General features: G+C 40.4%; 4 protein-coding genes across 4 annotated transcripts; all 4 read left to right on the top strand.

Annotated features, from left to right (window-relative positions):
• Positions 1-9,323: 9,323 nt before the first annotated feature.
• On the top strand, positions 9,324-10,320 carry LOC134203356 (general odorant-binding protein 99a-like). The gene is made up of 2 exons (XM_062678227.1): positions 9,324-9,383; positions 9,448-10,320. Exons 1-2 carry the CDS (start codon positions 9,339-9,341, stop codon positions 9,841-9,843), a joined length of 441 nt encoding a protein of 146 aa, XP_062534211.1. The 5' UTR covers positions 9,324-9,338; the 3' UTR covers positions 9,844-10,320.
• Positions 10,321-42,351: 32,031 nt separating this feature from the next.
• On the top strand, positions 42,352-43,079 carry LOC134203359 (general odorant-binding protein 99a-like). The gene is made up of 2 exons (XM_062678231.1): positions 42,352-42,508; positions 42,569-43,079. Exons 1-2 carry the CDS (start codon positions 42,470-42,472, stop codon positions 42,944-42,946), a joined length of 417 nt encoding a protein of 138 aa, XP_062534215.1. The 5' UTR covers positions 42,352-42,469; the 3' UTR covers positions 42,947-43,079.
• A 17,794-nt stretch (positions 43,080-60,873) lies between these two features.
• LOC134203357 (uncharacterized) lies at positions 60,874-61,464 on the top strand. The gene has a single exon (XM_062678229.1). It carries the CDS (start codon positions 60,874-60,876, stop codon positions 61,462-61,464), a length of 591 nt encoding a protein of 196 aa, XP_062534213.1.
• A 1,469-nt stretch (positions 61,465-62,933) lies between these two features.
• LOC134203358 (uncharacterized) lies at positions 62,934-63,500 on the top strand. Its single transcript, XM_062678230.1, has one exon. It carries the CDS (start codon positions 62,934-62,936, stop codon positions 63,498-63,500), a length of 567 nt encoding a protein of 188 aa, XP_062534214.1.
• Positions 63,501-72,089: the final 8,589 nt, after the last annotated feature.

The following is a 72,089-nucleotide window of genomic DNA, read 5'->3' as shown; positions in this document are numbered from 1 at the left end:
GATCAAAGGTTTGGTGGACAAGACTGGACTCTATGGTGGAAAATTTCCTACAATCCAGTACAGGATGTGCACTTGTATCAATACCTGACACACATCCGATAACAAGGACTGACATGCCTGACAAACCGTGGGAAAAGATAGCAGCAGATTTCATGGAAATTCCAGGCGGTTATTATTTGCTCGTTATCACATATTACTGTTCACGTTATGTCGAAGTCACTATTCGAACATGTATGACAGCAAAAGTATAGCAATTACCAAGATGAGAGAAATTTTCGCAAAATTTGGATATCCAACTGAAATTGTTTGGGGCAATGGTCAACCGTTTTCATCAGCTGAATTTTCTCATTTTTGTACAACAAACGCAATCAATATTAAACACACTGTACCATATGCCGCTTTTCAAAATGGATTAGTCGAAAGACAAAATCGAACGCTATTGAAAACTCTCAAGAAAAGTTTTACCATGGGACGAAACTGGCGTAACGATTTACAAGATTTCCTCCACTCTTATCGAGCAACTCCTCATAGTATCACAAGACATTCGCCGTCGAAATTGCTTTTTGGATGGAATAAACGAGACAAATTACCAGGAAACTCTGAACCATTTGACATCTCTGAAGCAAGGCATAATGATGAGATATCAAAAGAAAAGGGTAGAGTGTATGCAAACTTGAAACGTAATGCGAAACCGAATAATATCGATGTTGGAGATTATGTGATTGTGAAAATTTTTATAAAAAAGAATAAATTAACAACAACGTTCAATCCAGATCAATACCTCGTGATACAACGTGAAGGTACACGTCTTCAACCAGGGATTGAATCCTAAAGAGAATGAACAAGTCTCTCACTTATCATCTCTGTATACATATACGATATGTAGCATACCGCGAGAGTCTTTTTTCGCAAGCTGTCATATGATAAATTTCTTATAGAAAGCTCCAAATGCGGGAAGCACTAGCTCTGATGATGCATTTCAACTTGTTCTACACAGCTGTGCAGTAACCAACACGAAATGAGCAAAAACAAAGCGAGAATCATCATTTTTTTTGGGGGCTTCCTATCCTATTCTGTTTTTTCGCCCTTGTATACAAGTTTGATAAATTTGTTATCATGGCTTGTTATGATTCGGAACAGTTTTTGCCTCTCTTTATCGTTGTTCATTATCTATTGAGAGCGATTTCTGCAACCCTGTCTTCAACTAAGAAATATGAAAAGCGGAGTAATTTGTAATCGTCATGTCAATCATACCAAGCGGATTCTAAATGCAAACCCTATGTTAGCTATTGGAAATGATTCGGGTAATAAATAAATTTATTCTATAAAGATAAGTTTCGTTTCAGGATTATTTTCAGAAAAGTATTCTACGATCCCCGGAGGTACGAAAGAAATCTGACTTATGTAACTAATTAAGAGTAGGCCAATAAATGATTTATTAAATGCTTTACCTCAGACCCGAGTAGAAATCTCTACAGTTATATGCCCCATCTACAAGAAAGGCAACAAGCTAGAGTGTGAGAACTTTCGAGCGATCACAATCCTTAATACAGCTTACAAAATGATAACCCAGATCATCTTCCGACGTCTGTCACCATTGAGTTGAGTTGAGTTCGTAGGAAGTTATGAAGCCGGCTTCGTTGACGGCTTACACGAAGCTTACCAGACTGATCAAAGCAACGATGGATGGTGTGCGAAACTGTGTGACGATTTCGGGCGAACTCTCCAGTTCGTTCGAATCGCGCCGGGGACTAAGACAAGGTGATGAACTTTCGTGCCTGTTGTTCAACATTGCGCTAGAAGGTGTCATGCGGAGAGCCGGGTGTAAGAGTCGTGAAATACAAAGGCGCATCATCTGTGGAAGTCGGGCCTACTACGGGCTCCAGAAGAAACTGTGGTCAAAAAACATTCAACACCGCATCAAATGTGTCATGTACCGACCGGTAGTCCTGTACAAGATTTTTTTATGTACAGGTTATCCGACTTGTCAATATCCCCAACTCAGCCATCTTGGATTTTTGTATGGAATTTATGCTCGTTTGCTTACGTTTTGCACTGAAAATGTATGTTTCCCTCCCGTGCTGGTTATTCCCATCTACTGACGAAGTCGGATAACCTGTACATAAAAAAAATCTTGGTCCTGTACGGACATGAAACATGGACAATACTCGAGGAGGACTTGCAAACACTTGGAGTATTCGAGAGATGGGTGCTTAGGACGATCTTGAGGTTCGGACGTTCTTTAGGACGATCTTGACGATCTTGAGTTGATGTCTGTGTGTATGAGTGTGTGAGCACAATTAATGTCACTCATTTTCAGGAACTTATTCGTAACCGATTTGCATTCGACGTAGAATCCTGCCTCATTGTTTCCTATTGAAAATTAGCCAGGTCGGACTATGGGCACAAAAGTTATGGCCAAAATCCGATTGTTTTTATTGTACCAGAAAGGCACGATTGTACGACAATTCCCCGAAAACCAATTCCCCGAATGCAATTTCCCCGAATGAAATTTCCCCGAATAACAATTCCCCGAACGTAACAATTCCCCGAATGCAACATTTTCCCCGAATGTAACATTTCCCCGAATTGTTTCCACAGTGCAGATAAAACTAAAACTGAAAAAGGAATCTGCGTCGTTTAACATAAAGTCGCCTAATTAGCTTTTGACATAATTTTGAGTTGCAACAAGACAATTATGCCGAACTGTCATTAGGCCGAGTGAGAATTAATAAGTGAGAATTGAGTAGTGAGTAGTGAAAAGTGAGACGTGAGAAGTGAGAAGAGCGTAATGAGAAATGAGAAATGAGAAGTGAGTAATGAGAAGTAAGAAATGTAAAGTAAGAAGTGAAAATTGAGATATGAGAAGTGAGAAGCGAGGAGTGAGAAGTGATTAGTGAGCAGTGAATAGTGAGTCACTAGTGGGAAGTGAGAAGTGAAACATGAGAAGTGAGAAGTGAAAAGTAAGAAATGAGAAGGAAGGATTGTACGACAATTCCCCGAAAACCAATTCCCCGGATGCAATTTTCCCGAATGCAATTTCCCCGAATGTAACAATTCCCCGAATGCAATTTCCCCGAATGTAACAATTCCCCGAATGTAACATTTCCCCGAATCGAACAAACCCCCGAAAATAAAGTATTTTTTTGCAAACACATAATTGTCATCGACTATTGGCGCCCGAAGCGTTCAAAGATTTGTTCCAGAGCGTCTCTTTGGAGATGCCGAACATGATCAAATCTTTGATAGTATTGTATGCCCTTGATCTTCCTTACTGTTAAATTATATATCTTATTGTTAAATTATAAAGATATTATAATAAAGTGTCTTCCTATTCATTTTTTTTTAAATAGTCGAACAAAGGCTGAATTTATTTGGTGGATCAGAATCGCGAACAGAAACTCCGTTTGAAAGCATCATGGTAAAAATTTGTGAAATCAAACTCCTGTCCTATGAAAGGTCTATCCCTTCTTAAGAAGTTACTGTAATCGTGAATATGAATCCTTAAAAAAATAATGCGTATGCCCGGAATAAGGCAATGGTGAATGTGATCCCTTCTTTAAAAATAGTGCATCTACTCGGAATAACGCAATGGATTAATTTGATCTCTACTTTGAAAGTAGGTGTTTTCCCAGACTAATGAAGAATTGAATGTTATTTCTTCTTTAAAAATCTGTATCTACCTGGTATATGGAAACGGTAGATATGATCAATTCATTAAAGTTAGGCATTAGCTCGAAATAAGCCAAAGTAGAATGAATTTACCTTTTCAGAAGTAGGAGTTTGCCTGCAATAAGGTTATGAAAAATGTAGTCTCTTCCTTTGATGTAGACGAGTTTGGCTGGAATAGATATAATATATGAGATCCCATCTAGCAATAAATATCAATTATATAAACCGAAAAAAATTGACGTGTTCATTCAAAGAAGGCAATATCTCCTCCATTGTCCTTATACTGAGTAGACGCGATCATTTAAGGAAGGCATTATCTCCTTCCTTCGTTTTACTCTAGGCAAACGTGTACAATTGAAGAAGGGTCCATCTATCCTCTTTGTCTTAGATCGGGCAAACGTGTTCATTTTAAGAAGGCATTATAACTCGTCTAATACCGGGCGAAGCGATTATAAAAAAGCATTATCTCTTTCCTTCGCCTTATACCGGAAGACGCATTAATTCTTCCTTTATCTCTATCCTTCTTCCTTATTGTTGCATTCTCTCTTCCTACATCTCACTTCGTATTTCGCCCTTTCTCGCTCCTCACATAACACTTCTTGCATCATATTTTTACTTCTCACTTCTTACTCCATACTTTTCACCTCTTACCAGGGTTCGTAATGCTCACTCAATCTCAGGAGCACATGATTTTCCCTCACGAAAGTTTTCGGGGAGAAATCGCTTTTCGGGAAAGAAAAACAGCCTGGTGAGTGAAAACAATGTTTCGCTCACTTCGATTGCCACCAAACGTTGGTTTGCTCTTTTTCTTTCATATTCGAGTCTTTTCGTGGCATCATCAATGCAAATGGTAGTAGCTTATGTGGAACAAATAACTTAACGCTTTCATACAGATAGCGTGGTGGTGTGGCTAAAGTAAGCGCATCCCCACAGCTATTGTTGTTACTATTCTGGGTTCGAATCCCGGCGCGGCCATACAATTTTGTAATTGTTCTGCGATAATTCTCGCGAAAAGTGAGTGAGAGGTAAAAGTCATGAAACGAAAAAGGATTTTCATATAACAGGCAAGATTTTCGTTTATCTTCCAATGCCAATTCTAGAGAAAAGATTGATGGGTGAAAGATGATCCTCAACATAAACAACGAAACAAGATTTTCCCTTGGCCCGAAAAACGCTTGCTTTGGTCTCATTGAAATGAAAAGTCGAAACCCTGCCTCTTACTATGTACTTCCTTCTAATTTCCTACTTTTCAATTCTCACTTCTCACTTCCCACTACTCACTACTCACTATTCACTGCTCACTACTCACTTCTCACTTCTCACTCCTCGCTTCTCACTTCTCACATCTCACTTATCAATTCTCACTTCTCATTTCTCACTTCTCATTACTAACTTCTCATTTCTCACTTCTCATTACGCCCTTCTCACTTCTCACGTCTCACTTTTCACTACTCACTACTCATTTCTCACTTCTTACTTCTTACTCGGCCCAATGACGGTTCGGCATAATGGTCTTTGGCCCAATGACCCAGCATCTTATTTTTTACAATTTTTAAGCGAGTTGTCCCGCGACCCTCACTTTTGTTGCAACTCGAAATTAGGGGGAATGACGGCTTTGGCAGGTTTTGTTCTATTATTGGCAGGGGCTTTTTTTATGACTGACTAGGCTCAAATTTGGCCTAAACATTCTTTGCATATCAAAGAATATTGTGGCCAAATTTCATAAAATTTGGTCGACAAAAACCCCCCTGCCAATAATAGAACAAAACCTGCCAAAGCCGTCTTTCCCCCTATGTCAAAAGCCAATTATGCGACTATATGTTAAACGACGCAGATTCCTTTTTCAGTTTTAGTTTTATCTGCACTGTGGAAATAATTCGGGGAAATGTTACATTCGGGGAAAAGTTGCATTCGGGGAATTGTTTCATTCGGGGAAATGTTACGTTCGGGGAATTGTTATTCGGGGAAATTTCATTCGGGGAAATTGCATTCGGGGAATTGGTTTTCGGGGAATTGTCGTACAATCGAAGGAAGTACATATTAAGAAGTGAAAAGTATGGAATAAGAAGGGAGAAGTGAACAATATGATGCAAGAAGTGTTATGTGTGGAGCGAAAAAGGGCGAAATACGAAGTGAGATGTAGGAAGAGAGAATGGAAAAATAAGGAAGAAGGATAGAGATAAAGGGGAAGAAAATTATTGCGTCTTCCGGTATAAGGTATTGGGGAAAGACGAGTTATAATGCCTTTTTAAAATGAACACGTTTGCCCGATATAAGACAAAGAGGGTAGATGGACCCTTCTTGAATTGTACACGTTTGCCTGGAGTAAAGCGAAGGAAGGAGATAATGCCTTCCTTAAATGATAGCGTTTACGCAGTATAAGGACAATGAAGGAGATATTGCCTTTTTTGAATGAACACGTCAATTTTTTTCTTTTTATATAATTGATATTTATTGCTAGATGTGATATCATATATTATATCTATTCCAGTCAAACTCGTCTACATCAAAGGAAGAGACCACATTTATCATAACCTTATTGCAGACAAACTCCTACTTCTGAAAAGGTAATTTAATTTACTTTGGCTTATTTCGAGCTAACGCCTAACTTTAATGGATTGATCACATCTACCGTTTCCATATTCCAGGTGGATACACATTTTTAAAGAAAAAATAACATTCACTTCTTCATTATTCTGGAAAAACACCTACTTTCAAAGTAGAGATCAAATTAATCCATTGCGTTATTCCGAGTAGATGTACTATTTTTAAAGAAGGGATCACATTCACCATTGCCTTATTCCGGGCATACGCATTATTTTTTTAAGGATTCATATCCATGATTACAGTAACTTCTTAAGAAGAGTTAGATCTTACATAGGACAAGAGTTTGATTTCACAAATTTTTACCATGATGCTTTCAAAGAGAATTTCTGTTCGCGATTCTGCTCCACCAAATAAATTCAGCCTTTGTTCGACTATTTTAGAAAAAAAAATGAATAGGAAAACGCTTTATTATAATATCTTTATAATTTAATAATAAGATATATAATTTAACAGTAATTTATTTGATCATGTTCGGCATCTCCAAAGAGACACTCTGCACTTTGGAACAAATCTTTGAACGCTGCTCTGTTCGGGCGCCAATAGTCGATGACAATTATGTGTTTGCAAAAAAATACTTTATTTTCGGGGATTTGTTACATTCGGGGAAATGTTACATTCGGGGAAATTGCATTCGGGAAAATTTCATTCGGGGAATTGGTTTTCGGGGAATTGTCGTACAATCGAAAGGCACCATTTACGCTAAGTGGATTGTACGACAATTCCCCGAATAACAATTCCCCGAATGTAACAAATCCCCGAATGTAACAATTCCCCGAATGTAACATTTCCCCGAATGCATCACCCTTCTTTTTGAGTGCGACACAAGGTGATAATCCATGCGAGCAAAGGCGTATGATTGCCGATAAGGAGGTTGCGAGTTCGAATCTATGGTCGGCCTAAGATCCATTAGGGTGGGAGGCATTTTCGGCTCCTTGTGCACATTGTATGCCTTGTCCTTGCTACACAAGACAATCATGCAACTGGCAGGTACGGGGAAGCTTTCAATAACTGTGTAAATAATAATAGAACACTAAGTTGGAAAACAGCCCAAGTTTCAGATAGAATGTAGAACAATTGAAGATGAAGACAATGTGCTGAAAGAAGGCAATGCTTTCTTTGAATGAACGCATTTGGTCTGTATAAGACGAAGTGAGGAGATAATTCTTTCTTTAAATAAATAAGTTTGCTCGGTATGATGAACGCATCTGCCCGGTTTAAAGCCAAGGGAATGTCTTCTTAAAATGAACCCGTCTGTCCAATATAAGACGACGGTAGGAGATAATGCTTTCTTTAAATGATAGCATCGCCCGGTATTTGGGGAAAGGAAGTGATAATGTCTTCCTCAAATAAACACATTTGCCCGGTATAAGGCAAAGAGGAGCCCCTTCTTTAAATGAACTCGTTTGTCTGGAATCTTTAAATCACCGGACAGACGCGGTGTAATGAGAATGCAGCAGATAATGCCTTCTTTTTTTCAAGAATGGACCGCATCCCCCATTACCATATTCAGGGCATATACATTTTATAAATGAACAAATAATAACATTAGTTATTTGGTGAAACACCCACTGAAGAAGGACACATTTACCATTGCATTATTCCGAGCAGATGCATTCTTTTTAAAGAAGGATTCACATTCACCATTGGGCAAACGCATTATTTTCGTTTACAATATTATTATTATTAAAATCTTTATTAAAGAGGTTTTTAGCCCAAGGCTAGTTCACCTCCGAAACATCGTTTTATTGTAAACATCTACTATTGCCTTATATCTGTGAAGAAGGTATGTACAGGACAGAAGTTTGATTCCGAAGATAGGAAAAATATTTACCAAAAGGCTTTCAATCGGACTTGCAGTTTGATTCTATTTTAGAAAAAAAAAACTACCTTAGAAAACACTGTATTCTGATATCTTTATAGTTCAACAACACATCTTGGAAGATCAACTACATCAAATACTATCAAAGGCTATTCATCTGATAATCTCCAGACACTCTTGAACGTATATTTGAACGCTGCTTTTATTTTCGATTGCGAAGATGTGTTTGCAAGAGGTATTTTATTTTCGGGGAATTGTTCCATTCGGAGAAATGTTACATTCGGGGAATTGTTACATTCGGGGAAATTGAATTCGGGGAATTGTTACATTCGGGGAAATTACATTCGGTGAAATTGCATTCGGGGAATTGGTTTTCGGGGAATTGTCGTACAATCCGCTAAGTGAACTAATCAGGGTTATAATGAAAGCTATAAATGGTAGTTAAAAAAAAAATAATGTGCATTCTAGGTAATAAATCTTCACTTTTTCCAAGTTTTTCAAAAGCCTTGAGATTTGTTTTCAGATCACCTTAAACGCCTTCCTGGTATACCTGATAAGCACTACGGTGAGCGTATTTGAAAGATCGTAATAATTGCTTGTACTCATTCATATTTTTGGACACTCGGAATCGGATATCATACATAACAATTTTTATTCAGATTTGAGCAATCGTAAAGGTGGCTAAATAGCCAGCGCTAAGGATTTCATTGTTTGAAAGCACACTAAGGTGATCTCCATCAATCATCAATAAATTTCTACGATCCCCCGGCTTCAATGACCTCCCAACACATTTGATAACGTGCCGCTTCTCATGTTTACATAAAAGAGCATAATGGATCGATTTGTTAGTGCTTGCAGCTTCCTCCGACGTGCCACATTTATCAGTTTCAATTGCACTAACACTAAACAAAGAGATAAGCATGTGGCCAGCTGGTTCTACGGTAGAGGTTGGAAAACTATGTTCAGAGGATCACTTCATTCTCTACCAAAATTAACGGTCGACTCAAAAAACAACTCAAGTTAGGCAAGAAGATGATTGACCATTATATTTTTTTTGTAGATTATTTTCAACACTCGATTTGAATTTGTAACTGGAAACCACTGCTCTACAACGGGCGTCACCATGAGTATGAGAAGTTCCATTGCAATGAATGGCAATCTCGCTGGTTAGTCCCAGCGGTCCCCTCAAAAAGATTCGCATCTTGTAAGCGAGCAGACGTGCAAAACAAACAGTCAAATTATGCAGATTGTGTTTATTATCGTGTTAACGAGCTTAATAGCGGCGGTAAGTAGGATTGGCTTTGGCCTGTTATCCACAGACAAATGGATCTTAAACGAAAGTTTTGCAGGCATCAGCCGGATGGAGGATACAGACGATTGATGACCTCATGCGGAATCGAAACAAGTGCGTCAAAATTTTGGACATGCAGGTCGATCTTCAGGAAGACTACGGTTTGTTTGACTTCCCCGATCGGGACTCGGCTAAATGTGTCATCAAATGTATTATGAACAGAATGGGGCTGTTTAACGACAAACGTGGCCCCCACGTAGGACGGCTTGTGAGGCAAATGAAGTACGCTTCGGTGTCTACGACCAAGGAAATTCGGGGTGAAATTCTCAACTGTGCTTATCAAGACATGGAAATGGATCCGGAGGATGTTTGCGAACGAGCCTACTCGCTGTATCAGTGCATTCAAAATAGTAACCTCCTGCTAATGAAGTCACCCGAATCAACGAAGACTTAATTGCCCTCGGCGACCCCTGTGACTTGGAACGATTTCACACCGAAAAACTGTGTCATTAGTGGTGAAAGCAATCATTTCCTTTAGTTTGATAAGAACGGAACGATCATCGCATGTTATTTTATTACTCCCTATTGTGATGGGAGTCATAAGTAGTCGATCACGCCACATTCATCTCCATGGTCAGTATTGAACGTAGCAGCAGCAGAAGTCAGCGCTCTCGAAGCAGGATCCAGCAATCAAGCGATTGGTACGATCACAGAAGATTTGTTTTTCGAATTCCGAAGAGCCTATCTGGTGATAATAAATTCACTCTGTGGAAGCAGAATAGTTTCAGCGCGAATACTCATGAATCTTGCAATAGTCACTATTAACCATTTTGCTATATTCTAATGTACCTTTTACTTTACTATTTTTATTCAGAACTAATTTAGATAATAAACCAAATGATTGATTTGAGAAATTATGGGTTAAATTATACAACAAGTAACATGACAATTCAATTTTCGTCCTCATCATATTCTGTTTTTTTTTACAATATACCTTATAAGTTTGATTTTTCTTATAGGATAAGGGAGGTATTTTGGACCACCAGTTCGACGGCTCATATTTTGGACCACTGAGTGCAAATTCCTCTTGGTGGTCTAAAATAAAAGCCCGCGTAAGGGTGGTATAAAATACATCCTTTACCCTATTATTGATAAGTTCATGACTGTTTTTGTTTCATTGGTTGCTATGGGTACCGCAAAGATATTTTACCGAGATATACAAAGTACAGACAACAAGCCTAAATCATCCGTAAATAACACCTAACTGTTCCATAAAACCGCTACCATAAGACCATAAAATAGTCTAGGAACATCCATGAAAAATAATTTTTACATTCAGAGTTCGTACTTTTCGTTTCGATGAGACGAAATCAAGCGATTTTCTGGTCGGAGGAGAATCTTTTTTCGGAGTTTGTAGTGAAAAACATCTTTCTCCAACCCCTCTTTCCTCTTTCCAGACAAACAAAAATCGTATCTGCTTGATGAATTTCTTTTGTCGTTTCATCACTTTTACTAAGCTTATGCGGTATTTCGAAAAAAAAATTCGTTCTAGGTGATTCAAAACAAAATTCCGCGGAATTTGAGCATGGCGAAATCTGATTTCTTGATTACAAAAATTTTGCTTAAAAAACTAGCTTTTAACGTAATTTTACGAAATTTTGCGAAATTTCGAAATAAATTTAGACTTGAACCAGGTAGCCATACTGTCTCGTACGGTCGTTTATTATCGAAAATTTTGGCAGCGCCGCTGAACAAAATCATAAAGCTGTTTTCAAAACCTAATGTTTCATTCTGAGTCGACAAATACGTGTTTAGTTTTCTTCTACAAAACGTCTTCAATGTTTTGTTAGAAATGTCAGCAGAAAACAGAATATTTATAATTCCATCATATTTTTTTTTTCAAAAGTAATCCGACTCAATATCTAAGACGTCAGGCTAAGAGTGTAAATGTAATCAGATATGAATCACCTAACCAAGAAACGGAAAACCAAATCGACCACGTTATAATCGGCGGTAAATTCTTCTCCGACATCACGAACGTCCGCACTTACCGCAGTGCAAATATTGAATCCGACCACTACCTCGTTGCAGTATGCCTGTGCTCAAAACTCTCGACGGTGTACAACACGCGTCGAAGTCGGCTCATTGGGCGGCTACAAGACGGTAGACTAGCCCAAGAATACGCGCAGCAGCTGGAAGTGGCACTCCCAACTGAAGAGCAGCTAGGCGCAGCGTCTCTTGAAGATGCCTGGAGAGATATTCGATCCGCCATTGGTAGCACCGCAACCGCTGCACTAGGCACGGTTCTTACAAACAAACGTGAAGTGATCCAGAGGTGGCGGCAGCACTACGAAGAACACCTGAATGGCGATGTGGCAGACGAAGATGGCGGTTTGGTGATGGACCTGAGAGAACGCGCGCAGGACATAATTTTACCGTCTCCGGATCTCCAGGAAATCCAGGAGGAGATTGGCCCCTGGGGTTGACCAACTACCAGGAGAGCTATTTAAACACGGTGGTGAGGCACTGGCTAGAGCGCTGCACTGGTCATTACCAAGATTTGGGAGGAGGAAGTTTTGCCGCAGGAGTGGATGGAAAGTGTTGAGTGTCCCATCTACAAAAAGGCGATAAACTGGATTGTAGCAACTACCGCGCAATCACATTGCCGAACGCCGCCTACAAGGAACTCCCCTAAATTTTATGCCGTCGACTAGCACCAAGTACCAGACGGGTTTTATGGGCGAACGCTCCACCACGGACCAGGTGTTCGCCATTCGCCAAGTACTGCAGAAGTGCTGCGAATACAACGTGCACACACATCATCTATTCATCAACTTCAAAGCCGCATATGATACAATCGATCGGGACCATCTATAGCATCCATCTGCATGAACACGGATTTCCGGATAAACTGACATGGTTGATCAAAGCGACGATGGATCGGGTGATGTGCGTAATTCGAGTTTCAGGGGCATTCTCGAGTCCATTCGGAACCCGTAGAGGGTTACGGCAAGGTGATGGTCTTTCGTGTCGCCTATTCAACATCGCTTTGGAAGGGGTAATACGAATCGCAGGGATTAATACGAGTGGTACAATTTTCAATAAGTCCGTCCAGCTGTTTGGCATCGCCGACGACATAGATATTATGGCACGTAACTTTGAGAAGATGAAGAAAGCCTACATCAGACTGAAGAGGGAAGCTAAGCGGATTGGACTAGTCATCAACACGTCGAAGACGAAGTACATGATAGGAAGAGGTTCAAGAGAAGACAATGTGAGCCACCCACCGCGAGTTTGCATCGGTGGTGACGAAAACGAGGTGGTAGAAGAATTTGTGTACTTAGGCTCACTGGTGACTGCTGGAAATGATATCAGCAGAGAAATTTGGAGACGCATAGTGGCTGGAAATCGTACGTACTTTGGCCTACGCAAGACGCTCTGATCGAATAGAGTTCGCCGCCGTACCAAACTGACAATCTACAAAACGCTCATTAGACCGGTAGTCCTCTACGGACACGAGACCTAGACGATGCTCATGGAGGACCAACGCGCACTTGGATTTTTCGAAAGGAAAATGCTGCGTATCATCTATGGTGGGGTGCAGCTGGCGGACGGTACGTGGAGGAGGGGAATGAACCACGAGTTGCATGAGCTGCTGGGAGAACAATCCATCGTTCACGCCGGGAAAATCGGACGACAGCGGTGGGCCAGGCCCAGTAGCCAGAATTTTGGACAATAACCCGGTGAAAATAATTCTCGACAACGATCCGACGGGTACAAGAAGGCGAGGTGCGCAGCGGGCAAGGTGGATCGATCAGGTGGAAGATGACTTGCGGACCCTCCGTAGACTGCGTGGTTGGCGACGTGTAGCCATGGACCGAGCCGAATGGAGAAGACTCTTATATACCGCATAGGCCACTTCGGCCTTAGTCTGAATAAATAATAATAATACATGACACATTTGGTGCGGTGGCGAATCTTTTTTGACCGCAGTTTCTTCTGGAGCCCGTAGTAGGCCCGACTTCCACAGATGATGCGGCTTCGTATTTCACGACGAACATTGTTATCAGCCGTTAGCAAGGATTCAAGGTATACAAATTCCTCGACCACCTCGAAGTTATCCCCGTCTATCGTAACACTACTTCCCATTCGGGCCCTGTCGCGCTCCGTTCCGCCCACAAGGATGTACTTGGTCTCTGACACATTCACCACCAGTCCAACTTTTGTTGCTTCACGTTTCAGGCGGGTGTATAGTTCTGCCACCTTTGCAAATGTTCGGCCGACAATGTTCATGTCATCCGCGAAACAAATCAATTGACTGGATCTGTTGAAAATCGTATGTTACACCCGGCTCTCCGCATGACACATTCTAGCAATGTTGAACAATAGGCAAGAAAGTCCATCACTTTGTCTTAGTCCCCGGTGCGATTCGAACGAACTGGAGTGTTCGCCCGAAACTTTCACACAGTTTTGCACACCATCCACCGTTGCTTTGATCAATCTGGTAAACTTTCCAGGGAAGCTGTTCTCGTCCATAATTTTCTATAGCCCTATGTGGTCTATACTGTGGTATGCCGTCTTGAAATCAACGAAGAGATGGTGCGTTGGGACCTGGTATTCACGGCATTTTTTAAGGATTTGCCGTACAGTAAAGATCTGGTCCGTTGTCGAGCGGCCGTCAACGAAGCCGGCTTGATAACTTCCCACGAACTCATTCACTAATGGTGACAGACGACGGAAGATGATATGGGATATCACTTTATAGGCGGCATTAAGGATGGTGATTGCTCGAAAGTTCTCACACTCCAGCTTGTCGCCTTTTTTGTGGATGTAGATTTAACCCCTTCCTTTCATTCCTCCGGTAGCTGTTCCCAGATTCTGACTATCAGTTTGTGCAGGCAAGTGGTAAGCTTTTCCGGGCCCACCTTGATGAGCACATCTTCGTTTCCAACTTTACCAGCTGCTTTATTGGCCTTTATCTGTTGGATGGCATCCCTAACTTCTCTCAAGTTGGGGGGCATCGTCTGCTGAACTGACGTAGTCTTCTCCTCCGCTGCCATGATTTTCAGTGCTTGTACTCTTAGCGCCATTTAAGTGATTAAGTGGGTCTTGCCTAGGATGTGGTGGTGTTTGACAGTGGGCCCTATTAAACTTCTATAAAAAGCTGCATGTATCCGCAAGAAGGCCCTACCAAAGCGACCGTGTGCCGCTCAAAGCGAACAAGCCCAAGTCCTGGTGTCAATAAGAAGTTTAGCGGTCCGATAACGGCAAAACTGTTGCAACTATTGAATTGCAGTTAAAAAGTTAAAAAGCGAGCGTAGTAACCTCGTCTTGGTCACGACATACGACTCGATAAAATCATGATTTGAGAGAAGAAAGTTTTGCCGCATGAGTGGATGGAAGGTGTCCCATCTACAAAAAGGGCGATAAGCTGGATTGTAGCAACTACCGCACAATCACATTACTGAACGCCGCCTACAAGGTACTCTCCCAAATATTATTCCGTCGACTAGCACAAATTGCAAGAGAGTTCGTGAGGCCGTACCAGGTGCGTTTTATGGGCGAACGCTCCACCATGGACCAGGTGTTCGCCATTCGCCAAGTACTGCATAAATGCCGCGAACACAACGTGCCCACACATCATCTATTCATCGACTTCAAAGCCGCATATGATACAATCGATCGGGTGACGAAATCGAGGTGGTAGAAAAATTCGTGTACTTGGGCTCACTGGTGACTGCCAAAAATGATACCAGCAGAGAAATTCGGAGACGCATAGTGGCTGGAAATCGTACGTACTTTGGACTCCACAAGACGCTCCGATCGAATAGAGTTCACCGCCGTACCAAACTGACAATCTACAAAACGCTCATTAGACCGGTAGTCCTCTACGGACACGAGTCCTGGACGATGCTCGTGGAGGACCAACGCGCACTTGTAGTTTTCGAAAGGGAAGTACTGCGTACCATCTAAGGTGGGTTGCAAATGGTGAGCGGTACATGGAGAAGGCGAATAAATCACGAGTTTTATCAGCTGCTGGGAGAACCATCCATCGTTCACACCGGGAAATCGGACGACTGCGGTGGGCCAGGCACGTTATCAGAATGTCGAACAGTAACCCGGTGAAAATGGTTCTCAACAACGATCCGACGGGCACAAGAAGGCGAGGAGCGCAGCGGGCAAGGTGGATCGATCAGGTGGAAGATGACTTGCAGACCCTCTGTAGACTGCGTGGTTGGCGACGTGTAGCCATGGACCGAGCCGAATGGAGAAGACTCTTATATACCGCACAGGCCACTTTAGCCTTAGTCTGAATAAATAAATAAATAATCATATCCATAAGGGACACTGGTAGAATCAAAGTTTTGTATAGAGCAAATTTCGTTTCTGTCTGCATGTTGCGGCTGCGGGACCTAAGCTGGTTACGTAATCCATAAAAGGCCCTATTCGCAGCAGCAATACGTCTTTCAACTTCACGGGTAACGCCATTGTCACATGTCACAAGCGTTCCTAGTTAAACAAATTCTTCAACAACTTCAAACACATCCCCATCAAGCACTGTTTCTGCACCAACACCACTAGGTCTTCCCCTATCTCTACCTGCCACCATATACTTTGTCTTAATGGTTAAGCATTTCCGTATCCCTCTTCAGTGGGACAAAAGCCTCTACTACTGCTTTGCGATCGATTTCAATGAAGCCGATGCCGTTCGCAAAGACTAGGAGCAACCGTGTGATGATAGTGCCGTTCTTCTTCACGCCAGATCTCCTAATAGCGCATTCGAGTGCAATGTTGAACAAAAAATTCGAAAATGCACCACCCTGCTTCAATCCGTCTAAGGTCACAAACGTGGTTGACACTTCGTCTGCAATCAGAATACTTGATTTCGAGTCATCTAGCGTTGGACGTATCAGTCTAATCAGTTTCGCCGGGAAACCATGTTCGATTATTATCTGCCACAACTCAATTCTCTTTACTGAATCGTACGCTTCTTTGATCAATGTACGAATCAATGAACAGATGGTGAGTCTGCAAGTTGTACTCCCGGAATTTATCAAGCATTTGTCTCGGCCCTCAGGAAAACCTGCCTGGTGTTCGCCGACGAAGGACTCCTCAAGCGGTTTCAGTCTGTTAAACAGGATACGCGACAGGATTTTGTACGCCGAGTTCAGAAGGGTGATCCCTCTGTAATTGGCACACTCTAGTCTGTGCCCTTTCTTATAGATTGAGCGTTGCTGGTTCCACACCTTGACCGTCGCCGACTATGTCCACCCTGCTCCTTAATACACCTTCATTTTCAACGTTCAACAAATCTTCGAGGTTCTCCTTCCACCTGGCTGCTACCATAGTCTTGTCTGTTAGCAAATTCCCCTCTCGGTCATTGCACATGGCGGGCACTGGGGCAGCCTTATGCCGCGCGCCATTGACAGTTGCGTATAACCTCCGCATATCGTTTCTATCCATGTTCTCCTGCGCTTCAGCTATCACACTCTCTTCGTGTTGCCTTTTTTTCTGTGGTGGATTCGCTTCTCTTCTGCCCTTGCTACACTGTACCGCTCTCTGTTGGAACGGGTATGAGCCACAAGCATTCGACTCCTAGTAACATTTTGACGTAGGACTTACGTCTTTCTTTACTATACTGGGTGTCATTTAGATTTTTGGAAATCAAGAGCGTTACGCTGGAAGGGAAGATTTTGAACGCTACTAGCGCCTTTATCTTTCGATGGATTTTTAAGATTTATATATCAATCGACTCGGACACTATCCAGCATTTTTCCTATTTCATCGAAACGTAAGATTATTAACGATAAGCTATTGAAAATTTCAATTCTTGTCAAAGCCAGTAAAAATTCCATATGTAACCAATCCCGTGCATTCCTAACACGGACATCAGAATGCGGTATGTCACGGGCCTTCGGGTCTACCGGGAGATTTTCTTTGTGTATAAAAGAAGCAGTGCCTACCGTGTGCGAGTCATAACAATTTGTGACAGCAACGCGTACTGACCTGCTTTTTGCTCGCGCATTTTTTGTTTCGTTCGTTCGTTCGCTGTTACCCTACACAGCGCCAGCATGCAGTCACCAGCGGTAGAACTGCCGGTGGGTCTGCGAATATGCATGAAAGAAGTGGGCGCATTTTTTTTGTCATTCTGTGCTTGATGATGGTCGGATGCAGTGGTGTCGGTTGCTATGGATGCAATCGCCCATCGCATCGCTCGGAGTTTGTTAGTTGTCGTGAGAAACTTGGCACAGACAAACTTGAGGCAGACAAAAATAAACCCTTTTTTGTTAACATCCGATCGTGGTGGGAGGAGAAATTTTTTTCACTTAGTTTTATTTTTATTGAATCGACGCTGAATAAGCGCTGAATGATTCGATAATTTACCAACATGTAGATTGAGATTTAAACTTAGTTCTGATACTTTTTCTAGTGAAAGGATAATCAGGTGTAACGGAAATAAGCTGCTTAGTGCTAATCGGAGTGAGGAGGTGGGTAATTGTAAGATTGTGTTGGTGAGCCGCAAGGTAGCCATTCTGAATGACACCGTAAGAGGCCTTAAGTTGTGTTTGGTACTAAATGACAACTACATTAAAACATGGTTGAAAAAAATCAACTACACTGATGAAAATAAAAATTTGATTAAAATAATTACTTTCATTTATTTGCAGAAGGCATTAGCAATTAAAGATGCACAATCAGCAATAGTGTTAATATCGCTTTCGTTAATTTCGCTGTATTATAGCAAATCTTTAAAAAAAATTCTGCAAAAAATATTTTTTTAGAAGAATATTTAAATAAAGTTTATATTATTCTTTATTCTTCATGTTCTGAGAAATTTTATTATTAAATTTGCCGTAGACTCGGAGTTTGGAACCAAAACATTAAATAATTTTTCGTTGATGTATTAGCAGTACCTCCTCTATTTTAGTAGGGTTACTGCTCGTTGACTTGTTTCTTATTATTGTGATTTTTTCAGCAGTAAGCACGCATGTTAGAAAAGAGAAGCAACGAAATTGGTGCTGTATTTCTTTGTTTGGAGAACGGGATAGTTCCCCCAAAATAGCACATTTTGCCCAAGTTTGAAAATTTTATAAATAGAATATTTAAATTTCAAATACTATCATCAATAAGAAATCTATAAGTGTCGCTTGAGTAAATAAGGGCTTAAAAGTTAGAAACAAAGCAATTCTAATTATGTATTTAATTAGGGGGAATGACGGCTTTGGCAGGTTTTGTTCTATTATTGTCAGGGGTTTTTTATGACTGATTATGCTCAAATTTGGCCTAAACATTCTTTGCATATCAAAGAATATTGAGGCCCAATTTCATAAAATTTGGTCGACAAAAACCCCCCTGACAATAATAGAACAAAACCTACCAAAGCCGTCTTTCCCCCTATTAGTTTTATTTCCAGAAGATTTGAATAAATAAATTGCTAATATTTCTACACAGCATGGAAGTTGTCGTTTCCAATATCAATACTATAATTAAACTCCATAGATCCAAAAATTAGAAGTTAAATGTAAATACGCTACGTTTATACAAGTCCTACGTCTACTCGCGGTTATGTTGAAAACATTACCCATTGCTCGTTTTGTTCGTCCGTCACTCGCTAGCACTCCTCATCAAACCAACCATTTCGTTGGCGTCGCTGTGCAGTGCCTAGAACTTCCTGCGCTGTTGTAGTCACAGCTTCGTGGATATTTGCCCACAATCTGTTGACGTCGCCAGATCCGGTGGCATCTCCTATCCGCTAGTACAGCTCCTGGTAATACTGCTCAGCAACTCCTTCAACTGACAAGCGTTGGATAATGAAACGCATCTGTTGTTTCGTGAATTCGTGACGCAGGAAGTCGCGCCCGAATTTTTGCAACTACAAGATAGTGATCCAAGTCGATGTTCGGACCTCTGAAGGACCTTACATCTAAAACATCCGAGAAATTTCGTCCGTCGGCCAGCACGAGGTCTATCTATAAGCAAGTGTCTCCACTTGGATGTTACCAGGTGTGTTTGCGGCGATTCTTACGTGCGAAGTAGGTACTGCTTATTGCCATCCCTCTAGCTGGAGCAAAGGTTACAAGTCGCAGACCATTATCGTTGGTAGCGGAGAGCAACTTTCTCTTCCGATCTGCGCATTTGCATCCCCGATGACAATCTTTACATCATGTGTTGGGCACTCTCCGTAGGCCTTATCAAGGCTCTCATAGAACTCATCCTTCACGTCATCAGGCTTATCGTTCGTTGGGGCATAGATGCTGATCAGGCTATAGTTGAAGAATTTGCCCTTTATTCTCAACACTCACGGAATTCACGTTCTCCAGTTCTGGGCCACCGTATTTATTGGATTGCTGCCACACTCACGCCGACCTTCTGCAGCCAGCAGCCCAACACGTGCGGGTTCATTCAAAGTTCTCACGTTCCAAGATCCGACTTCCCAATCGTTGCCGGGTCTGTTGCCGTTGAATCAATCCGTTTGCTCTACTTTTGGCTGTCTTGGTAACTGTAGAACCTTACCAGGGTTGCGCTATACCTACATCGCGTTGAAGGGACTGCCTTCTCGATGCTGACACGATGCAACATGGTGTGCACAGTTTAGTTTAGAGTCCCTTGCTGGCACTCCGACGATTATCAGCCGCCCCTAACATGGGTAATAGACGCTATTGTGGGCCGCTCCCCTAGCAGCACACATGTTTCACATAAGCTACTGCAACTCATATGTGACCGGGTTCATTTACAATCAAGTCGCTGTAACCAGTTACATCCGATTTGTGCTGCTCGGGTCCTAACTTAGAGGACAAACGCTCGATCAGATTTGCACCTCCGGAGAGGAGAAAATCCCCCCTCCCTGTCAGCATACTGTGCAATTCAACATCGCACATACGAATCACCCATCATGTTTACATTGCTTGCACTCGCGACTGACCTCGTGATGAAGGAAGAATTGACTGACCGCGAATGTGTCTCTTGCATGCGATGGCTGCTACGATCTGTCATGTGACTGAAGAACAGTATATTAGACTTGTTCATGTTTATAGGCCTGTCCAACGCCACACACATACGACCATAGTTCCCACCGGGGTTGGCTACCCGCCACGAGGAGGTAGGGATAGGAGTTGCTGGGTAAGAGGCTAAGAACCGCAAATGGGGTCTATTTTGGGGTGTTTACAGCATACGTTCTTGGTTTTCTAATAAATTCCCGGAGAAAGGCCTTGTGATCTACATATGTGACAGCATAAGTTCTTAGTCGTCCGAGACATACCTGATGCTAGGCTTATCGATCCAATCAAACAATTTGGTCGATTGAAGTATTATGTATACTCCCTGTGGTACAAAGGATAGTTAACCTCTTACAAAGCTTTTTGGCAATTCATATCATACCAGCCTTTTCGCTGGTTTCCTTGTATGGTATCAAAAATAAAACAATAACTGTGGTAATTCTAAATTCTAAATTCAAACATTCAACGTTTGCATCAATTCTAACGGTTTAAATTTATATAGAGCTAGCTGACGGGTCTCCAATAGCCTTGCGAGCAAAGGCGTAGGATTGCCAATCCGGAGATGGCGAGTGTGATTCTCGGTCCAGTCTACGATGTTTTCGGGTTGGAAACATTTTTTTTTTTTTTAACTGATTTTATTTGCTAATTATCTAATACATGCATTCATCTCTTAGACTAGGTGTTCCGTGTTTTCTTAACACTATCATCCTTATTTGCTATGTTATATTTTTAGTTATTATTAATACATTTCAATTGCCTCTGGCAGTTAGAATTTTTCCTCTGGTTGAATTGAACCATGTAGGAATTACAATGTTTTCAACTTAAACTAATCTTAACCTATTTAATCTAAGGGTACAAGGAGTTAATCGTTGCAATAGAAGATTGCAACGATTTTTGTCTAAAATTGGAAATTATTTTGTTGGACATTTGTTGCAATGTCTCAATATTAGAAATTCTATGAAGTTCATTGGTACTATACCACGGAGGCAACTTCAGAATCATTTTCAGAATTTTGTTTTGAATCCTCTGAAGTGCTTTCTTTCTGGTATTGCAGCAACTAGCCCATATTGGCACAGCATACAACATGGCAGGTCTAAAAATTTGTTTGTAAATCAAAAGTTTGTTCTTAAGACAAAGTTTTGATTTTCTGTTTATAAGTGGATATAGACACTTAATATATTTGTTACATTTGGCTTGAAGGCCTTCAAAGTGATTTTTAAAAGTTAATTTTTGATCTAGCAGAAGTCCTAAATATTAAGCTTCGCCAGACCAATTAATTGGAACACCATTCATAGTGACAATATGTCTGCTAGAAGGTTTCAAATAAAGAAACTCTCTCGGCTTATGTGGGAAAATTATAAGCTGAGTTTTGGAAGCATTCGGGAAATTTTCCATTTTTGCAAGTAAGTGGAGAAAATATCCAAACTTTTTGCAATCTACTACAAATCACACGAAGGCTACGCCCTTTGGCTGAGAGACCCGTGTCATCTGCAAACAAAGATTTTTGACACCCTGGTGGTAAATCAGGTAAGTCAGAAGTAAAAATGTTATACAAAATGGGCCCCAGTATGCTGCCTTGGGGAACATCAGCTTTTACAGGTAATCTATCAGATTTAGAATTCTGATAGTTTACCTGCAGTGAGCGATCTGATAAATAATTTTGGATCAGTTTAATAATGTACAGAGGAAAATTAAAATTCATCAATTTTACAATCAAACCTTCATGCCAAACACTGTCAAATGCTTTCTCTATATCAAGAAGAGCAACCCCAGTCGAATATCCTTCAGATTTGTTGAGCCGAATTAAGTTCGTTACTCTTAATAACTGATGAGTGGTTGAATGCCCATGGCGAAAACCAAATTGCTCATCAGCAAAAATAGAATTGTCATTAATGAGCGATTCCAAGCAACAGCATCAAAAATTAAGAAAATTTTTAATTCATGATTTTCTATTGAGTTGAAACTTTGCACAGTTTTTCAATTTCATCTAAATCGTCATTTTTCGATATCAAATCTTCATATTGAGTCACGACTAACTTTGCAAAAGGGTGTATGTGAAAATGGTTCAAAAATATTTAAAAAGCTGCACAGCAAAAACGGAATGTTCGATTGTTATGATTTTTTCAGCAAAGTTAGACAACTAAATGGTGATTCTTAAAAAAATGTGCACAGTAAAAAAAAATTTTTTTGCTCTTAAAAATATCATTTTTGTCACAAAACTCAAATATCTCAAAACCCTATCTTTTTCGAACGTAATTTTTTTAGGGAAAACGGTCCATTATATTAGCTATCTACCATAAAAATTTGGTGATGGTAAACTAATAAACGAAAAAGTTATGACATTTCAAACATTTCACAATTTTCACATATAGTAAACAAAAAAATTTTCGTGTATTTTTTTTTTTTTCAAAAATCGCAGTTTGATGCTGATTTTATTGTTAAGGGCCTTGCGTGAGTTAAACAAGTTGTTTGTATGATATTCCATATTTATGTATTCATCGATATTATGTATATTATATGTATAAATATTATATGTATAAATAAATAAAAATGAATTAATATTATCCTAAGTATTAAATTAAATGTGGCAGTTACACAATGTTGTTATAGAAACTCTAAGAGTTTTGGGTTTGAATTTTGGTATGGGTTATGATATCATGAAAACAGTTTATTAATACTTATTTTTTATTTATTTTTATTCAATTTTTTTAAAATATCGAACACTTTTGAATTATTATTATCAGCACAGTTTGAGTATAGTTTTGCTTTAATTTTATTTTCCGACAATGGAATTTTTGGGTTCCTTGGATCGTTTTCGCGTTATTAAATTGCTCGCTGAGCTCTGAAGCCTTTATTTCGTACTCTTCAGTAGTAGTAAAACAAAATGATAATTTGGTTAAATCTTTTTCTTTTCTACGATTTGCCCAATCAAAAAGTTCTTTCGCAGTTTTAATTGGATGCTCACGTTCTTTGGCTAAACTTGCTCTTGTGGCCATGCGCTTTATTGTTCCTCCAATAGCATCACAAGGACCTTTGCCATGTGATGTAGCAAAAAATGCCATTCTGCATCAATTCCGTACATTGATTTAAATTGACATAGGCTCGAAAAATTCTTACGATTTTTGTACTGCGACGCTGCTCCATCAGACATGAAATATATCTTTTTGACTTCTTTATGCTTATCAACGCGTAAAAAGTTAATCATGTTTTCAATGAACAAGTTTACGGATACTGAATCGTGTCTTAAATCTTCGGAAATTATAATAAAACTTAAGTGTTCAATTTGCGTACTTCCATTAAAATAAATAACGAATGGATGAATTGTAGCTTGTTGTACGTTCCAGTGATGGGACTGCACTTCATCTTGCAATACAAAGCTGTAATTTTCAGAAAAATCACAAATGACTAAAAATTCACCATTTTGTAATGTATTTTTCGTATTTTTTAAAAAGCTGGATTGTTCTGTTTTAATGAAATCGTGAGGGATTAAACTTTCTAATTTCAAGCAAAAATATGACACAAACTCATCTACAGGTTTTACAATAGTTTCTATGTCACACCTATCCGTGGTCACCCATTGCTCAAATGATAACTGATCAATATATTTTTCTTCAAACTCAGCGAATAAACCCAAGCAGCACAAATTGTTTCACTACTGAACATTTCACTGTGTTGCAACTATTCGGAAAGAAACAATCTTTGCGTATGTGCCATCAAATATAACTCTCTTGCAATCTAAAAAGCACAAGAGGTGGAGCCTACGGAAACATCCTTCGATTGCAGTAAAATTGCAATAATGTTGCAAAATACTACATCGGAAAAAATAAAATAAGAATATAAAAACTGGATTCGATTTATGGATCTTGTGATTGATAGTCCTTCACTCTACCACAGCACCATTCAACACTTCGAAGGGACTGCATGTTGACTCACCATAAAAACCATACGGTTATGAAGTTTTGTACTCGGGTTTTCTGTTACTTGATTGCACCATCACAGGAAAAAATTGTAAGTTGTCAAAACGTTGAACGATGCTAAATTAAACATGAAGACACATTCAACTTATCTGCAACTTAATTTAAACAAACAATTAAATTTTGAAAGCCGCATTGAAGTTACATGGTAAAAAATATGCAACTTGATGATTTTGTTTCGTGTTTGCAACATGAAGTGCAGTATTCTTTGTTTGTTTGTTTCCAAATGTCAAACACGTACTGCAATGCAATTTTAATGAAACATTGATCACAATTCGAACGTTTTTGACATCTTGATGCAACTTTTTCGTGCTTTGATGTTTTTCCAATGCTTTTAATGAAATTGAATAGAATCAAGGTGCTTTTAGAAGGATGTTGCGTGTGCTACTTGGGAAGTATTTTCCAATGATGAAGAATCTGGACAATCCGAACAAGATCGTAGATAGCAATTTGATGTTGTATTTTCACACAAAAGACTACCAGTTAACATTTTAATATCCTTTGTTAAATTGATTCTTTTCAAACTATGTAAAATAAGATTAATATTCTCATGGGTTGTGCACACACACACATTATGTGTTCCTGAATTGGAAAGAAGCTTACATTGCCTTGGCCGAAGGCTTGCAAATGAGGAAAAACCTATTTTAATATTATCGTGAATTTCCTTGAAGCGTGTGTACGCTTCTTTCAAAGTCGTCATCATTAATCGTTTTTGGATTGCTTGACGCTTTCCATCTTTTTTTACTGATACGTAATCTTTTTGACCAGGCATAGCTCGACTTACTTCGTCATCTTCAAAATATTGAACTACTATTTCTTTTGTCTCATCTGTTAATGCAGTACTAGACTAGTATTTTTGGTTGAAAGACAGTTATTCTTCAATTGTTTTGCCTCTTTTACTGTATTTCTATTGGTTTTGAACTCATCAATGGCATCCTGAATAGACCACGAACTTGGCAGCATCGACAAAATCAATAATTTTTCTTTCCTTGTCGTGGCTGCATTCGAGAACCTTTCCTTCATATTTATAATTACCTCATCGTAGTCTGTATTTTCCACATCATCAGGTCCTAATTTGAAGAGGTTTCTTCGTACAGCTTCGTTTATTTCACGGTATTTTTTCTCCGGGTAATAAACGTAGTCCATCTTACTCCATTTAATCGGAGTCACTTTTATCCCAGCTATGCCCTCGTTAAAGCGTTCGATGTTGACCTTTTGGATACACTCATCTTCCGATTGATTTGTTGAAACAGATTTCGCTGATGATAAGGTGGCAAGGCTCTCAGCACTTAATACTTCTGGTAATTCCTCAGTTGTTGTCGATACATCTGGCAATTCCTCAGTTGCTGTCGTTTTCGAACTTCCTGCGCTCTGCTCAACCGATGATATACAGATTGCTCTTTTGTCAACGTTTAGACGGCAGGACGTGCAAATGCGTAAAAAAAAACGGCCTACAACAGTTGAGAAAGCGGCTACTCATGTTGTTCGTAATATTTCAATAAACAAAATCACTTTTAAGTTTTTACTGACTAGTTTGGTGTCATTTGCTTGACTGAAGAAAAAATTACTATAAGATCTTTAACAACCTTAGTAGTAGTAATTTTTTTGCTTTTTCGTGAGCATTGTCATGGTACATATGTACCTATCATGCATTTGTTGTTGTTGAAGATACCCGTTTCCTCCCGATCATAAAGTCTATTCTCTAAGAAGTATATTTTTGCAGGTAAACTATAGACGTACACGTGTATATAAATCTTTGATTTTGCAGCTTTTGTCTTAAAATAACATTTCTGATATGTTTCTATCAACGTTATTATCAACAGGTTTCAACACTATTAAAAGAATTTTTCGCCAGTCACGTGCAATGAAAATTATGACACTATCAATACTTTTGATCACAACACTGGATCGTGTCTAAGTTTCTTATAGATGCTATGAATAATTAAATCAAAATATCATGAAAACAACTTGTTTAAATCACGTCCCTTAACAATAAAATCTGCATCAAACTGCAATTCTCGAAATAACTTACACAGAAAAAAAATTATTTTAATAAATGTGAAAATTGTGAAATGTTTGAAATGTCATAACTTTTTGTTTATTAGTTTACCATCACCAAATTTTTATGGTAGATAGCTAATATAATGGACCGTTTTCCCTAAAAAATTACGTTCGAAAAAGATAGGGTTTTGAGATATTTGAGTTTTTGTGACAAAATGATATTTTTAAAGGCAAAAAAAATTTTTTTACTGTGCACATTTTCTTAAGAATCACCATTTAGTTGTCTAACTTTGCTGAAAAAATCATAACAATCGAACATTCCGTTTTTGCTGTGCAGCTTTTTAAATATTTTTGAACCATTTTCACATACACCCTTTTGAAAAGTTAGTCGTGACTCAATATGAAGATTTGATATCGAAAAATGACGATTTAGATGAAATTGAAAAACTGTGCAGAGTTTCAAATATTTTCGAAATGGTCGCTCAGGATCGACTGACATGCCCCCGTGGAATGCCTCTAATATGAACCATCATTCTATTTAAAATAATCTTTTCAAACAGTTTGCTTATTGAAGAAAGTAAACTGATTGGGCGATAACTAGAAGCCTCAGCTGGATTTTTGGCCGGCTTCAAAATTGGAACAACTTTGGCGTTTTTCCATTTATCTGGGAAGTATGCCAATTGAAAACATTTGTTAAATAAATTAACCAAAAAGGATAAAGAGCTCTCAGGAAGTTTTTTGATAAGTATGTAGAAAATACCATCATCATCCGGAGCTTTCATATTTTTAAATTTTCTAGTAATAGATCTCACTTCATCCAAATTAGTTCCCAACGAAGGGTCAAAAACATTATCTTGGTTGAGAATGTCTTCGAAGCCTCGTGTAACCTGATCCTCAATTGGACTAGTGAGACCTAGACTAAAATTATGGGCACTCTCGAACTGCTGAGCAAGTTTTTGAGCCTTTTCGCCATTTGTTAATAAAATTTTATTTCCCTCTTTAAGCGCTGGAATTGGCTTTTGAGGTTTTTTAAAGAATTTTCGTTAATTTCCAAAAGGGTTTCGAACTGGGATCCAACTTCGAGACATTATTCTCAAAGTTGGTATTTCTCAGAATAGCGAAACGTTTTTTAATTTCATTTTGCAAATCTCGCCAAAAACTTTCAACGCGGGATCGCGAGTTCTTTGGTATTGCCTTCGCCTCACATTTTTAAGACGGATCAGTAGCTGAAGATCGTCGTCAATAATAATGGAGTTGAATTTTACTTCACATTTCGGAATTGCAATGCCTCTGGCTTCGACAATTAAATTTGTCAAAGATACGAGCGCATTGTCAATATCAATTTTGGTATCCAAAGGAATATTAACATCAAAATTCCTATATAAATCCTAATATAAATCCCAATCAGCTCTATGATAATTAAAAGTAGAGCTGATCGGATTATAAATGGCTTCTTGTGAGATTTCAAATGTCACAGGAAGGTGATCAGAGTCAAAGTCAGCATGAGTTACCAATTGGCCACACAGCTGACTTGAATCCGTTAAAACCAAATCAATTGTCGAAGGATTTCGAGTGGATGAAAAACAAGTTGGGCCATTGGGATATTGAATAGTATAATATCCCGCAGAACAGTCTTCAAATAAAATGTTACCATTGGAATTGCTTTGAGCATTATTCCATGAACGGTGTTTGGCATTGAAGTCACCAATTACGAAGAATTTTGATTTGTTGCGAGTCAGAATTTGAAGATCAGCTTTCAACAAATTCTTTTGCTGCCCATTGCATTGAAAAGGCAAATAGGCTGCAATGAAGGAAAATTGACCAAAATTTGTTTCAACAGAAACTCCCAAGGTTTCAAAAACTTTGGTTTCAAACAAAGAAAATAATTTATGTTTGATACGTCTGATATTAATGACAATGGCGACCCCACCACAGGCGCTGTCAAGACGATCATTTCTGTAGATAAAATAATTTGGATCTCGTTTAATGGAGAGTCCTGGTTTTAAATAGGTTTCAGTTATAATGGCAATATGCACATTATGAACTGTTAGGAAGTTGAATAATTCATCTTCCTTACCCTTTAGAGAGCGGGCATTCCAATTTAGAACTTTTACACAATTATTTAGATCCATTAAAACGGAGTCCGATAACAATTTTTTGTGTGTACTTTATACCAACCTGAACAGTTTCTGGTATGGTATTTGCTTTGAACATTGCATCAATCATGTGATGCAATTGTTCAGTTAAAAATCAAAATCGGAAGCAGTCATGCTATCTGAATCGGCAACATGACCATTATTTTCCGTTGGGACATGGGTATAAACCTCATTTTGAGAAGAGAAATTTTGTCTACCAGCAGCGATGTTTGCATACGTAGGTACATTCGAAAAATTGAAATTTACTGAAGTGCTTGCTAACCGTTGACGAGCGGCAAAATTTGTTTGTGAATTGTGGTGGGTATGAATTGCTCGACCGGTAACTGGTTTCGAAATTTGAGCGTTTGAAAATTTCTACCCGTCGAATCTGGGATCCGATTGGAATTTCCTGTTATCAATTTTGCACGGGAATTCAAAACTTTTTGCGTGAAGGGCATTCCCAGAAATTGGATTTATGATTGCCCCACAATTTGCACATTTGAATTTATTGGAATCTTCTCTCACAGGACATGCGTCCTTGGCGTGAGAGGTTCCACCACAAATCATGCATTTATCATCCATGTGACAATGTTTGGTTCCATGACTCCACTTTTGGCACTTACGGCACTGGGTGGGGTTTTGGAAATTTCCCCAGGCTTGTGGAAATGTTCCCATGTAACACTAACATGGGACATAATGCGGGCCTTTTCCAAACTTTTCATATTATTTAGTTCACTTTTGTTAAAATGAACTAAATAAAATTCTTGAGAAATGCCCCTCTGGGAAGTACCAGAGTGGGATTTCTTTTTCATCTTAATTACTTGGACTGGTGAAAATCCAAGTAATTGAGAAATTTCAATTTTAATCTCATCCAGTGATTTATCATCACTGGGAGACCTTTCAAGACGACTTTGAACAATCGCTCAGTTTTGTCGTCGTATGTGAAGAATTTATGGCGCTTCTCAGTTAAATACTGAAGAAGACGTTTGCGATCGTCAAAGGATCCCGGCAAAACGCGACAGTCACCCTTCCTAGCAATCTGAAATGAAACCTTGACCCCCTGAAGGTTACTCAAAATCTCATTCCGGAAGCCAGAAAACTTGGCAACAGATACCACAATTGGCGGAATCCTTTGCTTTTTCGCATGAATCGAATCACCTGGGCTAGAGGTATATTCGATTTGCTCAATTTCATCATTAATCAAATCGAACTGATTGCTCAGTTCGATTGGAGAAGAATTATTTCCGATATTAGAGTTAGAAGGAATATCTGAATTCTCCAGCTTCCTTCTATTTTTCCGCGCTTTGGCAGGACGGTCTTGAAACCTTGTTTCTTTGAAGGAAGTGGAGAATTCAGAGACTCCCCTTCCTCTTGTTTTTATTAATGCTCATTGCTGAGCGTGGAGACGTGACCTTCTAAGAGGTTTTTTCCCAGAACGGTGTCCCTGCAGGATTACCACCGCTTGTCGGAATTTTACTTCCGCAAACGGGTCCAACGTAAAACTAAGGCACGGGTCCTTGCAAAGATCGTAACGGGATCAGTGGGTAGAAATAGCGCTAAGAAGCACCGTTGAAATTAAAATAGCTTCGGGTAGTATTAAAAACTTCCTTCCGCAAAGAGAGAAAGAACCGCACAGCACGAAAGCACGATGCGGTCTGGGTGGGAAACATTCTCGACTCCCTGGCCATAGTATATCCATTGTACTTGCCACACAAGATACATCCTCATGCAATGGCAGGCATAGAAAAGCTTCCAATTAATAACTGAGGAAATGCTAATTGAATACAAAGATCAATTTTCTGATACAATTTTTTGCGTCGTTATCTGGAAAACAAATCGGTTCTTCAGAATGATCTCTCCAATGATGCAACAGTTGCAGTTTATCCCATTTCACTAACGAAGCTGGAATGTTTTCCACCATTATTGCAATGAAAAGAACACAATTTCACCTTCCATTTAAAACAAAAGGTCAAGTGATTTCCGTACGTGTCTTTTAGATTGATATTAGAGCCAATCATCGTCCTTGCAAACCGGCAGATCTATTCTGCATCACTTTTTGTTTGCAGTCGTGAAATTTATGCCAATTGGATGATCGTCACGCGACAAAGTTGATAACAGCTTCTACAGCTTGCCAACACAACACCAGCCGTATCGTGTTTATCGTATGAGAGCTATTTAACTGACAATCAGTGGCTGCAAAGGGTAAATGATCTAGCGATTGTTTTCTGTTAGTTTTTTACTATAACATGTTTGTGAAGGTAAGTCTATCAAATTTGGAATGGAAATCTACATTCTAATATAATACCAGGCACCAGTCACGAGTCACTCACGAGTTAATTATTTCATTATTTTTTTAAAACTATTCTACATGAATCAAATTCAATAAATGAATGTTCTTCATGTTCTCTTATTTTAAACATAATTTCAAAGGCTCAAATTATTGAATTCAACATTTGGCTAGCAAACATTACCGCTTCGCAATGGTTAAACTCAATAGTATTTTTTTAACAGCAAACTATCTCTGATCAATACCTAACGATTTTTATCACATTTCCAAGAATGTTATTATTTCACCATTTTACCTACCTCTGCCATAAGCATGCCAGACCACGCCTGAGGTGGCTGAGTAGTATCCCTGGTTCAGTCTAGGAAATGTTTTGGTTAGAAATTTTCTCGGCATTCCCCAAGTAGCACACTTGAAACAGATATAAATGCAGCAACTCAAATGTGACCGAATTTGGTCACATATAAGTTTCGACAAATAAATTGCAACATGTGTGCTACTCGGGTCCTATATGGGGTGGTTTCATATAGATATGTTCGGGTTTTCAAGTAAGGAACAAAATTTTTCTATGTAGTTTTTACAAACATTACCCTGACTTAATCATTAGTAGGTTCAGATTATTTCCCCTAGATAGACGAATGAAAGTGAAGCTCTTCAAATTATGGTGGTTGTATCAAAAGTCATGAAAATAAGTGTCTTTTTAGAATAAGATTCATCCCTTTAGTACGGCTTTCCAGCACCATTAGGTCAAATAACTACTCAAGTAGCACATTTAGAACATAATTTGGTTTCGGCAACCTAAATGTGGCCGAATTCGGTCACATATGTGTTGCAGCACTGACTTGCAACATGTGTACTACTCGGGTATTTTAGTTAACACAAAATCTGTTATGCCAAATGATCATCACTTTTGATGTTGTTCATAATTATACCAAATGTGCTTCATGCCAAATAATGTTATGCTCAATAGCCTTATGCAAAATGGCTTCATGCCAATGGCCCGCTTTCTTCAGAGATGTCATTTTCAGGGGAATGTCATATTGTTCAGTCTTAAAAATCCTCGGATGAACTAAAGAATAGGGAATTTAAATTATATCTAAGGGTTTCAGAAGTCATACTGATTTTGTCGTTTTCTAAACGATACAAAAATCTAATAACCTCCCGGATTTCGAATAACACTTCCAACATCTCTATAATCGTTTCCATTACCATGAACAAGAACATTACCCCTCCCTCTTTTCCAATGACCATTCCATTATCTCCATAATTGTCTCCTTGTGGGGACAGAGAATATGTGTTCCAAATTGAAATCGGCCAAGGGGTTAAAAAGTTACACTAAGCTGATCGATACCTAAACAATACCTCTGCCCCCACCTCCTCCCCCTTTTCCAAAAACCATCACACACCCCTCCCTATCGTCGTTTCCTTAAGGTAAAGTGGCTCAAAAAATCGATTTAGCTCCACAGCGCTCATCTGACTCTTTATCATGTTCTGAGTGCCCTCAAAAAATTTGAGCTCATTTGGATTAAACTGATTTAGCACAAGCTTCAAGTTTGCATGCAAATTAGTATGGGGAAATTTATTTCTTCATTGTACGGGAGACTGGGGAGACTTCATTCCCTTTTCTGATTTCCGATGTATCACAGCCAAAAATAAATAAAAATACGCGATTCCCACACAGACTCTCTAAGAAATATATTATTTAGCTTTACTGATGCATGACAGTCCTTAAATTATTGTTGTTATTGATACACAATCGATTTTTTGGAGTGCTGTCAAAAATAGACTTTCAAAATATTCGGGGGAAATTGATCCCTCTCCAAGAACTTGCTTTGATAAAATTAGAAAGGTGCCCTCAGTTTTTTTAAAATATTTTTTCTTCAAAATACGCGGAATTTTCGAATTGCTGTGAGTATACATGAACGATTTTTGTTATTGAATTCGACAGTACATGCAATTATAAAATTTGGGGAGACTTGATCCCCTTTCTATGATATCTACGCAATAAATATGTTTTTTTTCTGTCAACCAAAAAGTTAGAAGCCTGAGAGCACATTTATATTTTTTTGAATTTTTTCGCCAAATTTTTGTATGGGTGACTAATCAAGTGCCCCCATATTGGGGCAATAACTTCAAATCCAAATATACTAAAACTTTGATGGAATGTTGACATTTTCATCAGTACAGTAAACAAATTTTTTAGGGAGGTCAAAATATACAATGCCTTGCAGAATAGGTAAGGTGGACAATTCAAAAAATAACTCACCAAATAAAGGTCGTTTGTCTACAGGATCTATACTAAAAATACGCTAGAACAGAACTACTTTAGTTCTCGATAAAACAGGGGGTGATCAAGTCACCCCGGGGATCAAGTCTCCCCACCTTCTCCTACTGTTAATGACGCTTCCCCATTAAGCGCAGGTTAAAAGAAAGCCTACTTAGCTAAACGGAACACTCAACAGCTTTCATCCAAGGAAAATCGCATGTTGATTAATCGCCCCAATAATTAGTAATCGATTTTAATACAGGTTACGAATCTTTTGTCATGATCGTTAAGGTCACTCCTCACGGAATCCAAGCTTCAAAGCACTCGCGCTTTCGGGGGCACACCACTCGATACGGAAACAACGCACAACTGTCATTTGTATGATTTCACGCATGCTGCGACGCAGCAAAGCTAAATCAACAAAAATGACAGATGTGCGCCGTCTCCGTATCGAGTGGTATGCCTCCGATAACGCGAAGACTTTGAAACTTGGATTCCGTAAGGAGTGACCTTAAACTTCTTTGAGGGCATCATTGAAATGTGCAGTGCAACTTAGTAGCCTGATGTTGTGTGTGCTATCTTTCGCGCCACGAGCAGCAATGTTGCCTGTTAGTTGAGGAGTTACGCACTTAGTTCCAGAAAACCATTCGTTTACTAATTATTGGAACGATTAAATGAGATGCGGTTAGAGGATGAGGAAGCGTCATTATAAGAACAATGAAAAATAAATTTCCCCATACTAATTTGCATAAGAACATGATAAGGAATCAGATGAGCGCTGTTGAGCAAAATCTATTTTTGAACCACCCTTATATATGGATTACAGATCAACATTTGAAAAGGGCGTAACAGCCAAAATTTATTCCTCTTGATTCTTCCTTCACATATATAGCTGTATTTGTAGACGAAGAATCAGACAAAATAAATTTTGGCTGTAACGCCCTTTTCAAATGTTGGTATATAAATATAAGCCCCTTGGTAAAGACAACCAGTAATTTTAAACAGCGATGGTTGTATGGTTTATACGAGACATTTTTCTCTTTTGGCAAAATACTGGTACATGTACTCTAGTGCGTATTTATGATTGCGTAGACATAACTAAGCAACGTTCCACCCCCGGTAACAGTAAATAGTTTCAGTCAGCTGATTTCTGTACAAGTGGAACAGTATGGAACGAAGAATTATGTCCATATTGGGATGACTTTTATATCGGTCAAGCTAACAAAAGCCAAAAGTGATGAAAAATATCGTACCGTTGGATACCGAGCTAACATGGTCTGACAAAAATGTTGGCATTATATTATTGTCATCAAAATTCTAGTTTCCTACAGTGGTCGCTTTTACCTTTTGAATAATTGAAACTTCCGTTTTGGTAAAAGATTTTAATGGTTTTGTTTCCTAGAATAGAAGAAAATGTTTTCATCCTAATTTTAAAAGCTAAACAAAGTAGACCTCTAATTAGACCTAATACGATAAATACAATAATAAAAAGCAATAATTCATATAATGGATTAGAACTAGAAACAGTTCAGAATAATGATGCTTAAGTGCCCTAATATTTTCGCGCACAAAACCATGCATACTTACATACATTTAGAAATTATAAGCTGATTGGTGTATCAAATTATGAATCTCCGGGCTTCCTACCAAAAAAGTGATTCTACAGAATTTACGATTCTACAGAATTAGTGTACGAGCCAGGCAACAGCAAAACACGAGATGGTGAACTTTTGTCTAGTACTGTTGGCATTTTCGGTGAATATGAAATCAAATCGTTATCACAGCTGCTTGTTGTTGAAAATGCAACGATCAAATTGAATAAACTGATGTGGGGTCGTTTGCTTCCTTGATTCTGAAAAGCAGTGTAGTTGAAGAACTAGGGATGGCAATCTATTCTAATGGCTATTGAATGCGAACTTTTATGTTAATGATAGAACTCACCCATGACTTACTTGATTGAACCTTATTTAAACTTAACTTAAACTTAACTTAAACTTAACTTAAACTTAACTTAAACTTAACTTAAACTTAACTTAAACTTAACTTAAACTTAACTTAAACTTAACTTAAACTTAACTTAAACTTAACTTAAACTTAACTTAAACTTAACTTAAACTTAACTTAAACTTAACTTAAACTTAACTTCAACTTAACTTAAACTTAACTTAAACTTAACTTAAACTTTCTTAAACTTAACTTAAACTTAACTTAAACTTAACTTAAATTTAACTTAAAATTAACTTAAACTTAACTTAAACTTAACTTCAAACTTAACTTAAACTTAACTTAAACTTAACTTAAACTCAACTTAAACTTAGCTTAAACTTAACTTAAACTCAAAACTTAAACTTAACTTAAACTTAACTTAAACTTAACTTAAACTTAACTTAAACTGAACTTAAACTTAACTTAAACTTAACTTAAACTTAACTTAAACTTAACTTAAACTTAACTTAAACTTAACTTAAACTTAACTTAAACTTAACTTAAACTTAACTTAAACTTAACTTAAACTTAACTTAAACTTAACTTAAACTTAACTATGGAAAATGAAATCAGCAGATGAAATCTAGAAGTTGGGGCAGGCAGCAGTCAATAAATTTAAAAGTAATCATTTGGCAGTTCAACATCCCAAAGTTACTACAAACAAACTATAAACACAAAGTTGCTACGTTAACAAACATTGATAGTGAATGTGCATTAAAGTGTCCTGTAAAAATAACTATGTTCAAAATGATATGGTACTCTTGCTTTAACTGAAAGATATTCGCATCTGGAGCATTTCTGTAGAACAGCGGTTCTCAACCTTTTTTTTATAGGCATCCCCTATTTTTTGCTATAAATGAAAATAAGCGTAACTCATAAGTTATATGAAATATGGACATCTGATGAATGTCTCTACATAAAGCGGGCTGAATTTTTTATAGATCCGTGAATCTTCGCAATTTAAATAAGGTTTATACAGCTTCCTACAGGACTTTTATTACTATTGAAAGCTTCCGAGCCTCTTGAAAATATGAATACGCGCCTCTTGAATTGCGGTTTCCGAGCCACTTAGAAAGAGGCTTCTGAACATCTTGAAGGACGCCTCTTGAAAAAATACGAGTTTCTTGAAAGGAGGCTTCTGAGCTTCTTGGAACGAGGCTTCCGAGTCTGGCAGTCCTGGCAGTCCGCACATAAAGGAGCAACAAACGCAGTGATAAGTTCTTCCCGATGTCGTTGAACTCCGATACAGGCTGCATGGAATCGCTTATTGCAGTACTCGCATTTCCACAAGTAACGATCGTCGTTTATGTTGCACGATTTAACACCACACGGCATGATTTTAGAAGAAAATAAATTTCTCACAACACAGTCGGTTCGATGACTCGCGCGCGACGAAAACTTATGTATATTTATAAAAAAGTAAACTTAAACAGTTACTGGCGAAGCACGAGAAGCGCACAACGCGGTTGCGTCGTAGAGGTAAAAAAATATATATATACAATTTAAATTGCGGACCGTACCGAAAAGACGTCCACACCTCACGACTGTATGACTTGATATCTACATACTGAGGTCCCAGCAGCCCACCCGCGACATGTTGGTTGTCGGGGTGAGCAAAGTGTTCACTGCATCACTGGTGCCCTTACTGCACTCGTTGATTTTGTTCAAGACGCCACCACCCCTGCAGTTTCGACATAATCTGTTGAGATGCTGTGTTCACCGCATTCCATATAGCTTCCTCCCGGCACATCCTCTCGACGAGGTTGTCCGGGGTAGTATCCATAACACTAATAAGCAGCATGGCATTGCGTTCTACCTAGAATCGCGGGCATGCAAACATCACATATTCTGCCGATTCTACCTCACCTACACATTCAGGACACTCCGCAGAATCTGCGAAGCCAAACCTGTGTAGGATTTTTTTAAAGCAACCATGTTCAGACAACACCTGTGTTAGGTGGAAGTTGACTTGACCATGCTTCCTATCAACCCAGTTGGACACATCCGGAATTAGTCTGTGGGTCCAATGACCTTTGACTGCGGTGTCCCATGCTCTTTGCCATTTAAGCAACGAAGCTGCTCTCTTGACACGTCGCACTTGCACCGAGTCCCTTTCGAAAAAGTTGCATCAAGATGTCAAAAACGTTCGAATTGTGATCAATGTTTCATTGAAATTGCAATGCAGTACGTGTTTGACATTTGAAAACAAACAAACAAGGAATACTGCACTTCATGTTGCAAACACGAAACAAAATCATTAAGTTGCATATTTTTTACCATGTAACTTTAATGCGTCTTTCAAAATTTAATTGTTTGTTAAAATTAAGTTGCAGATAAGTTAAATGTGTCTTCATGTTTAATTTAGCATCGTTCAACGTTTTGACAACTTATAATTTTTTCCTGTGATGGTGCAATGAAGTAACAGAAAACCCGAGTACAAAACTTCATAATCGTATGGTTTTTATGGTAAGTCAACATGCAGTCCCTTCGAAGTGTTGAATGGAGCTGTGGTAGAGTGAAGGACTATCAATCACAAGATCCATAAATCGAATCCAGTTTTATATTTTTATTTTATTTTTTTCCGCTATAGTATTTTGCAACAATATTGCAATTTTACTGCAATCGAAGGATGTTTCCGTAGGCTCCACCTCTTGCGCTTTTTAGATTGCAAGAGAGTTATGTTTGGTGGCACATACGCAAAGATTGTTTCTTTCCGAATAGTTGCAACACAGTGAAATGTTCAGTAGTGAAACAATTTGTGCTGCTTGGGTACTCTTATCCTCGCTTGCTGCAACCCGTGGCGGTTATGCTCCACCACGACTTCCGCCTTGTGGTGTGCAAGGGACAACTGTCTCGAGTTGAGCCATTCCTCCACTCTACCAATCGCGTATGAAGCCTTCAGTCTGACTTCGTCGAGAGTCTCTCCTGTTACCTCTAGAATTACGTCATCCGCGAAGCCTTCTATTTTCACACTGGTCGGGAGACTTAAACGTAATACTCCGTCGTACATAATATTCCACAGAACCGGTCCGAGGATCGATCCCTGTGGAACACCCGCAGACACTACGATCGACTTTTGACCAGCATCAGTGTCGTATAACAGCACCCTGTTCTGAAAATAACTTTTCAGTATCCTGCACAGGTAATCCGGAACTCTCAATCGGTGCAGGAAGTCAGCAATTGCTGCCCAGCTAGCATTGTTAAACGCGTTTTTTAAATCAAATGTAATCAACGCGCAGTACCTAATACCTCTTCTGTTTAAACCTCTCGAATTGCTTCGATGGTAGAACGGCCCTTACGGAAGCCATACTGGTTGCTGGATAAGCCACCAGCACACTCTGTATAAGCCGACAATCTATTCAGGATGACCCTCTCTAGCAGCTTCCCAGCTGTGTCGAGTAGGCAAATTGGTCTGTATGCCGAAGGGTCCCCCGGCTGTTTGCCAGGCTTCGGTAATAGCACCAATTTCTGCCGTTTCCATCGATCTGGGAAGTTTCCTTCGTCCATGCATCTCTGGAGGCAGCTCCTGAACATATCTGGATTAGAAAGAATGGCGTGTTTAAGGGCCAGGTTTGGAATACCATCCGGGCCTGGCGCCTTATTGAGCTTAAGTTTTCTTGCGGCTACGATAAGCTCTTCGTTAGTCACTAGCGGTACCACGTCAACTGACTCGTATGGGGTAGCGGGCCAGTCTGATGGTTCATGTCTCGGAAATAATCATTCTACTATTCCGGCTAACATTTCTGGGGATCTTTCAGGAGGTGTGCTATTGGTCCTAGCCATCACTATCCTGTATGCATCTCGCCATGGGGTGTCATTCGCCATCCTGCACAGCTGTTCAAAGCAAGCTCGCTAGCTACATTTAATCTCGTAGTTCAGAGCTCTGCTCGCTGTCTAGAATACCCCACGTCTATCGAATCGCTCAGCGTCCGTTCTAGCACGTCGCAACCTTCTTTTAGCTCTAAGACAGGTTCTACGAAGATCTGCAATCGTGTCAGACCACCAGTACACTGGTTGTCGATTTCCTGGGGGCTTCCTTGGCCTCGCTATGTCACAGGCACGTGTTAGTACCTCGGTCAGTTCGTTTCCGCTTAGTCCTGTAGTCCTACTTTCCCAGCGCAGCGCCTCCACCAACATTTCTTGATTGAACTGTGAGGTGCGCCATCCGGGATCAGTTGCACCACCCCTTCTCGTCGTAGTATTCCGGGTATACTCGACCATAAAACGTACTTCCTGATGGTCGCTAGAAGTATGACCCTCATGGACCATCCATCCTGGTTATTCAGTCCATCCTGCGCTGCAGAAGGTGACGTCGATACATGAATCACCGCTCGGTCTTCTAAACGTTGGCACTTGACTAGCTTCGTTCAGCAGAACTACGTTCTAAATCAACCACGCAGAACTACGACTCTAGCAGGATATAACCTCTGACGTTAGTAAACCGGGAACCCCAGTTCACTGCCCACGCATTGAAGTCACCTGCTACAACTACTGGTTTAAGGCCAGTTAGTTTCGCCGCAAGAATATCAACTACACTCCACTCTATACTCCATCTAGGAGGACAGTAGCAGCTACAAAAGTATACTCCGTTTACCTTTGCTATGACAAAACCCTCATCGTCGGGAGAAGATATTATCTTCTGGTATCGCCCACAAGTACAGATTCCCACCATACCGGACTTGTCCGCAATCCAGCTGCCGTTCCCAGCAGGGATGCGGTATGGGTCGAACAGCAAGGCAACATCAGCTTTATACTCGATAACCGACTGTTGTAGCAGCAGTTGGGCCGCCTCACAGTGGTTCAAGTTTAGCTGTGTTACTTGCATGTCTGGAATCTTCTAGAGGCCGGACAGGCCTGAACACCGGTGAGATGCCTGTTGTCTGCCCCCGGAGGACAGATCAGACATCTCGGTGCAGCCTGGCAAGTGCGAGCCTGCGGCACCTACGGCACAGCTTACTACGGTCAAGTCCCTTACAGTCATAGGACTTATGACCGTGGCCAAGGCACCTGTAACAGGCCTGATTGGGTTGGCTTGTGCTCAGCGAGCACACCGACCAGCCCACCTTCAGTTTTACCTTATCCAGCACCTTCTTGGCCTCGGCCATAGGTACTTGGAATGAGGCAACCTGCATTCCCACAAAGCCTTTGCGTAACCGAATCGCGGATTCCTGGATCTCGACATTGCACTGCTCCTTCGGTGCGTCAACCAGGTCTCCGGCTTCGGTTATTTCATCCATGCCCTTGCACTGGATGTTCAGGACTGGGCACAGGGCTCTAACCTGAACCCCGTCACCCAGGACCTCCTCCGTCAACTTTTTATACTCGGAACTCTTCCGAGTAGCATCCCGCTTCAAGACGAGAATCATCTCGCCTTTGCGCGTTCTTCGGATGCAGTTGACATCCCCTCCTAGACTAGAGAGCTTCTCGGTGCCTCTCATAGTCTTTAGGACTTCGGCATAGCTTTTATCGTCAGTCTTGACAATAATCGCTTCGCCTCTGTCCTTCCGCTTGTCGCTGCCATTGGAAGGCGCACCCTTTTTCACACGGGCTCTACCCTTCTTAGCAGTGACCTGTTCCGCACCTTTGGTCGCACTCCTTGCGACCTGCTGACGACTTCGTTTCAACTTTCTTGGATTCACGACCTCTGTCCATGGCAGGACTTCCTCCCGGCGATCCTCTGGTATCTTCCTTGATGGAGGTACCATTTTCCTCTCGGTCTTATCCACTCGGACCTTCTCGACGGTCCGTGCCGAGGCTTTATTAGCTACTTTCGGGTCCGCCTCTTGCGTGACCTTACTTAGCTTAGGAGTTGCTCCGCTAATTGCCATACGCCGTTGGAGCTCTGCAGTCTGGCTCTCCGCCAGCTGCTTCCCCTCTGTAAGGAGCCGAATCTTCGATTCAGCCTCCTTCGAGGCCTTCACCGCTTGGCTAACCGCCAACTCTTTCTCCTCAGTAAGAAGACGGATCTTGTGCTCCGCCTCCTTACTGGCTTCCAGCAAGGACTTCCATTCCGACTTCGCCTCCACGACTAGAGCGCAGAGGGTCAGTACGGCCTGCTTCAAGTCCTTACTGTAATTCACCCGGTTGTCCAGGAAGGACATGATTACGTCCGATACGTCCGTAATCACTTCCATGTCACATATGCAGTTTCTCTAACTAGTGCTGTTGATACATTTTTCAGGGTCATATTTGTGAAATAAATGCATGCAATCAAATATGATGGAAATAATGGGATCTATTCCCATTAATTGCTGTTTTGACTTCTCTTTCGCGATATATTTTATGATGAGCGAGAAAGGCATCATCACCGCTAGGTGAGTTAATCTGGGTTTTTTCAATTAGTTTTAAGATCAACAATAAATCAGGCAATATAAAATTATGTAGGTAATAGAATTCAGGAACTCTATACACCCAACCAGCGAATGAAATATTTGAATACGGTTCTCCATAAAAAATATAAAGAAACTGTATAAATAATACTTTTGGATATATAATTGCAAAAGATTTTAATGGAAACATTATATTGAAATCATACCATTTTGTAGTATTTTAATCTTCTTTTTCTTTTATGGCTCTACATTCCAACTGGAACTTGGCCTGCTTTTCAACTTTGTGTTCTATTAGCATTTTCACAAGCTTTTTTTTTTGTCTTTATTAAGGAGACTTTCAGCCCGAGGCTGGCTCGTCTCCGGATTTTCACAGTTATTAATTGAAAGCTTTCTATGCCGCTATTACATGAGTATGTATCTTGTGTGGCAGGGACAATGGATTCACTATGCACAGGGAGTCAAGAATGTTTCCCACCCGGAAACATCCTGGACCGTACCAAGAATCAAGTCCGCATCACAAAAAACAAGAAAATTCAGGTCCTATTTTAAAAGTTGCAAAAGTTCAGCTTAACTGAGAAATTAATTAATTTCAATCGCGTAATAAAAACCTAGGTATAACTTATTTTTTGTGCTTTGTAATTAATTATTCCATAAGTAACAAATGGTCGTGATAATATTCAACGGATTGAGAAATCACCGAGATTTGTGAGCTTATACATAAAATTGTGGACGCGAAATAGGATGAACCCCATCCCACCACATATCATTTAGTTATTGAAGTTAAGTAATAAATTTCGAGCATCCCTAGTAACACAAGTTCACACACGTTGTGATGATCGCATCCTGGAAGCACTTTCTCCTCTTTCTTCATGCCTATTTCAATTTTATTGAAGTACCGAACACAAAAGGTGAAATATGATTATGCACCACCATATGATCGTGTGTTTATACACAGACAGGCGTTATCACTGACGGTCAATGCCGCCGTCTCCAGTCGATATAAAAGCAACCGGTACTACCATATTCCACTATCAGTTCCAATTTTTCTTCATACATCGTTGATCGTTGCACGTACCTTCGGGAGCCAGCTTCGCATAATTTTAGCAAGATGAAACTATTAATTGCCGTATTCGCTCTTATCGCAGTGGTAAGTTCATACTGAAATTCAACTGGAACAAACCATCATAACTAGGAATTTCTTTCTCAGGTTGCTGCCGACTTCAAAGTTTCCACCTCGGAGGATCTGCTGCAGTACCGCACGGAGTGTGTCTCTGCGCTGAACGTTCCGGCCGAATACGTGGAGAAGTTCAAGAAGTGGGAATTCCCCGAAGACGATACCACCAAGTGCTACATCAAGTGCGTGTTCAATAAGATGCAGCTGTTCGAGGATACTGAAGGCCCTCTGGTCGATAATTTGGTCCAGCAGCTGGCTCACGGTCGCGACGCTGACGAAGTCCGCACGGAGGTGCTGAAGTGCGTGGATAAGAATACGGACAACAACGCTTGCCACTGGGCATACCGCGGATTCCAGTGCTTCCAGAAGAATAATCTGTCCCTGATCAAGGCCAGCATCAAGAAGGATTGAGAGAAATAGTGATTGGAATGACGTGAGCTGCAGTTATGATACAAGTGTCTAGTTGAAAAGCTGAAAACGATGAAGATAGATGAGGAATTCGAGGAATAAATAAAATGTTTTTGTTGAAGGTTCATTTCACATACATATTTTGATATTATTTTTTAATTCCAAACTTTTTTTATCACCATTGATTTTTTTAAAAATTTCATGGCTATCGATATTATTGGTGTCTCTACGTTTTTCACGGTGTGTTTGTTCGAAGAGGCTTATTTTCAAAAAATCAGTATCTCTAAAACACTCACTACACGAAAGTATAGGTTTGCCTCTTTCACGTAGGTGCATTTTTAAAATGTTCTATCGGGGGTCATTTTTCCATACATTTTTGGGGGGGTTAAATCGGCTATCATTTGAGATTTCTATGGAATTTGCACCAGAAATAGTGAAAAAAATAAAAATTGTTCTAGATCCCCCGATAGAACATTTTAGTTTACCCACTATATGAAAGAGGAAAGCATATACTTTCACGTGGTGGGTGTTTCAGAGATACTGATTTTTGAAAAATAATGTTTCCCCATAAAGACACCGTGTTTTATCTTCTTCATCTAATCTTTACCATTCACCTGAACTATGTATAAACATATTCGTAAACTCATTCTCTTCAGTATTTTCATCCTATCCTTATACGTATTATCACATTTTAATCATTGAAGACATTGAAAGACTTCTTCCCCATTAATTTGCAATTTCAACAATGCACCAATCGTCGAACCGTTCGAAGATCATCTATCTATGCGAAAGATTTTATGTTTGAGATGCAGTATTTTATTCATGAAATCAACTTGGAAGTAGGTATGAGTATAAATCGCATCTCAAAAAATTACGAATTACAAAAGTAATCAATATGAACAACTCATTAATTGCACTCTTGGAGTTTCCGCTGGAACGGGTTCCAGGTTGATCAAATGTTGGTAAGCGAACACAATTGCCAGTATGCGGCATTAGCTTCACTGATTGGGCATTTCCGAGCAGCACATGTCAGGCACAAGTTGTTGCGGCAACTTTATTTAGACTAAATATAGTTTGGTCATAAAAAAGTTGCAATACCCTTTGTACAACATGTGTGCTGCGACGGTTTATAGTGGTATCCACAGTATGTCCCTAGCGGCATCGAGATCAAACAGGCCTCGGGCAGAAGCCATGAACAGAATTACAAAATATGATATGCACTCGATTGATATAAGAGATAAAAGAACAGGCAACAATATCAAAAAATTGCACCGAAATATCATTCATATATCTAGATATGCTATGGGTAAGAACAAACTAATGGCACATGATATTGATCACTTCTAGCATAACTTGATCCCCTCATAATATTTAAGTGCCAGATATTGATATTGTCGTCTGATCTTTGTTCTCTTATATCGCTTATATCAAATATGTCCATATCTCATGTTGTTATCTAATCAACATTTGATATTATCGTCTACTCGGGGCATGTGCCTAATAATCCAAAATCGATTTAAAACTGGTACTATGGCGCGTCACGATCTATTTTGTCTAATCTAGGTGATGGATCAAACCTACTTCGACGAGACACTCCCTGGCGTCGGACCTCCACCACCTGCCTTCTGTAAGCTTGAGCTATTCGGATCCAAGGTAGATCGGTGTCTACTGAAATAAACCTCGGGCGAATTTTTGATATTGTGACAAGATATTCCTCTGCGACAAAGCCTCCTCGTAAGCGAACATCCCCTGTCCGAATCCCCGAAGGGATTCTGTCCGAATCCCCGAAGGGATTCTGTCCGAATCCCCGAAGGGATTCTGTCCGAATCCCCGAAGGGATTCTGTCCGAATCCCCGAAGGGATTCTGTCCGAATCCCCGAAGGGATTCTGTCCGAATCCCCGAAGGGATTCAGTCCGAATCCCCGAAGGGATTCAGTCCGAATCCCCGAAGGGATTCTGTCCGAATCCCCGAGAAGGGATTCTGTCCGAATCCCCGAGAAGGGATTCTGTCCGAATCCCCGAAGGGATTCAGTCCGAATCCCCGAAGGGATTCTGTCCGAATCCCCGAAGGGATTCTGTCCGAATCCCCGAAGGGATTCTGTCCGAATCCCCGAGGGGATTCTGTCCGAATCCCCGAAGGGATTCTGTCCGAATCCCCGAAGGGATTCTGTCCGAATCCCCGAAGGGATTCAGTCCGAATCCCCGAAGGGATTCAGTCCGAATCCCCGAAGGGATTCAGTCCGAATCCCCGAAGGGATTCAGTCCGAATCCCCGAAGGGATTCAGTCCGAATCCCCGAAGGGATTCAGTCCGAATCCCCGAAGGGATTCAGTCCGAATCCCCGAAGGGATTCAGTCCAGATCCCGAAGGATTCTGTCCGAATCCCCGAAGGATTCTGTCCGAATCCCCGAAGGGATTCTGTCCGATCCCCGAAGGTTCTGTCCGATCCCCGAAGGATTCTGTCCGAATCCCCGAAGGGATTCTGTCCGAATCCCGAAGAGTTCTGTCCGAATCCCCGAAGGATTCTGTCCGATCCCGAAGGGATTCTGTCCGAATCCCAGGAGGGATTCTGTCCGAATCCCAGGAGGGATTCTGTCCGAATCCCGAAGGATTCTGTCCGAATCCCCGAAGGATTCTGTCCAGATCCCCGAAGGATTCTGTCCGATCTGAAGGGATTCTGTCCGAATCCCGAAGGGATTCTGTCCGAATCCCGAAGGGATTCTGTCCGAATCCCCGAAGGATTCTGTCCGAATCCCGAAGGGATTCTGTCCGAATCCCCGAAGGATTCTGTCCGAATCCCCGAAGGGATTCTGTCCGAATCCCCGAAGGATTCTGTCCGAATCCCGAAGGATTCTGTCCGAATCCCCGAAGGGATTCTGTCCGAATCCCCGAAGGATTCTGTCCGAATCCCGAAGGGATTCTGTCCAGATCCCCGAAGGGATTCTGTCCGAATCCCCGAAGGGATTCTGTCCGAATCCCCGAAGGATTCTGTCCGAATCCCCGAAGGTTCTGTCCGAATCCCCAGAGGATTCTGTCCGAATCCCCGAAGGGATTCTGTCCGAATCCCGAAGGGATTCTGTCCGAATCCCCGAAGGATTCTGTCCGATCCCCGAAGGATTCTGTCCGAATCCCCGAAGGGATTCTGTCCGAATCCCCGAAGGTTCTGTCCGATCCCCGAAGGATTCTGTCCGAATCCCCGAAGGGATTCTGTCCGATCCCCGAAGGATTCTGTCCGAATCCCCGAAGGGATTCTGTCCGATCCCCGAAGGTTCTGTCCGAATCCCCGAAGGATTCTGTCCGATCCCCGAAGGGATTCTGTCCGAATCCCCGAAGGTTCTGTCCGATCCCCGAAGGTTCTGTCCGAATCCCCGAAGGGATTCTGTCCGAATCCCCGAAGGATTCTGTCCGAATCCCCGAAGGGATTCTGTCCGATCCCCGAAGGGATTCTGTCCGAATCCCGAAGGGATTCTGTCCGAATCCCCGAAGGGATTCTGTCGAATCCCCGAAGGATTCTGTCCGAATCTGAAGGGATTCTGTCCGAATCCCCGAAGGATTCTGTCCGAATCCCCGAAGGATTCTGTCCGAATCCCGAAAGGATTCTGTCCAGATCCCGAAAGGATTCTGTCCAGATCCCCGAAGGATTCTGTCCGAATCCCCGAAGGGATTCTGTCCGAATCCCGAAGGGATTCTGTCCGAATCCCCGAAGGGATTCTGTCCGAATCCCGAAGGATTCTGTCCGAATCCCCGAAGGGATTCTGTCCGAATCTCCCGAAGGATTCTGTCCGAATCCCCCGAAGGATTCTGTCCGAACTCGAAGGGATTCTGTCCGAATCCCCGAAGGATTCTGTCCGAATCCCCGAAGGATTCTGTCCGAATCCCCGAAGGGATTCTGTCCGAATCCCCGAAGGATTCTGTCCGAATCCCTGAAGGATTCTGTCCGAATCCCCGAAGGGATTCTGTCCGAATCCCCGAAGGGATTCTGTCCGAATCCCCGAAGGGATTCTGTCCGAATCCCCGAAGGGATTCTGTCCGAATCCCCGAAGGGATTCTGTAGTCATATTCATATCTATTTTGAACTTAGTTTGAAATGTGTTCAAATGTGTTTTGCATATCAGCCTACCTACATGACTCGAAGTTGATGTCAAGAACACAATCTAAACGGCATCAAGAAATAAAAAAATCTACTTCTATGTCTGATTGGCGAATATAGCAATTTCATTACCAAGGATGTTATCGATCATTTAATAATCTACGTTCGATCATTTAGTAGTTTGTCAATAACTCAATCCAAAGACTAAAATTTACAATATGTTATATGGTGAACTTCTAGAGCGAAGGTTTTTCTACAACTCTGTCTAACAATTCGTTCTTTGAATTTCAAAAATAACGGAGCAGTGCTAGTAACTTATACTAAAAGTTTGAACTTTGCTGTTATCGTTTAGTATGAGTTACTGCAACTGGCGCCTCGACTCCGTTAATACAGTCCCTTCCCGATTTTGGCAACACGACCGGATTTTAATGTTGCCAAAATGGGGATGTTGCCAAAAACGGGAAAAAAATTTCATACAAAATTTCAATTTTTTTTTATTTCATGATTGATTTTAAATACTTAGAATATGTACTACAAAGTATGTGGAGTGTGTTTAAGTGATGCACGTGCATCATAATTGACATTTTTGCGGTATTATTCATAACTCGGAGAATGTAGTTCAAACAGATTTCAAGAATGATAATCAAACGATAATGTAACTAATTAGCCAATTACATAATACAAATTTAATAATAAATAATATTAGAAATTAACAATAGCGTCGGCCACGTCCTTACTAAAAATTGTGACGTCCCTACTAAAAATTGTGGCGATTTAAAAACGTTTCTAATGTAGTTCATTGAAGTGCTGACTTCAATCTGACATCTCATATAAATTTTAGTCCACCAAAAATGCTTGTTTTTATCATAATTCACTATATAATCCGATCCGACGGATACAAGATGACTAAATGTGCTACAAATTTCGAATTCTTGTATAATGGATTTTGATGGAGGAAAACTTTCTTGTGGTCGGTGTGATTAAGAGTACAGTTCTTTTACAACTTTCGCTGACATTATGGAAAAAATGAACGCAAGGCATAAGACATTCCATTGTTTTGGAAAATGGTTATAGAAATTTGCGTTCTGCACATTGGTCAAGAGTATCCAATGTAGTGTGAGTATGGGTTAACTACACTCGACTCACTAAAACCAAATCCCTTTGCACTAGTCGGTCTCCTAGCACTCAATCCAGGAGAATTTCAGGCGGCAATGATTGATCCATGAGCACAATGTGCACCTCGCACTACGAGTGACAGTGTGGCCAAGTGGAAGCTGGAAGACCATTTGCGGCATGCCACCTCTGACACTCGATAGCAGTCAACCTACGGACAAACTGGTACTCGCTGCAGGTCATCGCACTCCAGTTCTCCATGCACTACTTTCATTATTATAACTTTGAAAAGATGGAAGAATCCTACACCAGACCGAAGAAGGAAGCGAAGCAGATCGGACTAGTCATTAACACGTTGAAGACGAAGTAGGCTCAAGAGAAGACAACGGCCATTCACCACGAGCTTGTATCAATGGCAACAAAATCAAGGTGGTTGAAGAATTCGTGTACTTGGGCTCACTTGACCTCCGATAACGATACCAGCAGACAAATTCGGAGACGCAACGTGGCAGGAAAGCGTACATACTTTGGACGTACCGTGCCGTAGCAACCAGACTCCCTTATTAAACCGGTGGCGATAGTCCTCCGTGGACACGAGATCTGGACAATACTTGTGGAGGACCAACGCACACTTGGAGTAAAAATGGTTCTCTACAACGATCCGACATACACAATAAGGCGTGATGTGCAGCGATCAAGGTGGATCTATCAGGTGGAAGACGATTTACGGACTCTCTGTAGACTGCGTGACTGGTAACGTACAGCAGTGGACGGAGACGACTGTTATGTACGCAGAGGCTATCGATTTTAAATCATGAACTTTTTTTTTCAACCATCTAATACGAGTTTAGTACTCTCAATTGCAGATACGTATTTCGACCTCACAGTTGAGGTCGAAATACGTATCTGCAAAGATAACAAAATGTAGGGGAATTAAATGGAGAGTACTAAACTCATCTTAGACGGTTGAATACATTCCACTAAAAAGAGCTTAAAATATTTTTTCTATTTTATTTTCAATACCTGCTCATAACTTGCCCCACGGCAGAGCATCAAGTTGCCTTAGATTAACCCAATTTTTTCTCATGATCTGATTTTTTTCAATGCCTGTTCGAGATCCTTACGGTTACATGTTACCAAACTCTTATCATTACTGTCAAACTGTTGGCTGGAATCAAAAGGCTCGTTATGTAATTGACACATCAGGAAACTGGAAAAGCCCATAGTGTTCTGATATTAATCGCTAGACAAATTTGCGTAAATTTAAAACACTAAGACTCTTTGAAATAAAATTATTGCTTATTATCTATACGGTAATGCAGCATAAAGACGTATAAAATGATAAAATGACAGTTTCTCGGCTGATATCAGAAAAGAGGCGCATAATGAGCATAACGACTTGATGGCTATATAGCGTATTTAGAAAATCGCACTAGCAATTAAATCTACTGGGGCTTGCTTGCTCCTGGATCACTTATGCAGCATCGGTTGCATTGTGATGTAAACAGCGGGCTTCGCTTAATGGGTGTTGTACTATGTACAACGGTGTGAGTCGGCTTGTCGACGACAAAATCAGTGAGAATGCCAAAAATACGACATTCTACGGTGGGCTGGTTAGATTAGGGTAGTGTGAATAGGGACATGGAAAACATGAATAAAAAGAACAGAAAAGTTACAATAGAAATTGTTTGCAATGAGTGGTGATACGAGTGGTGATTAATTTTTTCAGTGAAAGTGCCCACTATTCGTACAGAGCCCATAATACGCATATAAACCTTAATGGTATTCGCTTTTGGTTTTGTTTATCCTATAATATATTAATAAAAAGGATTTAGCTCTAAAAAGTAATAAAAAACATGTTTTCGAGGTTGTTGCCAAAATCGGGAAGAAAATGTTGCCAAAAACGGGTGTTGCCAAAATCGGGGGTAGACAAAAACGGGTGTTGCCAAAATCGGGATGGGACTGTAGTGGAATTCAAACATCGACCTGTTCACCATACAACAAGTTTTAAAATTTAGCCTCTGGATTGAGTTATTGATAAACTACTAAATGATCGAACGCAGATTATCAAATGATCGATGATATCCTTGTTGCCAACAATTGAAATTCCATTGAGTAATAAACGAGAAGTAGAACTGTTACTTCAATTGCCTTCAGTAATAAAGGAATAAAGATAAAACTCTTGACTATTCATCCTGCCCCTTTTATTTTATTGTTCATCAGCTATATAGCGTGCACGCTTAAAAACACGCCGTGTCACGTCATCCGTGCCATATCTCTGGATCTTATTGGTACTGTACTGCGCATGACCATAAATACATGTAAATTCGTATATGGTTCGTGTCTTCGATTGATGCTGTCAGATTTGAAAATCACATGTTCTTGCGTAGGAAACGAGCAAAATATAAACGACCAAGATTTTTTTTCCATGAATAATCGAAAAAGGCCAATAAAGAAATAAGGTAGAACACAATTATTAAATATAGAATTTTGAAAACCATTTCCATTATGAAATGGAATTCCAAGAAATTTTGATGACATGAGAAATATAAATTTGTATAAAATATGTGTACTAAACATCTGTAGAGTAATCTAGGTCAACCTATTCTCGTTGGCTCCATAATGCAGTTGTATCAACTAAATAGCCTTCGACAATCCACGTACCCAATACCGCATAATAGCATACTAGTTAATTTCCAGTACTATGAAACACATTTCTACAGAAGTTATCTTTATTCTCCAAGCCCCCCAATCACAGGATGCTGTATTGGTGAAGAAAGCTCTAACAACATTATCCGAGTTCATTGGTACCAATTACGGTGGAACGAAAACGAAAAAGTAGGTCTAGTGAAAGTCAGGACCAGGATCACTGCCAAAGCAGAAGCGTGCACTGCACACGATACATAGCAACGCCAGGCGACATAGTGCCATTAAGAATTCACGTCTCGTTTATGCCTTGCGGTTCAATAGTAACTAGGTACGTATGGTAACATCGAAAAGATCGAAAAGGGGTGATGTAAATTTGTTCGTATCTAACATTACATCACTCACCCAGCAGAAAACTGTGCGGAAACTATGCCAACTGTTTTAGGTTTATAGGAGTAAGGTAAATGGAAAGATTGAAGCATTTTCTTCGGCAAAAGTTTTTTATTATGATGTTGCAAGCTTATTGCTGATGGCAATTAACTTATAGCTCACTCTCAACTTCTACAGTGGTATGAATGCACTTGTATTATACATATACAAAAAAATCCTTGAGGACCAAAACGGATGATACAATAATCAACTCGAAAAATTGACCAGGAATATAATATGCTTTTTGATAAACTATTTTATGTCTCCTTGCAATTTTTTCGCGACAAAATCCGTTTTATGGAAAAAAAATATGGAGTTGTTTCGACAATGAATAGTGTCTTGAATATTATTTTCATTTAAATTTATCTATTACCGAAGATAATTGTAGGGCGCGGTAACCGAAGACTGTCAAGTTTTTTCATCGTAGATAGGGTAAATAGGGTTGTTAACAAATTTCAAAGGGTCTGTCAACTATCTGAAAAAACTAAATAATAATAAACTGTTTATTTGGGAGTCTTCTTCATTCATCGTTCGAATTATAGGAAAAAATAGATTCCAATCTTTTGCACTTCGCCTGGATACCAATGTGCCGGAGTGAATCTTTGCAAAAAGCAATCATCAAATTAACACCTACTAAGAAATCGCCACAGTTCGCAATACAATTATTCTTCGAAACTATCAATTAGTTCACATTAGGTTTTATTCAACACATTTACGTCTTTCCTAATACTTTCCACCAATGGAACTAATAAAACAGGGGTTAGGAACAAAAGCTCGATGGGACAAAAGGCCAAGAAACAAATGGTCAAAAGATATAATCTTATATGAATCGAAATAAATAATCGAAAAGAATGAAAAGTCTAAATGGATAAATGGTCGAAAGGACAAAACGTCCTTCTTCCTTCTTCCTTTTTCCTTCTTCACTTTTCTTGTTACTTCTTCTTTCTTCCTTCTGCCTTTTTCCGCCTTTCTTCTTCCTTCCTTCATCTTCATTCATCCTTCTTCCTTTTAACTTCTTCATTCTGACTTTTTCCGCCTTTCTTCTTTCTTATTTCTTCCTTCTTTCTTCTTCCTTTTTCCTTCTTCCTTCTTCCTTTTTCCTTCTTCCTTCTTCCTTCTTCCTTCTTCCTTTTTCTTGTTACTTCTTCCTTCTGCCTTTTTCCGCTTTTCTTCTTCCTTCTTTCTTCTTCATTCACCCTTCTTCCTTTTAACTTCTTCCTTCTTGCTTTTTCCGCCTTTCTTCTTCCTTTTTTCTTATTCCTTCTTTCTCCTTTCTCCTTTCTTCTTCTGTCTTGCTTTTTCCTTCATCCATATTCCTATTCCTCTTCCACTTCCTTCTTCCTTCTTATTCCATCGTTCTTCCTTCTTTCTTTCTTCTGTCTTTTTTGTCTTCCTTCTTCCTTTTTTCTTCTCCCTTCATCCTTCTTCCTTCTTTCTTCTTCCTCCTTCCTTCTTCCTTCTTTCTTCTTCTTTCTTCCTTCTTCCTTTTTCTTTCTTCTTTTTTCCTTCTTCCTTCTTCCTTCTTCCTTCTTCCTTCTTTCTTCTTACTTCTTCCTTCTACTTTCTTCTTTCTTCCTTCTTCCTTCTTCCTTCTTTCTTCTTCCTTCTTCCTTCTACTTTCTTCTTTCTTCCTTCTTCCTTCTTCCTTCTTCCTTCTTCCTTCTACCTTCTTCCTTCTTCCTTCTTCCTTCTTCCTTCTTCCTTCTTCCTTCTTCCTTCTTCCTTCTTCCTTCTTCCTTCTTCCTTCTTCCTTCTTCCTTCTTCCTTCTTTCTACGGCCTTCTTCGTTCTTCCTTCATCCTTCTTCTTCCTTCCTTCTTCCTTCTTCATTCTCCTTTCTTTCTTCTTTCTTCTTCTTTCTTCCTCCTTCCTTCATCTCTCTTCCTTTTTCCTTCTTCCTTCTTCCTTCCAGCCTTTTTCTGCCTTTCGTTCTTCCTTCTTATTTTTTCCTTCTTTGTTCTTTATTTTTCCTACTTAGTTCATCCGTCTTCCTTCTTCTTTCTTCCTTCTTCTCTCTTCCTTCTCCCTTATTCCTTCTTCCTACTTCCTTCTGCCTTCTTCCTTCTTCCTTCTTCGTTCTTCCTTCTTTCTTCTTCTCCCTTCCTTTTTCCTTTTTCCTTCTTCCTTCATCTATCATATATTCATCTTCTTTTCTATCCCTTTTTCCTTCTTTCCTTTTTTCCCTTTTCCCTTTAACCTTTTTCTTCCTCCCTTCTTTCTTCTTTCTGCTTCCTTCTTCCTTCTTCCTTTTTACCTCATGCTTCCTTCATTTCTTTTGCTTCACCTTCCTTCTTCCTTTTTCCTATTCCTTCTTCTTTCTTCCTTCTTCTTTCTTCCTTCTTCTTTCTTTGTTCTTCCTTTTTCTTCCTTTCTTCTTTCTTCTTCCTCCTCCCTTCATCCTTCTACTTTCTTCTTTCTTCTTTTTCCTTCTTCTTTTTCCTTCTTCTTAGCTTTTTCTTCCCTCTTCTTCTTTCTTTTTCCTTCTTCCTTTCTCCATTTTCTTTCCTTCTTCCTTTTTCCTTTTCCGTCTTTCTTCATCCTCTATTCTTCTTCCTTATTTCTTCTCGCTTCATCCTTCCTCTTTTTTCATTTTTTTCGTTTTATTTCTTTATTTTTCCTTCCTCTTTTTTTCCCTTTTCCTTCTTCTTTTTTATTTCTTCCTTCCTTCATCTTCTTTCTTTCGTCTTTCTTCTTGCTTCTTCCTTTTTCATTCGTCTTTCTTCCTTCTCCCTTTTCCCTTCTTTCGTCTTCGTTCTTCATTCTTTTTTCTGTCTTTTTTCGTCGTACTTCTCCATCTTCCTTTTTTCTTTTTCTTTCTTCCTTCTTCCTTTCGTTCTTTTTGCTTCCTTTTTCCTTCTTCGTTCTTCCTTCTTCCTTCTTACTTCTTAATTCTTCCTTCTTCCTTTTTCCTTCTTCCTTATCCCTTCATACTTCTTCCTTTTTCCTTCTTCTTTATCCCTTTCTTCTTCTTCCTTCTTCCTTATTCCTTCATTCTTTTTTCTTCTTCCTACCTCCTTCTTCTTTCTTTCTTCTTCCTTCTTCCTTCTTCCATCTTCCTATTTCTTCTTTTTTCTTCCTTCTTCCATCTCCATTAGACTGGCCCAGGAAACAAAAAGTTGTGTAATTCCACGGGGCATACCAACTGCCGTTTTTGCAATTCTGAGGTCAATCGAGCAATCAGAACCAATTTCCAGATCGAATGAGTGACGAAGGTGTATTTTCCTATACATTTTGGCTGAAATCCCCATACAAACTTCAAATCAAATGCGCCAGCTTATGCAACAAGCGATTGAGCTGAAATTTTCAGAGATTGATTTTCTCACCCAAAGACACAATTCTGGGGGTGGGTATGCGATAACACACTTTTTCCTAGCGAAACGAAACGAAACGAAATTTAAAATGTATGTGTTGATTCGGATCGAAACGAAACGAAATATAGATTTCTTTCGAGAATTCAAAACGATACGAAATCAAGGTTCATTTAATTCGAAATTTTTCGAAACGAAACGAAATTTTTTTTTCCCGCGGAATTTTTATTAAATTGGTTTTGTACGCAATTCTGATTTCACTTTTTCGAAGTCGAATAACTGTTTTGCGATCAAAAGAGTTATAATAACAGAAGAGGCAATCTGTGATAAATCGCCACATTCTCGCCGCATATACTATTATTGGCGATAAGGCAATACCCCAACATTTGTGCCGCTTTCAAAGGAATTCATCGTAGAGCGTGTGCTCCCGAATCTGATCAATTTTATATCAGATTCATTGGTTTTGGTGACACTGGTGACTGCCGAAAATGATACCAGCAGAGAGATTCGGAGACGCATAGTGGCTGGAAATCGTACGTACTTTGGACTCCGCAAGACACTCCGATCGAATAGAGTTCGCCGCCGTACCAAACTGACAATCTACAAAACGCTCATTAGACCAGTAGTCCTCTACGGACACGAGACCTGGACGATGCTCGTGGAGGACCAACGCGCACTCGGAGTTTTCGAAAGGAAAGTGCTGCGTACCATCTATGGTGGGGTGCAGATGGCGGACGGTACGTGGAGGAGGCGAATGAACCACGAGTTGCATCAGCTGTTGGGAGAACCATCCATCGTTCACACCGCGAAAATCGGACGACTGCGGTGGGCCGGGCACATAGCCAGAATGTTGGACAATAACCCGGTGAAAATGGTTCTCGACAACGATCCGACGGGCACAAGAAGGCGAGGTGCGCAGCGGGCAAGGTGGATCGATCAGGTGGAAGATGACTTGCGGACCCTTCGTAGACTGCGTGGTTGGCGACGTGTAGCCATGGACCGAGCCGAATTGAGAAGACTCTTATATACCGTACAGGCCACTTCGGCCTTAGTCTGAATAAATAATGATAAAATAATTATATCAGTAAGTATATAAAAATAAAGAAATTGTGAGATTTTTCATATACGGATTCAAATTTCGTTTAAAACCTTAGTCACTTAAGAATTAGCGTGGTTTTACAGTATTGACTTAGTCAAAATTAGAAAATGAATGTCTAGATTTTTTTTATTTAGTGGGATACTCTATACTATTATGTATCCTCATCTGCCAGGCTTATAAGCAGATAGAGAATTGATATTACTGGATCAACATTTGAAAAGGACGTATCAGCCAAAATTTATTCCTTCTTATTCTTTGTCTACATATATGGCATACATTTGCTCACTAGAAGAATCCTGTGCACCGTTCTAAAATGCACAAAGATATGTATTTCAGATTGAATTTCACAGACCCATAGTCCTATATACAATCAGCTCGACAAACTAAGCTATTGACTGTATGTCCTTGGCATATGAGAATAGCTGTTATGGTCAGTATGAGCTAAAAGCAATCATAAGTACCTAAAGAACTTTCAGAAATTTTAATGATGTTTCAACCCGTTCTGTGTTTTTTTTTGCAAATTCCATGCGAAGATCTCGAAATGCCCACAAATCTGCAATGTTTCTTACATATTGTGCAAATAGTCAAAGAAGAGCTTATTAGCTTGATTAATTATACTACACATCGTAGTTGCTAATCATGATTGGCCGAGAAAAAACAAATATGCTTAATGAGCTGTGCATAAAAATAATATTCTTGGGATACCAAAAAGTTATTTTTATTGTATACTAGCAGACCCGACGAACTTTGTTTCGCCTTAAATTGATTTATTCTCTGTTTAGTACTCGTGTTGTGTAGAAATTTCTGTTTCATTTGTATGAGAGCCCCCTTTACAAAGGAGGGATGGGTCTCGAAACATCTTAAGAACATTCCCTGGTCCCAAAAACCTCTGCATACAAATTTTCACGCCGATCGGTTCAGTAGTTTCGGAGTCTATAAGGTTCAGAACAGACAGAAATTCATTTTTATGTACACTGGATTCTGTTTTTACATGATTTACATTTTCTCAATTTTCCACTCATCCTAAACGTCGAACGTATATTAATTATTATGTGATTTTTCTTTGATTTATTCTGGATTTTTTGAAACATGTTGTGAAGAGTTTGGTGGCAAATTGAAGTCACACGATCAAAAATACGAGCGAAAAAAAATCGTGTAAAAACAAAATCCTGTGTATATTGAAGAAGAAGATAGAAGAAGAAGAAGAAGAAGAAGAAGAAGAAGAAGAAGAAGAAGAAGAAGAAGAAGAAGAAGAAGAAGATTGCTTCGGAGTTTCCAATTCATGGCCAATAACGATGCTGGTCACGTGCTTATAGTCAATTTAGAATTAGGAGAGGAAAATTAGTTTAATACTCATTGTTATAAGAGACCGAGCAATGCTCTGCATCTGCGTGAGCGTTACGGGAAAGGAATCATTGGTTAGTTGAGAAAGTAATTCATTTGGAACCTCGTGGTAAGCGACAAAATATTTGTTGTATTCGAAGTTATTTTGAAAACAAGAAGACGAAAACTGTGTGTGCGAGACTGAACAGCCCTGGATTAAAATCACCGTCGCTACTACAGCTGACCAGTCAAGCTGATGTGCAAAGGCAATTGCAGTTCTGTTGTCTGGATTTCGCCATCGTTTCGCGGTAAATCTTCCATCTGCATGGATCACAAGGCAGCAACACAAACCAATGGCTAGTTGATATCGAGAGCAGCAGATAGAGGGAAGAGAAAACTATTCTTTTCCCTGATGACCACCTGAACGTTCTTAGGAGAGTCTCTACACATGGCTGACCGTAGGCTAGATGATGATCGTTGTAACAGATGAGAGTACGCTCCGATCGCCGACGAGAGCAGATCATCCGGTTAAAATTTGCCCGTAGTTAAGTGAATGTGGTTCGTTAATAAATGTTAAATTGATTAGTGTTGGTTTTAATAAATGTCGTGTTTTGTATAATTAACCCGCGAGTGTTACTGGTGTTATTGAACGGAAACTCCCAGCCACTGGACTGCTCCCTGGAAAGAAGGGAAAAACGGTCCCAAATCATCTACCCACTGGTACGGGAGTAGGACGGGAAACAAGGTCCCCAAGGCAGTGTTGGCGAAGGTTCCGAAGGTTCGCGAAGGTTCCACTGCCAAAAAATCGAAGGAGGTAAGCCGGCTACCCAACATTTGGTCCTTCGAGCCGGATATCTGGGGACCAGTAAGAGGAAACCAACATCAAGTGATCACCATTGTGAGGAGGAATTTATTATCGCCATTCCAAATCGCCATCGGAGGAAGACACAATTGGTGTATCGCCATCGCGGAGGCTTTACAACACCTTCAAGATCGCCATCGCAACCGGTGCATAATAGTGCAATCATCATATTGAGGACTATTCAGGATAATTAGCGCCATCGTCTCTGGGGAGAGTGGATAAAACGAAGCCATTCGGGATCATTGCATGGTCGATGAGGATTTCGTGCATGCTGAGAATGTTGATCGGATAAAATCAACTTTATCATCGCTGGAGCACCGAATCAGCAGAAATATCTGCTTGTCCAGGTAATTTTCACAAGTTCGGTGTATGTCCAGCCGAAGCCTAGGCTTATATTATACTAACGCCAACATTTCGACGCATGCCCTATGTTTGTTGCATGGAACGGAGCTTCTGTGGAGGATTGAGGCCAGCATTCTGACGGACGGTCTAATAAATCTGGAGGCTCATTTAGCAAACCATTGTGGACCCACATTCCATTGAAGGACGATTGTACGCGTGATAGAAGAGGAGGCGGCCCTTTACTCCCTTCCCGGTGAGTGAATATTTTACGTATATGTCACTGCCGAGCTAGGCATTACAGAAATACACAATTTTAATGGAATTACCTGTATAACCTCTTCTTGTACAACGCAATCCCTGCATTGGAACTGCTTCGTTAGAGCAAGTCTGCTGCAATCCCAAATTGCATTCTCGACTGGTTGATTTATTGATTGGTGCAGCTGTTAGTCCTCCAGGTTAGTTGCACGGTATATGTCCTACCGAAGCAAGGCAATACGATTACTACATACTGGTTATTTCTCTTCGCCCTACAACCTGCGCGCACTTCGAGCAATTTCATTGACGTGGTTTGGATTTGTTTCGGCATAGTTGCATTGGTACTGCTGATGGTACCTCCAGCTTGATGTGACGTCACCGACTTCATTGGTTCGCTTCGGAATTAGACAAGAACAGCTACCTGTTCTTCCAGGTTAGTTAAAGCGAGCAGTATATGTTCGCCGAAGCAAGGATACTCGTGGAATACTACACCACCGTTCTCTTTACCGATTGTTCGACGTCACATCATCATGCCCATCACTCGGAAAGCATTATCGTCTCTGAAGCAGCTGAAGGTTCAGCTGGAAGAATTGCAATCCTCGTTTGACGACATCTGTGGCTTCATTCAGAAGTTCTCTGATGCAACCACTGCTACACAGGTAGACGTTCGATTAGCACGAATCGACGATTTGTGGGAGAGATTTAGCGAGAACTTGGTCGAGCTACGATCTCATGAAGAGTTTGAAGACGAAGAGAATCAATATGGGAAGTTGCGCAAGCAGATGAGTGATCGTTATTACGAAGCAAAAACGTTTTTGTTGGACAAAAGCAAAGCCCTTCATTATTTGAAGGGGTGCCTTCAGGGTGAGCCGAAAAGCCTAATCGATCCCCTGAAGATTACCAAGGCAAATTACCAGATAGCTTGGGAAACGCTGATGAAAAGATACAACAACAACAAGCTATTGAAGAAGAAGCAGGTGCAATCATTCTTCATGCTACCGACTTTGGGCAGAGAATCTGTTGTTGATCTGCGTTCTCTGGTAGAGGGTTTTGAGCGAATCGTCCAAACACTAGATCAAGTTGTGGAACCTGTCGATTACAAGGATCTTTTGTTGGTGAATTTCCTCACAATGCGATTGGACCCGTCTACTCGTCGAGCATGGGAGGAATGCTCAGCCTCCAAGGAAAAAGGACTCTGCTGGCAGACATCATCGAATTCCTACGCCAGCGAATCCAAGTTTGGAATCCCTTCCGCCTAGGCAGGCGGATTCCAAGATTACCCATCCACAACAAACAACGACAAAATCAGAAGTTTCAACAACCAAGGGCAGTTATAACTCGGTTGAAGCATCAATAGGAAGATGTGTGGCTTTCAATGTTCCGCATTTCAAAAACTTTATGTGGCGGCCAAGGATGCTATGTTAAAATCCTATGGGCTTGTTTCCGGTTGGGGCATCAGGCAAAATATTGCCTATCCAAAATCCGCTGCCGGATGTGTAGAAGACGTCACTACACCCTGGTTTGTTTTAAATCAGAGAAGGGCAATACTGCATCAGGCGCAAAGGTTGCCGGGGTAGCCATTTTTCAAACTCTAAGGAATCTTAGGGTTCATCAGGTTCCAATTCTATTCAAGTGGTGAATATGGCAGCAACAGACGTTTCGGTGAGCGGTGCGGAAGTTACTTCGCAAGTTTTGTTAGCGACAGCGGTGGTCGTTGTTGAGGATGACGTTGGCGTGAAGTACCATGCTCGTGCTCTTCTTGATTCGGGCTCAGAGAGCAACTTCGTTTCGGAACGCTTGGTACAAAGGATGAAGGTGAACAGAAAGAAGATCGACGTTTCAGTCCTGGGCATAGGGCAAGGGGCTACCAAGGTCAAACACATGGTTCAAGCAGTCATTCGCTCGCGAGTCTCGGACTTCTCGCGAGACATGAGGTTTCTGGTATTACCCAAGGTGACCGCAAATCTACCCACAACCTCAATCAATACGGAGCGGTGGGTTCTACCAAAAGGGATTGAGCTGTCGAAGGAAGTCGACATTGTGTGGCTTTATTTGAATACTTCGAGTCAGGACAAAGGATCACAATCGGTAAATATTTACCAAGCCTTACGGACTCAGTGTATGACTGGGTAGTTTGTGGTGGGTGCTCAGTTCCTAGCGAACCCCTCCAAATCAACTGCCACTTCTCAACATCCAAGGATCTGGAGGAGTTGATGGCGCGATTCTGGTCCTGCGAGGAGGTGGAATTTTTCGGATACCTGTTCGCTAGAGGAGAAGAAGTGTGAAGAAATTTTCCAGCGGGAGTTCAGAGAAGTCCAGAGGGTCGTTACATTGTTCCACTACCTAAAAACGAGGACGTTCTTCCAACCCTGGGCGAGTCTAAGGATATCGCATTCCGACGTCTTCTTGGTACAGAAAGAAGACTGGCAAGGGACGTTCATTTGCGGGAGCAATACATTTCCTTCATGGACGACTACCTGAAATTGGGACACATGCGCAAGGTTGAGGAAGCTACAGAGGACAAGGTTAAAAGATGTTTTCTACCGCATCATCCGGTGGTCAAGGAGGCCAGTAGTACCACCAAGGTCAGGGTGGTCTTCGATGCTTCATGCAAAACGTCTTCTGGGGTGTCCTTAAATGATGTACTTCTGGTAGGGCCAGTTGTACAGGATGATTTGAGGTCAATAATTCTACGCAGCCGAACAAAGCAGGTGCTCCTCGTGTCGGACGTGGAGAAGATGTTTTGGCAGATCCTCGCTTGGCCAACGGATCGGCCACTCCAATCCATACTATTCCGGTTTGCCCCGGAGGAGGAAGTTGCAGTGTACGAACTTAACACCGTTACGTACGGAACAAAACCCGCACCCTATCTAGCCACCCGAACCCTTCAACAGTTGGCTGCTGACGAAGCCGATCGTTTCCCGCTCGCAGCAAGAGCAATTCGAGAGGATGTTTATATGGACGACGTCATCACCGGTGTGGATGAGGTGAAACTAGCCGTCAGTACTAGGAATCAATTGACTGAGATAATACAATGCGGAGGGTTTAAGCTCTAAAAGTGGGCTTGTAATGTCCCAGAAGTTCTTGATGGTGTATCATAGGAAAACCTGGCAATACGAGATCCCAAGGGGATTATTTTGGATCCCTAGCAATCCGTCAAAGCATTAGGACTAACGTAGATAGCCCATACCGACACTCTTCGATTCCAGTTTGCTGTCCCACCGATTGAACCAGGAGTTCCCTTTTGACGAAACATTAAATACTTTCCCAGATCGCAACATTATTCGATCCACTTGGCTTGACGACTTCGTTAGCCAAGATTTTCATGCAGCAACTCTGGACGTTGGTAGACGGAGAAGGTAATCGGTTAGATTGGGATCAGCCTGTACCTTCAATGGTGGGTGAGAATTGGAAACAGTTTCATGCAGGACTCCCTTTCTTGAATGAAATTCGTGTCGATCGGTGTGTAATCTTGCCCAGAGCAGTTTTGGTGGAGTTACACTGTTTCTCGGATGCTTCATGCAAGGCGTATGGCGGCTGCGTTTACTTACGTAGTCAAGATTCAAGTGGAACGACTATGGTACGGCTATTGTCATCTCGATCTAAAGTGGCTCCACTACGCTGCCAATCTATTCCTCGCTTAGAGCTCTGTGGTGCCGTTCTGTTGTCGCAGCTATACGAAAAAGTGAAAGAATCAACTAGATTGACGGTCCAAACCTTTTTCTGGACGGATTCAACTTGCGTGTTGCGTTGGATAGAATCACCACCAACAACATGGACCACGTTCGTTGCCAACAGAGTGGCAAAAATCCAAACGCTTACGGAGGGTTGGAATTGGCGACACGTTCCTGGTACGGACAACCCAGCAGACCTGATATCACGTGGAGTGCTGCCCGAAGACATCGTTCACAATTGTGGCCTGGAGGCATCGAGTCAGATAGGGAAGCAGGAGAAGAAGAGAGGCGCCGCACAGTTGTGGCATGTGCTGTTTCACCAACGGCAGACTTCAACGAAATGTATATAGGAAAATTTGGATCGTATTCAGATTTAGTACGTCGTACAGCTTACTGGCTTCGTCTCATGAAGCTTTTACGAGTTCCCGCAGCAGATCGATCTGCTACCGGGTTCCTAACTACTATTGAGCTGCAGAATGCCGAGAATGTAATACTCCGGAACGTACAGCTGGAAGTTTTCGCCGAAGAAAGAAGGGTATGGTTGCGAGGAGAGTTTGTGTCAAGAAAATCACCGCTAAGATGGTTTCATCCGTTCATTTGCAAGGATGGACTCATCAGAGTTGGAGGGCGACTGCAAAATTCGGAAGAATCAGTATATACCAAACATCCTGTTGCTCTACCGGCACGGCACCAGTTGACTCGGTTGATTCTGCGCCATTTTCACGAACGCCTATTGCATGCAGGCCCACAACTACTGTTAGGAACAGTCAGATTGCGATTCTGGCCACTTGGTGGAAGAAATGTAGGTAGTTCATCAATGTATAAAATGTTTCCGCACGAAACCAACTACCATGCAGCAGTTTATGGGAGAATTACCGTCACCTCGCGTCTCTGTTTCGCGTCCCTTTTTGAAAACTGGAGTAGACTACTTTGGCCCAGTCTACATTCGACCAGCACCTAGACGAGCAGCCGTGAAGGCCTATGTTTCGGTCTTCGTGTGCTTCTGCACCAAGGCCGTTCACCTGGAGCTGGTTTCTGATCTCTCCACGGACCGATTCTTACAGGCCTTGCAACGGTTCATTTCAAGGAGAGGCAGGTGTTCGGATATCTATTCGGACAATGGTACGAACTTTGTCGGTGCACGGAACAAGCTAGGAGAACTCTACAGATTGCTGAGGGATCATACCCATCGTGAAAAGGTTACGAGTGAATTGGCTAAAGATGGCATCCAATGGCATTTTAATCCGCCCAGCGCGCCACATTTCGGTGGACTTTGGGAGGCTGCAGTCCGGTCGACCAAGAACCATCTCATTAAGGTGATTGGCGAAACACCGGTCTCAGCCGAAGATTTCTCCACGCTTTTGACACAGGTCGAGGCATGTCTAAACTCCCGCCCTTTTGACACCGATGTCCGATGATCCAAACGATTTGGAACCTTTGACTCCGGCTCACTTCTTAGTTGGATCATCGTTGCATGCTCTCCCCAATCCTGAGCTCACGTCCATCCCAGCGAATCGGCTGAACTATTATAATTTGATGCAGCAAAAACTTCAACTATTCTGGATGAGATGGCGTAGAGAATATTTGAGTCAACTGCAAGGAAGAGCGAAGAGGTGGAAACCAGCAGTTCGAGTTGATGTAGGCAAGCTTGTAGTTGTGAAGGACGATAATTTACCTCCGATGAGATGGAAGTTGGCAAGAATCATCGCATTACATCCCGGCGAAGATAATATCGTGAGAGTCGTGACACTGAAAACTTCTTCGGGGGAACTAAAACGTCCGGTTGAAAAAATTTGTTTGCTTCCATTACCAATTAGCCGCGAAGAAGAAGATGAACCATTGCTGTAATCACCTACTCCTATACCTTTCCAATTCCCATCCCGTCGAAGAGGTTTTCTATTTATTTTCAGAAATTTGGCAATATTCTGGGTGGGTGAGGATGTGCGAGACTGAACAGCCCTGGATTAAAATCACCGTCGCTACTACAGCTGACCAGTCAAGCTGATGTGCAAAGGCAATTGCAGTTTTGTTGTCTGGATTTCGCTATCGTTTCGCGGTAAATCTTCCATCTGCATGGATCACAAGGCAGCAACACAAACCGATGGCTGGCTGATATCGAGAGCAGCAGATAGAAGGGAAGAGCAAACTATTCTTTTCCCTGATGACCACCCGAACGTTCGTAGGAGAGTCTCTACACATGGCTGACCATAGGCTAGAGGATGACCGTTGAAGCAGATGAGAGTCAGTACGCTCCGATCGCCGACGGGAATATATCACCCGGTTAAAATTTGTCCGTAGTTAAGTTAATGTAGTTCTTTAATAAATGTTAAATTGATTAGTGTTGGTTTTAATAAATGTCGTGTTTTGTATAATTAACCCGCAGAGTGTTACTGGTGATATTCAACGGAAACTCCCAACCACTGGACTGTTCCCTGGAAAGAAGGGAAAACGCTCCCAAATCATCTACCCACTGGTACGGGAGTAGGACGGGAAACAAGGTCCCCAAGGCAGTGTTGGAGTCGGCGAAGGTTCCACTGCCAAAAAATCGAAGGAGGTAAGCCGGCTACCCAACACTGTGTTTCAAATCAATCCAACGCAAGATCAATGTGCTTTGTTTAATAATCTTCGATAAACACGATCGATTCCGCACTAAATAATTTTGAGCTCTTCGATGCAGACATTAGTTTTATCACTTCGCGTTTTCCCACACTAGCTGGCGTGATTAGCATCAACGCGATCGATTGCACACTGGTTAAACAAATGTCTGCTACGCGAGGTAGTTTTTTTTTTCACTTCGCGTTCTCCTGGACTAGCTGCCATCTCATGACCAGCAACAACACGATCGATTCCGCATTCATTATGCAAATGCAAACAAATATCACAAAATTTAAATTTGAATCATGGAAACACTGAAGACGTTTTATAGAAGAAAACTACATACGTCTTTGTCGACTAAGAATGGAATTATGTAGTAAGCGTTAATAGAAAAATTTGTATAACCAAAAGTTTTGAAAACAACTTTACGATTTTGTTTAGCGGCGCAGCCAAAATTTTTGATAATATAAAGTATGGTTTAAGTTTAAATTTTTTTCGAAATTTCACGGAATTCCGTTAAATTTCGTTAGAAGCTGGTTTTTTCTAGCGAAATTTTTGTAATTTTACGAAACGAAACGAAATCAAGAAATCAGGGGTGACATTGCGCATCTCGAATCGAATCACTCGATTCGTAAGTTTTTGGATTCGTTTCGAAAAAATTGCGGCATTATCTATTTCGTTCGACTTCATTCAGTCGCAGTACAAGATTTCGAATGGTGCTGTACTAGTTCAATCGAGTATGTTCTGTCAAACGAAATGTAAACAGAGAGAATAAGAGATAGCTGTCTCCGTGTTTAGTATGCCGCCCGCTGGAGATACAACCTTCAGCGCATGGCGAATGTGAGTAAACAGAGAGAATAAGAGTAATTTCATCTGCGTGTAGCATGTTGCCTGTTGGAAAGGCATCCTTCAGGGCATGAATTGGCAGTTAATTTATAAACAAGCAAATTGGGCGAAATAACTTTATAAAGCAATATTATTTATTGAGCAGTTGCAACCGATTAAAACATTATGCCGATACGACATGTTTTGTTAATTGAGATATTGTTACGACCCAAATTATAAGTTTTATGTTTATTCGAGTGTATGCCACAGATCCAAATTTGAGCTAAATAATTTAAAACTAATGAAGGATTCGATAATAAATTACTTTGATGTTTCCATGTATTTTAGTTAAATGCATTTGGGTCACCTCATGCGCGTTTTTTTTTATTTTCCTCATCTATTTTCACGTAGATTTTGGAATATACACGTTTTTATGCAGATTTTCCTCATAGATTTTTCACACGATTTATCGAAATAAAAAAATACGTGAAAACTTCAAAAAACCGATTTAATTGAAGTCGTTTTTATGCGGATTTCGAGATAATTAGAGATTGCATATTATCTGGAAACTATAAAAGTAGGTATACTAATGACATTCTTATCCTCAAGAGACAATAATAAAACATTTATTCTCTTCCCGTAGATAAATAATAACAAATATAATTTAAATCTTTCAGCAAGAAATAACTCTCGAACAGCATTCGAAAGCTTTAAAGATGGCGAGTGTTTTTCATTCGACTTGAGTCGTTTTTCAGTGTGCTAACGAGTTTCCATAATGCCAAACATCTCGTTATTCTTGTACCTCCTCGATTATACTCGAACGATGAGTCGTTTTCGAGATCGAATCGAAACCCGTAATGCCAAACATGTTTGACTCGATAGAATTACGTTCGAATCGAGATGCACAATGCCTCCCCAGATTTCGCCATGCTCAAATTCCGCGAAATTCCGCGGAATTTTGTTTCGAACCACCTGAAACAAAATTTTTCGAAATACCGCATATGCTTACTGGGGAGTGCCCCGTGGAATTACACAACATTTTTTTCTCCCCATACTAATCTGGGCCAGTCTAATCTCCATTCATCCGTCTTCTTTTTCCTTCTTTCTTCTTTCTGTTTCTTTCTTCCTTTCTCCATCTTCCTTCTTCCTTCCTTCTTCTTTTCTCCATCTTCCTTCATTCTTCATTTTTCCTTCTTCCTTTTTCCGTCTTTCTTCTTCCTTTATTCATCTTTCTTCTGCCTTCTTCCTTTTTCCTTCTCGCTTCATTCTTCTTCTTTTTTTTCATTTTTTCTTCTTGTTTCTTTATTTTTCCTTCCTTCATCTTCTTTCTTTCGTCTTTCTTCTTCCTTCATCTTCTTTCTTTCGTCTTTCTTCTTCCTTCTTCCTTTTTCCTCTTCCTTTTTCCTTCTTCCTTTTTCTTTCTTCCTTTTTCCTTTTCCTTCTTTCGTCTTCGTTCTTCATTCTTTTTTCTGTCTTTTTTCGTCGTCCTTCTCCATCTTCCTTCTTTCTTTTTCCTTCTTCCTTTTTTTTCCTTCTGACTTTTTCGCCTTTTTTCTTTTGTCTTCATTCATCCTTCTTCATTCTTACTTCTTCATTTTTCCGCCTTTCATTCTTTTTGCTTCCTTTTTCCTTCTCCGTTCTTCCTTATTCCTTCTTCCTTCTTAGTTCTTCCTTCTTCCTTCTTTCTTTTTGCTTCTTCTTTATCCCTTCTCCCTTCTTCCTTATTCCTTCTTCCTTCTTTTTTCTTCCTATTCCTTCTTCTTTCTTCCTTCTTCCTTCTCTCTTCATCCTTCTTCTTTCTTCCTTCTTTTTTTCCTTCTTCCTTCTTTATGTTTCCTTCTTCCTTTCTCCATCTTCCTTCCTTCTGCCTTTCTCCATCTTCCTTCCTTTTTCCTTTCTTCATCTTCCTTCCTTCTTCATTTTTCCTTCTTCATTTTTCCTTCTTTCTTCTTTCTTCTTCCTTTATCCTTCTTTTTCTGCCTTCTTCCTAAAAACCTTCTCGCTTCATTCTTCTTCTTTTTTTCTTCTTCTTCTTTCTTCCTTCTTCCTCCTTTTTTTCTTCCATTTTCCTTCTTCTTTCTCCCTTCTTCCTTCCACCATCTTCTTTCTTTCGTATTTCTTCTTGCTTCTTCCTTCTTCGTTCTTTCTTCTTCCTTCGTCCATCTTTCTTCTTCCTTTTTCCTTCTTTAGTCTTCGTTCTTCATTCTTTCTTCTTTCTTTTTTCGTCATCATGGAGACTACTTACTTCTTTCTTCTTCCTACTTCTTTCTTCCTCCTTTTTTCTTTCTTTTTTCTTCTTCCTGTTCCCTTTTTTCTTCTTCCTTCTTCTTCTTTCTTCATCCTCCTGCCCTCTTTCTATCTTACTTTTTCATTCACCCTTCTCCTTCTTTTTCTTCTTCTTCCTTCATCCTTCTTTTACCTTTTGTCCCTTTCAATATTTTTTATCGATTTTGTCCCTTTCGTCTTTCGACGTCTTGCCTTTTCGATCATTGGTCCTTTCGCCGTTTGTCACGTCGCACAGAAGGACCAATCTTCAAAAAGACGGTCAAAAACCATTTTTTCAAAATGATCCAAATTGATAACTTGAGTCATGGGTTGTTAGTAGAATACTTGACGATGATGTAAACATAGTTTTGAGTCATTTTATTCGGGTGGATCTTACCTTTATAGTCAATACAAGTTGAGCATGTTGTCGATTTTTAATTCTGTTAAATCTTGTAACATTTATCTTACTGCTTCATTATGTTGGCCACAACGTATACATGACCCAAACCTATTATATTTGGCACCATCACAAAGTGTAGTCCAAAAACTAATAAAGCCACGCATATACGTTCGTAGATTATGTTTGATCGCGCAGAAAGTACTCGGTCTTTATTATGTATAAAATTATTATTGTATTATATTCTTGCTGTATTCATTGTGAAATTCAAAAAGGTACCCATCGGTACCCATCAATGAAATTCACACTGTAGTTTCATTTTTTAGCCAGGAATCCAATCCTGCAGAAATTAGGTTCCGCCACCCTCCGCTCGCTCAGTTATTTCGGTTTTACTGACAGTGGTCGTTTCTGGTCTTGCCAATCAATTTTGATAAAAAGCAACGCACAATATGTTTTCTTCTCCTTCTATTTCTCATTTGCCCCAATAAAATGGTGCGACATCAGCTGAAAATTGTCTAGGGGTCGTACACTTATTACGTAAGCGTTATTTTTGGGGTTTCAACATCCCTCCCTTCATGTAAGATTTCTTGCATACAAATGATTTTTTTATTTATAGGTAAAACGACAGATCCCTTTCCCCCCTAAGGGCTTACGTAATATGTATACGCCCCCCTAGTACCATTTGCTCTTGTCTCACGCATACTTTAATTAAGGAAATCCTACGTGATCATGAGTTTTTACAGGCACTTGCGCTTTGAGATTTTGAAAATATTGTTAAAGGAAGTAGGACAAACTATCAAGTCATGTCATGTTTAGTCGCAATGCAGTGAGAGTATTTTATTTGACCCCTACATCTAATTTTCCATACTTACTCTGTTAAAAGATCATGAGTTTTTCACATGAACCGTAATATCAAGAAACGATTTGCGTCTCTACAGCTTTACTTTGTTTAGGGACGAAACAAAATCCATTCTATATGTTTACAATTCCTAATAATGGAATACATTTTTCATTGACATTTGCAGTGAGGCGGCAGAAATTGGTAATTAAAGGTAGCAGTTAATGCCTGTGAAAATTCTCATAGAAATAGAACTCTAAACTGGCGCCAGCCATTGATATTTGATGAGGCACCACTTGGTGCAAGCACGTTGTCTTTGAGAACGTTAGCGTGCTTGCGGCGACTGGTGCCCCACCTCTTGTTCCGGTAGTGGATCTCTAGCTTACGGGTCGGTGATGCCGAGAAGATGAACCATCCATTCAATGAAATATCATAATATGTGGCCTGCTAGACCATTTTATTCACTTCTAACATTTTTGACCGTCTTTTTTGGAATTGGTCCCACTGTGCGTCGGCCTTTTGTCTTTTAACCTTGGCTCTAGGACAGTTCGTCAAATGACGTTTCGTCGAATGACATTTAATCGAATGGACATTTGGTCGAAAGAACATTTAGTCGATTGGAAATTCAGTCTTATGTTGAAAGCGATTTTCAGTCGGTAATAGTTTATTTCAGAAAATGGGTAATACGTCAATAGATTTTTGGTTGAATTTCAATAAATAATCCACAAGATACATGAACGAATTGCGATCAGAGAAATGCAATGGACGTGATGGAATTCAGACGTAAGGTCCATTCAACCAAATGTCATTCGACTAATTGACGTTCACCGAAATGTCTTTCGACGAAAATGTATAGATTCTTCGACCTTTTGTCCTTTCAACCTTTTTTTACAGACGGCTATTTTAAACAGACGCTATTCTTCAGAGTTTACTCAACGATAAAATAGTATCAGGTGCAACTTAAATATGCGAAAAGAATGAACTTCTAATAATTAAAAGTAGGAAAAAATCAGTGATAAAATATTTCCAGCTGAAACAAAACGAAAGCCTTTCTTTAGCCATGCGGTGAGATGCACAGCTACAAAGCAAGACCATGCTGAAGACGGCTGGGTTCGATTCCCGGTATGGTCTAGGAAATTTTCGGGTTCGAAATTTTCTCGATTTCCCTGGGCCTAAAAGTATCAACGTGTTATCAAATTTGCGGTTGCGGAGATGATGGCGTGTCCGTAATAACTAGAAGCAGCTTGGAAGATTATATCGATCCTAGTTTTTTGCTGCATATAGCTGTTTTGGACCTCAATACCGCTAGATGAATTGTTCTAGATTTATTCCTTTTCATCCAAATAATAATAAATTATCATCTGTGAAATGGAAATATCCACTTGAAAACGTGATCAAGTCATTCTGTTTTGAAATTTTATTGTAGCAAAGGGTAAACTTTCTCTTTTGTAGTGACATAATTAATTTCTCATTAAAAATACTAAACGCTTTGAGACAAATTGGGTTGCCCTGGATAATATGAAGTACAGTGAGCAAATAGCTGAATGAGATACTTTCGGGCAGAGTGCTGACTGTGACTACTGACAGATTGCTCTCAACCTTTCAAGCACCCCGATGATGAATGGGTGTCGACGGTATATTCATTTTCTCATTTCTCCTCGAGGAAAACAGCAAGTGATGGTAAAATTATCTTTATAAAATTTTCGCCCCTTTTCTGTGGTGAGAAACTGCTCCCTTGAGATACAGAAACGGCTTTTATTTATGACCACCCTTAGCCAAAAATTGTAAAAGCGAAAGAAAAGTTTCACGAATTAATCGCTTCGAGCGTTGAAACGTAATATGTGCGAAATTTCCACAGCATGAAAAGCGACGGAACAGTTACCAACTTTTGTCCCACATAATGAAACACTTCCGTTGGGTGTCGTGTGTTAATAACATTATTCCGCAGGATTTCATCCATTTGACATGAACCAACCTTATGGCCCGACAAATCGACCGCCATCGAAGGTTAATGGTTATGCCCTAGAAAGTGAAACCCAAACAAATTCTACGTGCAAACATTATTGTGAGATCCTAGCTATAGGAATGGCCCAGAGTGAAACGCACATCGCACATCATAATTACATCGTTAAGTTGTACTGCACTGGTGCTTTAATATTCCGAAACCAAACAAGCAAGACGTAGAAAAGCGATAATATGACGCTAAATCTAGTGTTTTCTGTTACTGTTGGACTATCCACTTTGCGTTCGTTTATCCTTCAGATCACCATCAATAACTCTTTTTACGGGGTAATGTCCGACATTATGGCTACGTGCCCGGCCCACAGCAGTCATCCAGCTTTGGTGGTATAAACGATGAATTTAATTCAGTTCATGTTTCTTTCGCCTCATCACATCTTCTTATAATATATTTCGTCTTCATCTGCATCTTTCCAAAGTTATGTGTTAACATATACAAAAACTTTGTCACAAAAATACATTTTCCGATTATATCCGTTTTAAAAACCCTATTATATCCACTTTGCGGTGATGATGCCTTTCTCGTTCGTTTAAAAGGGTCGAGAATCTCATATGAAAATGGAGAAAGGGAAGAAGCAGAAAGAGAACGTAAAAATGATGTCGGTGTATCCATTGAGACTAACCCCGCGAGTTACCAAACAGATGGAGCCACCTGGCGTGAAAATGCAATGCTACGAACAGACCCGGTCTATGTAGAAAATGTTGCGAAGAAGGATACGTTGCTAGGGACGGAGCAAGCGAGATGCCTGAGTAAGTTCTCTTTTCAAGAAGTGGTATATAGACAACTCATGCGAAAGTTTCGTAACGGTAATGAAGGTACCGATGGCAGGGGGTTTATCATCGACAACATGTTCTGCAGACTGTCGCTGGTGAGGCACATGGAGTGGAGAGTAGGTGAAGACTATAATTATAGCGATCAACAGGCAATTCGGTATAGTGTAAGCACATGAACGACGACGGTACGACAAGCGATAAGGACTAGTAGGAGAAGACGGAAGACGAAGGACTCCAATAAGGAAAGTTTATCACAGCAATTCGAGCAGGTAGTTGCGCAACAGATCGTGATAC

The sequence above is a fragment of the Armigeres subalbatus genome, unplaced genomic scaffold (genome assembly GCF_024139115.2).
Source record: "Armigeres subalbatus isolate Guangzhou_Male unplaced genomic scaffold, GZ_Asu_2 Contig1814, whole genome shotgun sequence".
Taxonomy (NCBI): Eukaryota; Metazoa; Arthropoda; class Insecta; order Diptera; family Culicidae; genus Armigeres; species Armigeres subalbatus.
The sequence above is the reverse complement of the archived record's forward strand: the minus strand, read 5'-3'. Positions and strand labels throughout refer to the sequence as shown.

Excerpts from the sequence above, each read along its gene's own strand:
- LOC134203359 (XM_062678231.1), top strand. The coding sequence starts at position 42,470 with ATGAAACTATTAATTGCCGTATTCGCTCTTATCGCAGTG. Across the intron at positions 42,509-42,568 it reads TATTCGCTCTTATCGCAGTG|GTTGCTGCCGACTTCAAAGT; the intron begins GTAAGTTCATAC and ends TTTCTTTCTCAG.
- LOC134203357 (XM_062678229.1), top strand. The coding sequence starts at position 60,874 with ATGGACGACTACCTGAAATTGGGACACATGCGCAAGGTTGAGGAAGCT.
- LOC134203358 (XM_062678230.1), top strand. The coding sequence starts at position 62,934 with ATGCAGCAGTTTATGGGAGAATTACCGTCACCTCGCGTCTCTGTTTCG.
- LOC134203356 (XM_062678227.1), top strand. The coding sequence starts at position 9,339 with ATGCAGATTGTGTTTATTATCGTGTTAACGAGCTTAATAGCGGCG. Across the intron at positions 9,384-9,447 it reads TAACGAGCTTAATAGCGGCG|GCATCAGCCGGATGGAGGAT; the intron begins GTAAGTAGGATT and ends AAAGTTTTGCAG.